At 38.4% G+C, this 72089-nt stretch overlaps 3 protein-coding genes and 3 long non-coding RNA genes across 7 annotated transcripts; 4 read left to right on the top strand and 2 right to left on the bottom strand.

The window, feature by feature from the left end:
* Window positions 1-159: 159 nt before the first annotated feature.
* LOC126591112 (uncharacterized) lies at window positions 160-4176 on the bottom strand. The gene is made up of 3 exons (XM_050256678.1): window positions 3594-4176; window positions 3046-3252; window positions 160-590 (listed from the first exon to the last, which is right to left on the bottom strand). The coding sequence occupies exons 1-3, from the start codon at window positions 4149-4151 to the stop codon at window positions 447-449; spliced, it is 909 nt and encodes a 302-aa protein (XP_050112635.1). The 5' UTR covers window positions 4152-4176; the 3' UTR covers window positions 160-446.
* A 20361-nt stretch (window positions 4177-24537) lies between these two features.
* On the bottom strand, window positions 24538-26526 carry LOC126588531 (uncharacterized). Its single transcript, XR_007611507.1, has 3 exons — window positions 25972-26526; window positions 25031-25266; window positions 24538-24941 (listed from the first exon to the last, which is right to left on the bottom strand). It is a non-coding gene; the product is annotated as an uncharacterized LOC126588531 (long non-coding RNA).
* A 3128-nt stretch (window positions 26527-29654) lies between these two features.
* On the top strand, window positions 29655-31413 carry LOC126588525 (2-oxoglutarate-dependent dioxygenase 19-like). The gene is made up of 2 exons (XM_050253628.1): window positions 29655-30031; window positions 30302-31413. The coding sequence occupies exons 1-2, from the start codon at window positions 29783-29785 to the stop codon at window positions 31112-31114; spliced, it is 1062 nt and encodes a 353-aa protein (XP_050109585.1). The 5' UTR covers window positions 29655-29782; the 3' UTR covers window positions 31115-31413.
* A 5816-nt stretch (window positions 31414-37229) lies between these two features.
* Window positions 37230-43390, top strand: LOC126588533 (uncharacterized). Its single transcript, XR_007611509.1, has 2 exons — window positions 37230-37278; window positions 43300-43390. It is a non-coding gene; the product is annotated as an uncharacterized LOC126588533 (long non-coding RNA).
* Window positions 41254-42758, top strand: LOC126588529 (uncharacterized). Its single transcript, XR_007611505.1, has 2 exons — window positions 41254-41567; window positions 42398-42758. It is a non-coding gene; the product is annotated as an uncharacterized LOC126588529 (long non-coding RNA).
* A 4496-nt stretch (window positions 43391-47886) lies between the features above and the next one.
* On the top strand, window positions 47887-51530 carry LOC126588521 (uncharacterized). 2 transcript variants are annotated; one of them, XM_050253623.1, is made up of 3 exons: window positions 47887-48102; window positions 49089-50236; window positions 50388-51530. In XM_050253623.1, exons 2-3 carry the CDS (start codon window positions 49093-49095, stop codon window positions 51422-51424), a joined length of 2181 nt encoding a protein of 726 aa, XP_050109580.1. In that variant the 5' UTR covers window positions 47887-48102; window positions 49089-49092; the 3' UTR covers window positions 51425-51530. The 2 variants fall into 2 exon arrangements, with proteins under 2 accessions (XP_050109580.1, XP_050109579.1); XM_050253622.1 differs by lacking the exon at window positions 47887-48102 and adding an exon at window positions 48109-48807 and having other exon boundaries at window positions 48842-50236.
* The last annotated feature ends 20559 nt before the right edge of the window (window positions 51531-72089 follow it).

The following is a 72089-nucleotide window of genomic DNA, read 5'->3' as shown; positions in this document are numbered from 1 at the left end:
TCCAGGTGCATATTTCCAACATATTATGGAACAGAAAACTTGGGTGAAAATAAAGATCCAGCTAATAATCTTGAAATATGGATCACAAATCTCATGATTAATTTCAATTAAGAACAATCCATGATTCCCCAAAACTTCAATAGATGAGCTACAAACAAATTCTGTTGCAATATTTGGACCTAGGCCGCAGCTTTAGAAATCAAATCAAGAGTGAAAACACAACCTCGTTCTCATTAAAATTACAAGAAATTAAGCATGATAAGCCTTGAAATATGGTAATAGGCATACATAAAACAACGAACAACCAAATAAATCATCGGAAACTATATAAACCATTTGACACCAAATTTCTACAAATCAGTTGAGAGTCATCATATAGCAGTATGGATAAATTGTTGATGAGATTGTGTGAGAGACTGACTAATAACACGACGTTCCTGGTCCAATTAGGAGATGTTTGCGTTTTTCAGAGAAGTTGAGATTACCACACCTGCAGATGTCCGCATTACATGCTCCCCAAGTAAAGCAATACAAGAATTGTCGGTCTTCATATGAGGTTGCACCAATTCCCATATCTTTTTCTTCTGAAGCTGCAAAAAGTGATAAAACGAGAACCATAAATACAAATCAAAGTATATGATGGATGAAGAAAAACTTGACCCAACAAGTGCCTCTGGCCTGAAGCATGTATATTTTGTGGTCTGAGATTCCATTAAACAGACAGCAAGAGACAAACAACCACACAACACTAGAAAGAAACTAAGAACGCCCAATCCATAAACACATGGCCGTTGTCTCAGAAGGTAGCCCTAGTAAGCCAGGAAACAAGAGATAACGTGGGACGCTAAACCCAATTTTCTGTGCACATAGCCGTTGTCTCACATCTGGTTTTCAGACATACCACAAGGTAAAAGGAACTTAACTCTGTTCCTTGCAGGAAACTGTAAGCACATGCACATTCGTTTGAATAAAATTCTGAAATGCCAGAAATCCATCGTAGAAAAGTTCACTAATCCACCTTGTCACCAAAAGGTAACCAAAATCAACCTCCATAGTCTAAGGACAGAGTAATAAGAATGTTCGAAAGACTCTAGATACTCATTGCGGATAGGCCATCGAGTAGTCACAATTTTCTCCTGAAGATATTTTCTTGCACAAATGGAATTGGGGAAGGTTCTACATAGGAGTTGACAAACTTAAGGAAGGGTATGAACATTCCATATCAACCTTATGTCTAATTGATGTTAGGATCGCAGGGGGTATCTTATCTGTCCAGCCTGAGCTTAGACCTTGTGTTATCTTTCCATATACTCAGACTTTTCCCGAGATATATACTCCTGAATAGGGCTCGACACCCAGGTTCGAGTTCCCCAAATAATGAGATCTGCCACCGTTTGGACCAGGCATATTCAACACCCGAAGAACTTAGAATTTTCCGATTGCATGAAAAAAATTATCTTGAATTCTGTACTCCTTATCAAATTTAATCTGGTTCACAATAAAATTCAGCATCCTATAAATTTCTCCCGATTCAAGATATGATTTATCATGCGCTGTAAATTTGTGAAGGGTTCCAAATATCTCCAACAAAACTAAAACCAGGGGACTTCTTCACCCCTCTCCCCTCCATGGCTTCTCTCAGGCTTCTTGCATCATCCCAGCGTCTGGAAAATGCATAAACATTTGATAAACTAACATATCTACCATCATGATCTGGCTGTATCTCTATAAGCTTCTTTCCAACAATTTCTGCAAGATCTAATTCTCCATGGTTCATGCACCTGCTAAGTAAAGCACCTAACATTGAAGCTGTTGGCTCCTTGGGCATTTGACATATAAAGTGGTATGCCTCTTCTACCTGGCCTCCTCGTGCTAAAACATCCACCATGCAAGCATAGTGCTCACACTTGGGTTCCATACCATGTTTACCAAGACATTCAAAGATATGCCAATCTTCCTTCACTAATCCCCCATGAGCACAAAGTACATTATCTCATCTGGCACAATCCCAATTATTTGCAATTTGCTAAAAATTTCAAGTGCCTGAGGGACTAATCCATGCATTGCAAGTCCTCCAATCATTGCATTCCATATCAACACATCAGATTGATGCAGTGAACCCCCACGAAACACACCTAAAGCCTCCTCTATCGCCCCACATTTGGCATACATGTCCACTAGTGATGTTTGCAACACCAAATTCAACGGCATATACCGATGCATCACCTTCCCTTGCACAAGAGCACCAACGCACATGCACACAGAACACTCACCATGGTTACCTCATTTGCTTTAGGCCCCATAACACGCATTCTCTCAAATACTGCCAAAGCCTCACTAAACTCCCCGGCCTTAACATACCCATCAATCAAAGAACTCCAGGACACCACATTACACTCTGGCATTAACTTAAATACTTCCCGTGCTGAAATCACGTCCCCACACTTCGCATACCCATCTAACATCAAATTCCACGAAACCGAGTTTCTCACAGGGATTCCATCAAACACTTTACTTGCATAAACGATATCTTGACAAGTAGCATACATATGGATCAAGGAATTACTTATGAATCTATCAGGATGGAAACCATTTTTAGCAATATGAGCATGCACAGCCATACCTAGTTCTTGCTTAAATAAGCGAGCTGACGCCTTTAAAAGAAATGGATAGGTTAAATAATCCGGAGAGACCCCGTCATGAAACATTTGAACAAAGACTGATATGGACCAATTCGGGTTTTTGCTGTTGGAGTAGCCTCTAATAACTGTGTTTCAATGAAAAAAGTGTTGGGTGTGAGAGCTGTGAGAAAACTTGATAAGAGTATCGCATGTTACCCGAATTGGATAGCGCAGCAAAAGAAAGGACTTTGGAAGTAAATGAGTGGTGTTGGGAGAGGCCCAAAGTGAGGAGCAGAGCATATATTTGCTTGAGCTCAAACATCGATTTGCAATTTTCATGAAGGGTGACTAGCTTTTGAATTATACTAGCATGTATGCTTGGAAATGGCACATTCAACAGTTGAGGATTAGACGCAGAGAGTACCTGGTTAGGCGAGGCAGCAGGAGGCTGATTTAGGTGATCCTCTTCGGAGCCAAACCATACTCTTTCACCAGGGAGTGAACCCTCAGGTGGCACGAGAAGCTCAACATTCTCATGGGAAGCATCAGAAGCTGCCATAAGCATTCCATTAGACTTCACGCCGCGCATGTTTCTCGGCTTCAGATTAGCAAGCACAACTACATTTCTATCCTGCATCACACAAACACAAAATCCCATTGCATACAATTGTCAATCTGATCATTCTCACTTCTCTAACACAAAAATAAATGAACTTTTTCCACCATGGCCCACCACCAACATCACCGATGTATTAAGTATGAGATTTTACCACAAAAGTCCTCAGGTCATATTAGCAGTGAACCTCACATATATACTGTACACCTTTGATGCGATACTATGCTCCAACAAGAATCAAATATAGTACAATATACATACACATATACATGCTCCAAATTCACATTGTGTTTTGAATACAAATGGGATATATGCAAACTAAAGAATTCGTGAGTTGGAACAAAGAATTTGGGTACCTGAAGGTGATCAAGAGGAATATATCTGACAAGGCCACTGCAGATGATTCTGGGTTCGGGCTCACCAACGTCGACTTCCTCCACATAAAGAGAATCAGCCTCCTCATGCCTCCATGCCTTAAGGACTCGGCCAACCCTTATGTCGAGCAGGTCGGCTGCATCCTTTATCTTCTTCTGTTCATGAACAACCTCGCTCACGGGCACTGCCTCGTCGACCACAGCAGCATCGCTCACTACCTCAGAAGCAGAGGCAGAAGCAGCAGCAGAAGCGTCGGCGGCGGTGCAGAAGGGAGAAGAGGAGTTCCACAAGGTGGCGAGTCTTGGTGATGGTGATAATGTGAGTTTTCCGCGGCGAATGCGGATGTGGTGGTAATTGTGATTGACAGCGGAATTGATTTGGTTGAAATTGAGAGGGCGGTGCGGGTGGGCGAAGGGGAAGAGCTGACGGACGCTGATGCCGGCGCACTTTCCTTTCAAAAGGCTCGTTGCTGCCATTCTTTTCCCCCTCCTCCCTATCCTCAATAGCAACTCACTGGCTCTGGTTTTCCCTTGTTTCATTTAGTAATTTCAAAATGTATTGTAAATGATGGAGTATTTTCATGTTCGTATTATTTTTGTGATATACTTTTTTTTTTTTGTGACATACTCAATATATTAACGGTTATTATCGTGTCACACCTGTTAAATGAACGGATAATATGATCCGATTCGAACTCGACCCGTTAATATTACCTAAATATTAACGGGTAATATGATTCAATCCGTTACACGTATAGAAAATATATTTCACATCAATTATAAAAATATACAAAAACTCGTAATGACAAGCTCTATAACTTTGGTGAAGAGGTGAACTCCAGAATTCGCCACCATAATCCCACAAACCATAGATTTAAATTTAACCGTTGATTGTCGTTTATATTTACACTCCATTCTTCTCACTAAATTTCTTTCTTTTTTTTTTCAAATTTTCTTTTTTGAAAACAAGATCTTTTAGCGGATGCAGAAAGATGAACGGTTCAGATCATTGATATCACGTTTAGATTTTTACTGTTAATCAAAATATTGTTTTTAAAGTCTCTAGAAACTATATAACATCAACTCATATTTCAGTTAACCGTAAACATCGGAACATGATATCAACTATCCAAATCGTTCATTTTTCTGCATGCGCTAAAAGATCATGTTATAAAAAAAAGAAAATTCGAATAACGAAACCTAGTAAGAACAATAAAGCATAAACGGCAATCAATAGTTAAATATAAATCTAGAGTTTATGTATTATGGTGTCAAATCTCAGAGTTGACCCATTCACAAAAATTGTAAAGTTTGTTATTACGAGTGATTGTTTATTTTTTTTACATTTTTCACACTTATACATTAATTTTTATTAATTATGCACTCAACCAAAAAACACTATTCATGAGGATTTGGAGGGTATTGAAAATCTAAACAACAATATAACCATCGTCTAAGCGTAGAGGATGCAATCACAAACATTTATTTATTTATTTATTCATATTTTTTACTTGTACATTGATTTTTATGAATTTTGATTTAATTTGAACTCCCCATAAAAACACTATTCGCGAGGGTTTGTAGGATTTTAAAAATTCAAACGACGATGTACTCATCGTCAAAATGTAGAGGATGCGATCACAAGGGTTTGCATATATTTTCACATTTTCACACTGTTAAGTAATTTATTATGAATTTTTTAATGTGCTTTGAAATTCTTTTAATCTCACTTATGTGATTAAATGCTATGCCTACGGTAGTTAGATTTTTTTTTTGGAGTTTAAAATTATCAAACATTTTCTCATCGGTTTGAAACATGTTTTTTGCGGGTAAACTTGGGTTCTTAACGTGTCATCCAATGACAACTTGGTTAGTTAACGTGTTGACCCGAGACCTATTAATTGTATCCTCACAAAAGAATGTTGAAATGGAAGAAATTGCCTAATCATTCAAGTCTTTGCTTTGGAGTCTCTAAATTATATGCCATTTGGTTGAATCATAAGAACTTACCTCAAATTGTCATGTTGTTTGGATTGAGTTAACAAGTCATGTAAAAAATTGCCAAGTCTACTTGCTTGTAATGATAAAAGTACGAATTTTCCATTGTTTGAACATTTATGATTAAGTACCTAAACCCCTCCCCCTCCCCCAACCCAACCTTTTAGCATCATTCCAAATTGGTCTCAACCTTTTTAAACATTCCAGGCATGTACCCAACCTATTAAAAATGTCACATCTGTTAAGCCTTAGTAATTTTTGTTAAATTAACTAGGGTTTATTTTGTCTCCAAATCTAATAGAAGATCATGAAAGCATGGCCTCCACCAACTAACGATCACCACCACCACCTTTATCTGACAATCACCTCTTAACCCAACATACAACCACCAACTCCACCCTACAATTCAAGGCCTCTCTAAACACGAGCAAAACAAGTATGTTATAGCGGATGTGAATGGTCAAGAAAGGTATCCACTTCACGTCTTCATCCACATGGATCACATAAAACTTCAACATGATATCAAAGAGGTAAATCCGGTGGCAGATACACTTGCCGACTCAGGGCTTACAATAGGTTTCAAGTAATGAAAATATAACCATATTCAATCTTGTAGGTGGTGGCCACTATTCGATTGGCTCGTTCTTTCTTCTTTAGTATCAAAATTATGATGATGATACATCAATATTAGCCTTAGTTCTTTCTCCCATTCTTTGTGAGTCTTCCTCTTTTATCATCTTAACAAATTTAACTCACCTTAAGACTTAGTATTTTCTAACCACCAAGTAGAGTATAAAGGTTGGGATGAAGTTTCAGTGATCGTAGGTTGAGCTTGGATGAAGTTGTGGTGATCGTAGGTTGAGCTTGGAGGTGGCAGGGATTGATATTTCTCGGTTTTCATCTTCATGCCTTTTTGAAGTTATTTTTATTATTATTTGTGCCCAAATAAGCTAAAGTAGCCACATTGTTGCCACAGGTACATTTAACACAAAAATTAACTTGGATTTAATGGATGTGACATTTCTGGAATTGAATTACTAGGGTTGTGGACCCTACAATTGACCTTTGATCGACGGTTGACTTTTTAGTCAACGTGTCCCAAATTAGCCTAGGGTGTTGTTTATTTTTAGAATGTTGTTGAGGCTTGATGGAGCTTAGTTGGCTCATCATGATGACATGTCGTTCCCGGTTACCATTCGTCTCAATTTACGTACAAGTGGCACTATGCCTCGCTTTGCATGTCGATCTGACTAAGTTTTCTAAGTGGGGTATTGTGTATTGTATTAGGTTCCTTGGAGCAGTGCCGCTGAATCTAGAAGTGCGAATGACTCCAGGTATCAGAGCCAATCCCTAGTTGAAAGTGTGCCGATGAGGACGTCGGGCCCCTAAGGGGGTGGAATGTTAGATCCCACATCACCTAGGGGAGTGGATCCTCTATGCCTTATATGTACATGCCCACCTCCATTAGCACGAGATCTTTTGGGAGCTCACTAGCTTTGCGTTCCGTAGAAACTCCGAAGTTAAGCGAGAATGGGCCAGAGCATTGCTAGGATGGGTGACCTACTGGGAAGTTCTGCTCACGTGAGTTCCTAGAAACAAAACCGTGAGGGCGTGGTCGGGGTCCAAAGCAAACAATATCATGTTACGGCGGAGTCGAGCCCAGGATGTGGTGGAGCCCAAGTCGGGATGTGACACCAGGTGAGTGACTTTAATCTTATGTGAAAGGGTCATTACCCATGAGAACTTCCTTGTTATATACTATGTGGATATAATTTGAATTTTCAAATGATTTTATGGAAACGGGTGATGTTATGCTATATTTACTTAATGGTGGTCAAGGTCTTAAATATCGATATTATCGGCGATATTTTGCCGATAATATCGTTTTTTTGAGAGGCCGATATTTTCACACTTATCCACTTAATTATCGTCAATATATCGATATTTTTGTCGATATTATTGCAATAATATTGGAGACGATATTTTCAGCATTTTAATACATTATTTGGGCAATATATCACGATATTATCGATAATATCATGAGATGAAACCCAAAAATACTTGAAAAATGGACTTACCAAAGACCTTATCGCAAACAGCTTTGCAATCCTCAATCTCACCGTATTCCTTAAACACACCGGTTAGGGTTTCGGCGTTGGTGTCCTATCCAAGACCATGGACGAAGATCTTCCGGTGGATTGGGTCCTCATCCACAACCTTCCGGATCCGATCTGCCACGTCGTCGTGGTTATCGGCAGCTTCGAGGAGCAAGGAGATAAGTTGTTCCTTGGTGAATGGTTCTAGAAGATTCTGGATTGGCTCATCCTCATCGTCACCTGCACCGGCTTGATCCAAAGCGGCTGAGGCGGACATCGTGGTTATGTTACCGGTTTCCTTATACTCACCGCCCGGCCCCACTTCGTCCTCTTCCTCTTCCTCTTCCTCTTCGTCGGCTCCTTCATCTTCCTCCTCCTCCTCTTCTTCGACTTCTTCTTCTTCCTCTTCGACTACTTCCTCTGCTGGTTCGTTTTGGGGTTTGGGTTCCTCAACTACGACCTGTTGTTGCTTTTTGGTGGGTTTGGAGGGCTCGAAAGAGCTAATCTTTTGTTTTTTCGCCATTAAAGGAGGGGTACAAGCGTCGTGGATAGAGAGATTTGAGGGTTAGGGTTAGGGTTTCTTTGAAGAACTGCTGCCAGCACCCAAGTGAAAACGCAGGAACTGATTGGGAATCGAGAGAGATGCAGGGTAAAAGTATCCTTATCTGTTTAGGTTAGGGGTACTTTCGTATTTCAACCTAACATTTTACACTTACTCTACACCAAGGGGATTCGAACCCCTCCCATTTTACACTTACTCTACACATAGAGATGATGAAGATAGTGAAAATTTTGAACCTCATAGGAACTCTATGTGGTACTAAGTCACTCATGTATCTTACCATGCAATGTATAAAGTGTAAAATATTGTACTAATTCATCATATATAAATGATTATGGTGTGTTTAAACTTCTTTCATTTATTACTACATATTGTCTAAACTCACAATGTTTGCCAGCTCGCTATATAATCAATTTAAATCAGTTAAATCCATCATGCAATGCATTTCCTTCCAAATTTTTGTGATAAACTAATAGATAATTGACTAAATAAACATCCTGCAAAGTTTCAATAAAAATTTCCAAGTTTTTCTTACAATTTCCGTGGTTTTTATTCAATTTTTATCGATATCGATAATATCCCGATATTTTCATCGAAATTTCCGTGTTTTTGGACTACCGATATTTCCGATATCATCGATATTTTAGACCTTGACGGTGGTACAAAAAAAATAATAAATATATATATATATATGCTATATTCCAAATGAATGAGGCTTATGGTGGTTATTCTAAAATATGTGTCTATTGGATCCTTATGATCATTCGAAAAAAATGATGAAAGGCGAGTGGTGAGCCACAATCTAATGAGAATGATGGAATGATAATGACGGTGATCAGAATGACAGATGTGTACATAGCCACTGCTTTTAGATTTAATCATTTTATTTTGCTTATATTCACATATGTTGTATTATTGTCACTCACATGAGCTTCGCATCTTATCTAGGTTTTGCTTTGCCTGGTGTGTCATTCCCACGGCGTAGGGTTGTTTTGCAAAGTAACATGTAGTGGTTAGAGATGAGATTTCAATTGGTATAGTCGTGTGAACAGGATTTTTTTTTTTTTTTTTTCTATTGATATCTAAAGAAACTGTGAAAAGATTTTGGGGGATCTCTAGCATAAAAGTGAAATCATTTCGATAGATCTCTACCATATGCAGCTATTTTATTTGGTATCTACCGAAGTTTCTAAACAATAGTTTTATTAACTTGTTGAAACATTGTTTCTGTAGAACTGTGTTGAAAATTCTAAACAATTATGACAAAGCTATCCTAGAACTTTGCGTGCTTTCATTGAACTTACTGGCTGTTTAAAATACTAGGGAGTATGAGGTGCTAGGGTAATCTGAGTAAGTTAAGTGTGTCTATCAAGATAATTATTTGTCTCAAAAGTAGGTATGAGGTGTTTCCAGTAAGTGGAGTGTATTCAACAAATTGTAAACCACAAAAAAAATAAAATAATAAATAATAAAATAATAAAAATAATAAAAATAAAAAAGTAATATACAATCCATACATTCTATACTATATGACTTCGAATGATAGCTTTAGTGTTTTTAGCTCACCAAAAAGATTATTAATTCTAGAAATACTTTTATAAACGGTAAATAAAATACTTTCTGTTGTAAAGGAAAATAGTTTGATAGAAAATGATAGAATTTTATTGGAGAATTTCTTAGTGTTACAGTATGACGCATAGCCACCTTTATATTGTAGTGTGACTATCCTCTCAAATTACAAATATTCATATTGCAATGGGGAGAATCAATTGCCTAATCAATTGAGGAATGAATGACCTATTCATTTGAGGAATCAATGGCTCGATGGTTACACCAATTAGTGGATGAACATAAATATCCTGCAACACTCCCCCATGGACGTTCATGAATTGCTTAGCTAGGTAATCAGTGAAACTTGTAACACCCCAAAAATTTAATCGGAAGCTAAGCTCGGTGATAGGCCAAAAATAGGATCTTGGTTAATCACTACTATTAACCACAATTAATTTCTTGAAATTTGCCATTTACTCACAACATTTATTTCATTCCTTTTATGGCTGCATCTAACTCCTGTTAGACTGCCTACATATCCTCGAACGGGATCAAGCCTTCCATAGTTCATAATTCATTTTTAAACGGTTTTCTAAAATACTCAAGTGGCGGACAAATATGTAACTAGATCCACACGATTGAATCACATCAAATGATTATCACACATGGATTTAGAACAATGAAATTAACTTAAAAATGCGAAGTTGGCCCACTAGCTACGTGCCACTGCCGCCGGGTTTCCGATGAATGAAAACTCAATTTTCCAACTAACTCCAAAAATTACCAAACTTCATAGGATTGTAGAGCACATCAAGGGGAAGAACTTTCATACCTGGGCCAAAGTCCAATTCCGCCCAAAAATACCTAAAATTTCCCTCGATCCATCGGAAACCCTAAAAATGGGTGTTCCTAGTTCGACACCAAAACGAACTCTAACGCCTCAACCAACGCATGGGCTTTGTTCCTGAGGTTGAAGGGAAACTATTGATGGTGATAATCGATGGGAATAGTTGTAGGAATGGCGGATCTCCGCCGTGCACCCACGAAACCGTACAATTTCGTTCTTCGCGATTTAGGGATCAAACGAAGTGGGATTTAGGTGTAAATGGGAAAGGGAAGGTCGTGGAGTTATTTCCATATGGTGGCTTACCTTAATTCACTAGAGAAAAAATGAAAAGCAGTGGGATTTCATTGTTATCGTTCGGGTCGGGTCGTAGAAGGAAACCGGGTCAAAGGGGATCCACCCAGTTCCCTATTTCTCTCTTATCTCCTTTCCATCATTTCTCTCCTTCACCATTCGCCCGCTTACTCTCTCCTTTCTCTCCTTTCTCCTCTCCTTTGTTCATCACAGCCACACACGTGGCATCACAGATGGTTGCTCCGCAAAGATAGAGCCTTCCAGAGAAGTGGTCAAATGACCATTTTGCCCTTGCCTTTGTTCATTTATATCTCATTTGTTATAAATTCGTTTTGCAAATGGTTTTCGTCTACACGCTCGTAGGATCAACCTATATCCAAATATGTCAAGAAATACGACGAAGCATATAAGGATAAAATACATCCCCGAATAATCCAGTTTAACAACCTAGGGGCAATTTCATCTTTTCCACCTATTAAATAATTATATGACATAAATAATAATAAATTCTAAGAACAGAATTTCATTTTCTCCCATTCAAATTTCATAACCATAAATCGATTTATTTTCCGATTCCCTCCACATAATCATAAACATAAATAACTAATTCATATATTTAATTTTTTTTTCAGGGTATTATAAAACTCCATGCCAATACCTTGTCTTCGTATTTCTCAATAATGAAATATATGATCTTCATGGGGACAACCCAAAAACCGAAGTGGGAGAAAAACTAGTAGTATGCATTGTTGAAACTAAGTAACTGTAAGGATTTCTCCCCTTAAGAATGACAAAACTTCTTAGGAAAACTTATATGACTTCAAGCATGGCTCAAGTGACGGATGACCATTATTGTCCGGTTGAAATACCCAAATTAGTGCCTCATTAAAACTTTTCTAAGTAAAACTTGTAGGATAAAAACTTAGCAAATGAAAAAAGAGTATGCAGCCCAAAGTGTCTCGAGATGTCTCCCCCTAACTAGCACATGACTGGGTGTTTTCCTTGAATATAGATATCGATGAGACACTTTACGCTAACTCCAAAGCCTACGTAACCTAGTACCTTTAACGTGCTTTTAAACTGAGCTCTTAGGCAAGGATTTGGTAAATAGGTTAGCATGGTTATCCTGGGAACCCATATGACGGACCTTAATCTTATTCTCTTACAATGATTCATGTGAGAAAAAGAACTTAGGTATTATGTGTTTGGTGGCATCATCCTTGATAAAACCTAGCTTTAAATGGTTGGTACATGCAATGTTGTCATCATAGGTAATCGATATGTCATTGGTAGCAGAGGTTAACTTACATGTACTTTGAATATGCTCGACCATAACTCGTAGTTAGTGTAGCTTCATAAAAGGCTATGAGTACGGCATGATTAGTCAAGGTAGCAACTAAAGTTTGTTTTGTAGACGGTAAATACATAACCCATATGGGAACATACCTTGTGCAAGTCTAACAGTACTTAGCATCAACAAACATAGCAAATACTGCATCAAACGTCTTGGAAAGTAGGTATAGAATAAGGCTATATCCATTATACTATTAAGGAATCAAAATATGTCTTTGATGCCATTTAAGTGAGGGCATATTGGCACGAAATTGTATCTCACCAGGAGATTCACAGCAAATGAGATTTCTGGTATAATGCACTGGTTAAGTACAACAAAGCTCCAATCATACTGAGATAAGGGAATTATGGTCCCACAATCGATCTCTTTGGCATCTTTCTTAGGATTTAAATATCCAAATATCGAACAACTGTGGGAGTAATAGATGACTTGCTTCGAGGAAGTTAAATCGATGTAACACTTTGTGAGTGTAGTTCGATTGGTGGACTAAGATCTCGTTTTTATGGTTCTCTGTAGACCGATACAAAACATAGTCTTACCTAGATACTTCACCTCAAATTCCTTCTTCATGTGCATAGTAGACATTTGGATTTTTTCAAGAGTTCCAATAAGGTTCATGTCAATTATCGCAAAACCAAAGTTGGTGGTCTTAATGGACATGCACTAGCACAATTCTTCGTTCTCATATTCCATTCTCATATCAAGTACTCGGTTAAGCATTTGTACCACATCCATTCGGATTGTTTCAAACCGTATAACGAAAGCTTTAACCTAATTGAAAGTGTGTTTCGTGGTAGAGAACTCATTAATATGGGTATAATTGTATCTAGTTCCGCATAAAGATATGCAGTGACCAAGCTGTTAAGCTCATACTCAGTTTTTTTGGAAACTACTAAACTAATTAAGTAGCAGAATGTAATTACGTCCATTATGGGAAAGTACGTCTCCTTGTAATCAATACCAAGGCATTGTGACAAACCTTGCGCCACGAAGCAAGCCTTATACCATATGACCTCATTATTCTCGTTGTTCGATGTCGTTGCTCTTTACTATTTTAGCAACCACCATATAGGCAAACACATCATCGATAATGATCTCGTTTTGTTTCCACATGTCTTCTAGACAAGTATAGTTTATAGATGTCTCAAAGTTCTAAGGATCGAGATTCCTAGGTCTTGCGCCCAGGATATTGTGGAATGAGCAAGGTAGTGACATAAGGATCAAGACTCGGGATGACTAACCCTGTCTTTTCATGTGTCGCTGTTCTCCACCTTGGGGGAAGCTTGTCTTTCAAACCAGTAATTTACCTCACTTCAGGGAGGGATACTAGATTGGTTAGCCGCCAATATCATTCTTTGATCGTCAACAACTTGTTTTTTAGGAACACGACGTCTGATTGGGATGAATTTAGGAACATCAATTCTTGTAGGGACATTTGTAGCATGAAAGTCTAATCTTGTGGGTATCATTATATCAATAAAGGCATGTCATGGGTTCCAAATAATGGATAATGGAAAAGGACACGTAACTGAAATAAATCCATTTCCTTCGTTGAAGCCTCTTTGAAACGTTATGGGGGTGCAATGGACATATGTACAACACACACAAACATGTGCAAGTACGTGACATTTGGCTTCTATCCATTCGCCAAATGTTCTGCATAAAAGGGTTGGGTGGCAGTAGGCTTCATACTAACCAAATTATTTGCGTGTATTGTTGTATATAATCCCAAGTAGAAATCGGAAGCTTGGACCTCATCTAAATGATCAAGCAAGAAGTCTTACAAAAATTCAACATTTCTTGTGGACAATAGGGCGGTGTGGGACTATCAAGTCGATGCATCAACCAAAACCATAAACCAGTGGAAAGGTCTGCATAGTGGTTCGATCGATCCAAAAGTATCTCCTTGGATCCTTTCCAAAAAAATGAAGGGGCAAATATGTAATAAGTGAGGAGCCCTTATTCTATAAAATGACTCTTCACTCTCCTCATTAGGAGAGGTCAAGGTTTAGGCCATAGGAAGAGAGACAAACACAAAAAATAGGCTAGAGAGCATACTACCTCTAGCCTTCTTGTATATTCACCATTCAGAGTGAAACAATATCAACATCAGTGTGGACGTAGCCCAAACATTGGGGTGAACCACGATACATCTTGTGTTCTTTACTTTCTTGCAGATTCACGATCGGATTTATGTTGTTCTAAGACCCCTCCGATTTTGTGCATCAACATTTAACGCCGTCTGTGGGAATCGATACGAAAAGCTATGTCGGTTATCTTTCATTTTTTCATCTCACCACCGTGAAAACTTCACAACCTCCACCGTGAATCTGCACAAACACACACCCACACACTGATCTTCTATGGACGATCTCACGACGCCACCGAGAACCCCATCATCGTCTTCCTCCCAGCTCAATACGCCTCCAACACTGCTCCGCACTCCTCAGGCCCTCTAATCGCTAACCCCATCTCGACACATCGACTTCAACTACCACCAATCGTCGTCCAGGACCATCTACTCCGATAGGTTCATCCCTAGTAGATTCGGCTCCAACTTCCCCCTCTTCAGCATTTCCAATACTCCATCTGAGAGTCGTGATAACTCATCAAGCGCCTACGACATTCTCCTACGCGCTACCCTTTTTGGCCCTGACGCCGTTGATGTCATCCCTCCGGCGACGCCTGAGAAAATGAGCATAATTCAGATGAACCCCCTAGTCCCAACATCTTTCGGTTCAAGACTGAGACTTACCAGTCAATGCACTCGCTTTCCCTTTTCGGGTTCGACGATGTGGTCACCGGGGTTCATCATAGCCCAATCAAGGCTCTTCGGAAGGTTCCTTGGTCGCCTTACAAGGTTTTGGATGCACCTGCTTTGCAAGATGATTTCTATTTGAATCTTGTCAACAAGTCTTTGCACAATGTGCTTGCCGTTGGGTTGGGAAATTGTGTTTATTTATGGAATGCTTGTAGTAGCAAGGTAACTAAGTTATGTGACTTGGGGATTGATGATAGTGTTTGTTTCGTTGGCTGGGCTTAGCGTGGAACTCATCTTGCAGTTGGAACTAGCAATGGAAAAGTCCAATAGCAGGCGAAGAAGAACAGGAGAGGACCGAGGTCTCGGAACTCTCAGTATAGAAGGGTCACTTTCTACAGAACATGTAGGAAATGAAGTGGGAAACAAAAGCAAAAGCAAAGTAGAAAAACCGAGAAAAAGCAGAAAGCAAAAGCAAGGAATAAAGGGAGGTTTTCCTCTGCGAAAGCACATGGGGGACACTGCAAAAGCAAGGAATAAACATCCACATGCAAAAGCAAGGAATAAAGGGAGGCTTTCCTCTGCGAGAGCACACGGGGGACATCGCAAAAGCAAGGAATAAAGGGAGCAAACCATAATTTCGTCAAAAATAAAGAAAAGAACTTTATTATCAGGCAAAATGGCTTTTGTCGACCACCAAGGAAGATGCCCACTCCATTGTCTAAAACGATAAGTTTATATTGGGCCTCGTTACTTAGGCTTCCAGACATTGAGCCCATGATTTATGTAAAAGGGAATGAGCCCTTAATCTATAAAGGGCTTCATCACCCTCACATACAGAAGCCACAAGGCTCACAACCACAGTCCCTGCTCTCAAACTCTCTCTTTCTCTGGGAGACTCTTTATCTTATCTTGTAATCATAAATAAAGAAAGAATGAAGCATGCCAAAAAAAAAAAAAAAAAAAAAGGCAAGCCCAAAATAATGGGTTAGAATGTTATGTGGATGGTGAAGGCCCATATGCCCAAAAGAGTCAGGCTCTATGGCTTCAAACTCCAACCTTCATCCCTCCACTTAATGTTCACCCTCTATTATCACCGACCATGTGATCAAAAGTACATCTAGTACTTCAAAATTATTTAGCAGCCTACCGTTATTATCATCAACCAAGTGATCAAAAGTATAACCCGTCATCCAAAAAATCATACATGAGCAACACTCATGACAATCACCACCATACATGAGCATCACTCATGTCAATCATACATAAACATTCATGAGCATCACTCATGTCAACATTCATGAGCATCACTCATGTCAACAACCATGAGCATCACTCATGTCAATCAACATTAACATTCATGAGCATCACTCATGTCAATCAGCTTCAAAAGCTTCATTTATAAAGCTCCAGCTTCGAAAGCTTCATTTACATAGCTCTAGCTTCAAAAGCTTCATTTACAGAGCTCTAGCTTCGAAAAAGCTTCATTTACATAGCTCCAGCTTCAAAAACTTTATTTACAGAGCTCCAGCTTCGAAAGCTTCATTTACAAAAACTCCAGCTTTGAAAGCTTCATTTACAAAAGCTCCAGCTTCGAAAGCTTCATTTACAAAGCTCCGACTTCAAAGCTTCATTTACAAAAGCTCCATCTTCAAAGCTTCACTTTCAAAGCCTCACCTATAAAACTTCACTTTCAAAGCTTCACCTACAAAGCTTCAGTGCATGGTATACAAAGACTGCCTCCGAACAACCGCCACTTCGGCCTATACTAGAATTGAATTTGAAGTCTCCAGCCAACAGACTCTATTGACTGAAGACTTGGGGGACTACACTATGTACCATATATTTAGGGCCTCCGCAACTAGGCCTCATGAAAAATACTTGGGGGACTTAGCCCATTATTTATGTACTGAGGAGCGAACCCTTATTCTATAAAAGGGACTCCCTTACTTTCATTAGAGAGCGCCCATTATTCATGTATTGAGGAGCGAAACCTTATTCTATAAATTTGACTCCCTTACTTTCATTAGAGAGCAGCCATTATTTATGTATTGAGGAGCGAGCCCTTATTCTATAAAAGGGACTCCCTCACCATCATTAAAGAGCATTGCCGCCTGCTGAGCAACCGCCTCGCCGCGAGCATCACTCTAGCCCATCATTTATGTATTGAGAAGCGAGACCTTATTCTATAAAAGGGACTCCCTCACCTTCAACGCCACAAGCCGAGCCAACCAAGGTAACATAAGCCACAAGCCGAGCAGCCTCACAACATGTGCTATTTCTAGTTGAGCATCATTTCACATTGAGCACCGCCTCATATCGAGTATTCAGTTCTAGACGACATCTAGTTACTTCGGCCCACACATGGACTGAATTTCAAGTCTCCAGCCAAAAGACTCTCTTGACTGAAGACTTGGGGGACTACTGTTTGTACCATATTTAGGGCCTCAGTATTTATAGCTCTTACAAATACTTGGGGGACTCAAATGTAATTATGTGATAAATGAAGGAGCAAATATGTAATAAGTAAGGAGCCCTTATTCTATAAAAGGACTCCTCATTATCCTCATTAGGAGAGGTCAATGTTTAGGCCATGGGAAGAGAGACAAACACAGAAAATAGGCTAGAGAGCACATTGCCTCTAACCTTCTTGTATATTCACCATTCAGAGTGAAACAATATCAATATCAGTGTGGACGTAGCCCAAACATTGGGGTGAACCATGATACATCTTGTGTTCTTTACTTTCTTGCAGATTCACGGTCAGATTTATATTGTTCCAAGACCCCTCCGGTTTTGTGCATCAACATATTTCATCTTTCTCAATGGATGACCATGTGATGCACAAAGTATACGACACATCATATCCCTTCCTAGGTGTCCAAGACGGTGGTGCCAGAGTTAGAAAATGCTCGAGTTAATTTGCTTTAGCAAAATGACTAGGTTTTCCTCGATCTTTCAGATATTTGTCTTATAGAGACTCGACGAGAATGCTTTTAACTTCTCTAAGATGTGATTTCGGGTGTATGAAGTGAAAGTGATGCAAAGATATTCAACACCATTTTTTTTAAGGTTTGTCATGCCCCTCTATTGGTGGTGTCAAGCCACTGATTGTTGTCATCGAGGATTCAGTAGGCGCGAAGTTGAGGAAATAAACGCAGTTACGTAAAATAATGTGTGTGGTAGCATTGTCCTCTAGACAATCAACTTCCTATAACATACCAATGAAAATTAAGTCAAGTCTCACAAAAAGTTTTCAACTTTATTAACGTAAATTATTCGAGAACAAAAATTCCAAAAGAATTAAAACAATAACCATACGGGCTTAAGAAACCATTAGGTTCCCATAATGGCCTAATAATCTAAAAATAAAAGAAAAATCATCCAAATAACAAACGGAAAATTCCAAGTGGCGACATGCCAACATCCATTAGTAGTCATGTAGCTCAATGAAATGAAACAAATAAAGCCGTGTCATTCGGGATAGCTTAGGTTCCCATGTTATTATGCTCGACGAGGTTGCTTTCTCTCTGATGACAATTGTGATAACTATCAACAACATCAGAAGGTGCACGACAAGTTCAAATCTAGTGATTAGTTCCATTATAGCAGAAGGAAAATTAGGCTTATTCTTTGGTTAAGGGCTACTAATCTTATTGATGTTGTTACTAGACTTCTTGTGAAATCTAACCTCAAAACTTCAAAATTGACAGGATTCGACAGACTTTGGAGACATACTCGTCGACAGTTTTAAAGTCATGTGATAGGAGCATATTTATGCGACTTAGTTAGTTTGTTTTCTTGCATTTTCATAGTTTGTTTGTATTTATTATTGTGTTTTAAGCTATTTCGTGTGTTGTAGGTCAAAATGACAAAGTTGGCAAGAAAGTGCAATTTGGAGCATTTTGAAGCAGTTTTGGGCATCAATTGGATAACTTATGAGTGGAGCAAGATGGATGGACGAATTTGAAGTTCAAGAGGCTAGGAATGTGCTGAAAAGATGAAGAAAATAAATCCAAGACAAAGAAGATAAGAAATCAGCTCAAAAGAAGAAACATTATCCAAAACCTTATCCAACCTTATCTTATCTAAACTAACCTTATCTTATCTTATCCTATCCCAATCTTATCATGCCTTAAATCCAGCTGCAAGGGGGACTCCTTATCACATTAGAATGCCTAATATCTGATTCTAGAAGCCCTGAAATAATGCAAATAACCTGATCCTTCTTCTCCCTAGAAATCTGACGAATTTCCTACTCCTTTTCATCCTTGGAATCTGATGAGAATTGTCCTTGTTCTTTGCTGATTTGAAGTCCTAATTCAACCCTTTTTGGCTGTGCCTTTTCTCCCTATAAATACATATTTTCTGCCACAATTCAAACCACCACCCTCTACCATCCAATCACCACACCATCCACCAAAATTTCGTGCACCACACATACAAGAGCCAAAACATCAGAAAATACATACTTGTGCGCAGATTTGCAAGGAAGAAAGGAGAGGAGACAATTAGAGTCGTGCCCTGTCATTCAAGCTTGGATTGCTGGACATTCCTAGGTGTATTCTATCCTTAGTTTTAGTTCAATGTTTGTTTTAATTTGGTTTTATGTTTTCAAAGACATGAGGACATAATTTCTTTTTAGTTAGAGGTGAATTCGAAGCCATGATTATATGCTTTATATGAATTGATTACATCCAGTTATTGTTTCTTGAGTCTTGAATGTGATTTGCTTATCTAAGTTATTAAAACTTGTTTATGTATGTTAATTGAGGTTCGACACTTAATTTGCATGCATGAATTTGATGCTAGAGTATAAGGGAGTTTCACCTAATCGTTATGAACTTATATTCACAAGTAGTAGAGGTTGCTAGTCACAATGGTGTTAAGTAAATCCTTGGCAAGAGTATCATGCTTTTCATAGTTACGAATGCCTCGTCAATGCTTATGATTTTCAAAGAACTTAATGACCTTTGATATGTTTTCTATCATGCTTTTCATAGTTAGGGGACTTGAGAAGGATAATTTGGTTGTGATGCGTATCCCGTCCAATTCAATGAAATAAGGAAAATCTGATGGTTAATTTGTGTTGTCACGGTTAACTTGGGGTGTTGTCATTCATGGTTTAAAGGAACAATACTGGAAATTGGTTTATGTTTGCATATGTCATGTGTGGAGAAGGACCCTTTAACTAGCCTTTCACCCTTTTCAATTCACCAAATTCGTCCAGAGTATTTAGAGTCTTTAATTTTGTTTTGTTTTACTTTAAATTCGTCAAAAACCCAATCCCCTTTACTTTGTTAAGTCAAGTTAGTTAGAATCTGTCCAATTTGTGTTTTTAAGTGTTTTTAAGTATTTTGAGTCAAGTTAAAATCAATTTTCGTCTAATTCACCCTCTAGTGTCTAGTTTTAGTCTATTTGATTCTTTTGTGTTGTTTTGAGTCTTTTTAGTTTGTTTTGAGTTCTTTGAGTCTAGCTAAGTGTTTTTAAGTCTACTTTTGTGTTTTTGAGTCATATTTGTGTAGATTAGCAGCCCTAGTTAATCCCCAGCCTAGAACGATCCATACTTTCATATACTACAACTATCTTAATAGGGTTTAATTTGTGTGTTAGAATATTTCACATCATCATGGAAGAAGAGATTGTGCCAATCATTTCTTGCTTGAGGAAAGAATATTAACTTCTGATGATTAAAGCGGTCCACTTAGGCTTCCCATAAGGACTTCAGGTCATCCTTAGCCAGAAACCCGGTTTGCAGGGCTTCAGCCATTCGCTTCCGAATAAAAATGAGGGTCTTAGCTTTTTGGGACTCATTGGCAACATCATCTAGGACTGCGTCTAGCATTTTCCTTGCCTTGAGGTACATCTTGACATCTTGGGCCTACTTGAGATAGTTAGTGCCAAAGATATCAAGTGAACTCTAACTTGTCCAAGTTTGACATCTTTTATGCTGGAAAAGAGGTGGATTAATACTTCAGATTTAATCAAAATGGCTGTAAAATCTTTAAAGATTCGTTTTGCAAGAAAACTTCGAGGTTCTATTTGGTGAATAAGAGTTTAAGGGTGTGAGCTTGGACCAAAGATGTCGACTCATAGTGAGGCATGTGTTAGTCGATCTAATTAAGCTCATGTTTTGTTGTTTCTTGACTTAGAAAATTTCAAAAGTCAAGTGAGCTTGAAACTCAAAAACAAATTAATTCAATTAATGCTTCTTGAATGAATTACTTGGGCTCTTATTCGAATATTCTACTTGAATTTGGAATTGGGCTTCGACTGGAAGTGAATTGGGTTATCCACTGGAAAGCAAAAAATAGCGCAGTCGACTGGAATGCAGGTTTGTATCGATTGGAATACTAAATTTGTATTTGAACGAATATGAGTTGGGTTTTTGACTGAAAGACCAATATGGGCTTTCGCCTAGAATGCATGGGGACACACTTTTGGGAGTCTGGTTAGGTTTACTTCTAGAAGCCAACTAACAACAAAGTAAATAGGAATTTGTAGCAATGGAGATTGAGGCATCATAGGGCTTTGCAAAATTACAAAAGTAATAAGAAAATATGATAATGGGGTTCATGCTTCATGAGATGTTTAAACACATAATTATGAGTTTGGCATGAACTTGAAATCATGAAACAAAATATTTACTTCAACACAAAAATGATCCTACTTTAAAAATTCAGAAAAAAACTGAAAGTTTGTTGCCAAAAGTGAGAAAAACCAATCTGCATGTTTTTGCCACGCAAAATTGGTCGAGAATATCTTTAGTAGCGGCTGGACAAAAGTGCAATATCAAAGGGCTTTCGCGATGGTAGGGAAAAGACTGGAGCAACATGGATTTTGAGGTGGTTGGATTCTGCAAGGAAAGAGGCTTTTCACCATGAATTCATTTGCTGCAATAGGATCTTTGTGACAACCTTGAAGGTTTTCTGAATTTTTTCTTTTTGCTACTAGTATGGCTGCAAAAGAATGTCTAGTGTTTTGGGAGCATATTTTCTAGTGGTTTTTTATTCCGTCAAGTACAAAAGTTTTGAAACCTGTTTTAGTGGACTAACTAAGCGTGGTTTGGTATGGGATCCTAAACCAAAAATAGATCTCAAATCCCAAATCGAAAATTTTGTGGACGGGAATTTGAAGACCAATTCCGAACCGAAATTTTGGTATTCCTAAAATGTTTTTAGTGTTTCAGGATTGGATTTTGGGTTTTAGACTTTTGGGCTAAACTTTGAGATTTTTGAACTGATAGCTAAAATTTGGGCAATTGGCCTAAAATTGTGTTGCCCAATTTCAATTGTGATTTAGGCCTTTTACCTCATACCAATTTGAAATTTCATAATAATTGAAATACCAATTCATTCATATCAAGTCAAATTGATGTTCCAAAGTTTCAAACTACTTAATTTCATACTTCTATTTCTAATATAGTCTACTATCAAACTACTTAAATTCAACATTCAACATGCATGCAACCGAAATAAACATATACACATTTTGGTTTGGTTCAGGATTCCCTAACCATTAAATATGTAATCCCGATTCCCGTACCGAAAGTTTGGGATTGGTTCGGTTTGGAGTCCCGAAAATTTCGGTATTATCGGTTCGGGAATTTTTTGGTATGGGATCGGGACTTTTTGTTGTGGTTTGAGATTTTCGTGAAAAATTCCAGCCCTAGGTCTGACCATCTTAGCAAATTACACAAATATCCCTAATTTATTTGTAAGTGAGAGGTCTTAGATTCGATTCTCACCAAAGACGAATTTGACCACATTATTGCTAACCCCTTGTAAGGTTTAATTCACTCCCTACATCCCTTTAGTGTAAATAATAGCGTTTGTTCAAAAATAAAAATTAGGAGGACTAAATGGCTAATCAATTGAAGGATGGATATTTGAGTCATCATTCACTCAACGGTTACACTAACTAGTGACGGACATAAATATCCTGCAATACTTTCTAAATGTCATATATTTTTTAATTTTAGAAAGAATTTTTTTTTTAGTACAAATTTCTAGAGGATTATTTATTTATTTTTTAAACCAAGTAGCTGGATTCGATCAGGCGGGATGAATGTATAATATTAGAAAAAATCATATTCATATATTCCAATGTTGGTGGGCTGTTAAGTTTGACTCTACTTCCTTGCTTAATTCCCTTCCCTCGATCGTGTACCTGCAGGAATCCCACGGCAAAGAAATGATGAAACAGCGAAATTGTAGACTCACGCTTAGCTAGCTAGCTATTCTAGAAGTCCTCGCAAGTCGCAACCACGGTTCCACCCACATGTCAAAATTGTATTCATATATTCCAATGTTGGTGGGCTGTTAAGCACTCGCAATAAAGTTAAGAGAAATTTCAATGTAACATGCATCACCAAATTATATCACTTTTAAAAAAGAATAAAAAAAAATTACTATGAATACATTTGTATTCTTTAGTGTTAAAAAAATAGACAATTGACTAAAATGATGAAAAACTTAATCTAAATTGTCAGATTGATCGGATACTCTTATAGACTTGTCACTTCATTTTTATAGACCCATCATTTTAAAGTTGGTTAGTTCACCACTTAGATGTTATCATTAATCAGAACATATAATTTCCAAGAAAAAAAATTTACTACTTTCTTTTTGTATTAGCCCGGCCACCTAACATAAACCTTAACCTTAATTTAGCCTACATGATTGAGAAAAAAATCAATGTTTTATTCTCTTGATGGGGTATGAGTATTATTGGACACCCATCGACAAAATAAATAGTGATTTTTAAAGCTTACTTCCCACCCACTAGGAAAAAAAAAATCTGAATATGGAAGAATGAAACAAATTAGGGTTTCAGGGAAGCATTACCATAGTTGGCACTATCCTTTCCACACGTCCCATAACGCCATAAGTTCTGAATTAGTGAGAGGGAACTAGAACTAGCTAACCAACAAAGGAAGGCAGTTGTCCTCAAAGTCCATAAAAATTGCTTCAAAACTATCAAATTAAAGTGCACAGTGACTTTTTAAAGTTTCAATAGCAGAACTCTTAAAATATGTAATTTTTGCACTTTGTTTATACGTTGGAATCCATACATTTTCTGTTTCGGGTGAATGTCCATGATAAATTGCAATCTACCACGGACATTGTGCCCGTTAGTATTCTGGATGTGATAAAAAGTCTCAGTTTCTACCATAGGCTATGTCCATTGTCAAATGCAATATAACCACGGATTGTACCCGTGGTAGATTGAGATCTAACACCACATGCTATGACCGTTGTCGATTACTAATTGACCACATCTAATGTCCGTTATAAATTATTTTCCAAAATTAAAAAAAATATTTAACAAATATATATATATATATTGATTTATTTATTTATATATTTTAGTACAGAATAATCAACAAAATTGCATATTTACTACAATATAATAATTACATAAAAAAATACTTGATAATATTATAACATAATTTAAAAATACTTGAGTTTCCAAATGAATACATAAACAACAGAAGTCATAAAGTACTATTCAAGTAATGCCTAATGAATACATAAACAACGGAAGTCATAAAATACTATCCATGTAGTGCCAAAGTACCATTTTCTAGTCTAAGTACGAACTAAAATTACTCTCCAACTCAGACGTACTTTGATGGCCAGGCAATTGTACTAGATATAGCATCCTCCACGACACGAAATTCACTTGTAGGGCGGTACAAAGATATATTCTTCACTCTTACCCAAACTTTCCATCAATCAGGATCAAGCACCATGTGATGAACTTTCACCTCAGGATTTGTTGATTCTATTTCTCTAGTTGCAACAACTTGTCGATTTCCGAGCCAATATAGTAACTTGCATGAAGACCCTCGTAAAATACCAACAGGTTTAACTAGCATAAAGAAACCAAATAAGAACATCAATTTCAAATGATTAAGTTATCAAACTATTTAACAATTATTATCAAGCGTGTGTTACTACCTGAGAAGTGGCTTTAGACCTTTCTTTTCTCTTAATGCTGTCTCTTTCTATGTTTGGACTACTTCTCTGTGACAACCGAACATGGAAGACACAAAATTCAAACAACTTATATCAAAATATCATAAGTTTCATAAGCTAACTATTTAGTACTTGTTCTCGTATACTTGAGAACTAGCTTTGGAAGCTTGTCTAGAAGCATCGTCAGCTTCTCGTGCACTTCTTCTATCACATTGTATCTAATAACAAAACAAAAATAGTTGAATTATCAACATCTGCTATGTCTTAATATATTAATTTGTACACAGGAATGGCCTCACAAAACAAAAATAATTTAATTATCTAATAACAAAACAGAAATTTGCTCTGCCGCCGATGGAGCCACAAAGAAGGAAATTGGCCGAGCAAAAGAATACATATTGAAACAACTGGGATTAGAGAATGGTCAGTGGAGATGCGAACAATACATGCTGGGGACTTTATGGTGAAAAGTTTTTGTGAAAAAGGTAGAGAAATTCATACAAAAAGACACCTAGAAACCATCTTCTTAGCAATCAATATTATATAAAAAAAAAGTGAACAAGCATTTTCTTTACAATGTTTACACTAGTATAGTCGAATTTGCAGTTTCAATTGATCGAAGTATTACTACTGCATATCTTTTTTCCTTATATATAACTGGTTCGTGCTCTGTGTGTGTGTGTGTGTGTATATATATGCACGTGTATAAATAGAGTAAAGCAGAGCCTAAACTTCATGGGCAAGTCATCAAAATCTGAAAAAATAGTTTTCAATTCAACAACCACAAATTCAAAAAGCATTCCAGCCGATAGCTACATACCCCAATCGCAATCATGCATATACAAATCACAAATTCAAAACCCTAGCTCCCAAATTAACCAGCTCAAAATCTAAACGAAAATTGAATTAATTTAAATTAAAACCTGCTAAGAATAGGAGTGCCGGTCCTCGCAAGCAGGGCTCTCATCGAAGTTCTTAGAGGGGTGCTTGGCGGAGACCATGCCGACCTCGAACACCAAGTTGTCGCCGCTCGACCGGATTCCCGTGATCGACCACCATTGGAAGAAGGCCCGGAGGCTGATGCCGTTGATCTCGGCGATTTATGACGATTCGAAGATAAGGGGGAAGGGTGGATGGATGACGAGTCGATGAGGAGAGGAGATGAGGGTTTGGTGAGTTGGTGCAAAGGAGTGGAGGGATATGGGAAGGTGGGGGAGATAGAGGACGATAAAAAAGGATTGACGGTTTCTTTTTAGGGTTTTCGTCCAATTTCACGTGAGGGGAAAATAATTGGGATTTTAGATTTTAATATCTTTCAAAATATTAAAAAAAAAACAAAAAAACATCCACCACGGGTCAAGGGCGTGGTGAATTTTCAAAAGGTGGTGTGTGGTCGTTTGAAGTAACCACTACGAGCATATCGCGTGGTGGTTTTGATATTCCATTACGGGAATAAAAACTATTGTAGATTATTCACTTTTAACAACGGGTCAGAACCTGATCGTGGTGGATTAATGTTATCTACCACGAGCTACACTCGACCGTGGTAATTGAATAGTTTCTACCATGAGCTGTTGATGCTCGTGATGGAATTGATGTGGTAAATATGCTGTTATGCACTAGTGTAGTGAGAGGGAACTAGAACTAGCTAACCAACAAAGGAAGGCAGTTGTCCTTAAAGTCCATAAAAATTGCTTCAAAACTATCAAATTAAAGTGCACAGTGACTTTTTAAAGTTTCAATAGCAGAACTCTTAAAATATGTAATTTTTGCACTTTGTTTATACGTTGGAATCCATACATTTTCTGTTTCGGGTTAAGTTAGTCATGCAAAAGTTTTGTATGCTGGGCTGAAATTAAACAAAGGTAGCTCGAAGATAATTATAGATATTTTTTCTCAGTCCGTTGATTTTAATACGACGTATTATGACCACGTGAAACTTGATGAGATACGTCCGAGCTTCTCAATGTCTAGCTCTATAGAAAGGAACCATTTCTTCCATTTATCATCACAACCATACTCACTCAACAGTTTTTCTATTTCCTCTTCATCGATCGACTTACATATTATTCTTTTCACTTATCCTCTTCTGAGATCTTCACAATGTGGATTTTGAATAAAAATAAATAAATGAAAGAACATTAGGACGAAGTACATATGTCTAACCATCATAACCAACTTTAAAAAATAGTCATACCTTGCCTAAATATCAACAAAATATTCCTAATCTGTCTAAACATCATAATATCAACAAAAAGTTAGTCATTCTTATCCGTCATGTTGTCATCTAATCAGTCATTAGATTTATAATATGTTGAAACTAAATTCGTGCACCGCCGTGAGTGGTGAAGATGCATGAATCCGAGTAACCTGTAAAAGAGTAAACAACTGTGAGCAAGCCTCACACCGAGGGAAGGGGGATGGGGTGTGGCGGCGGCGGGGTGTGTGTGTGTAGGCCAAAAGCTCTCTGACGGTGAAGTTAGTAAGCAATTATAAGACTCAATCAGTGGGCAAGAGAATTAGAGTATAGAGATTGCGTTACCAAGACGAGCCTAGATATGTGTATTTATACCAACTGGGAAATAAACCTTTTTAGGATAGAATCTTTACTCTAAGTCAAAAAACATCCAAGCAAATATTTAGAAGTAGATACCTCATCCTCCATTTTGAGCTCTTATATATATATATATATATAGAAACATCCAAGCAAATATTTAGAAGTAGATACCTCATCCTCCATTTTGAGCTCTTATATATATATATATATATATATATATATAGAGGAGAGTTTGGTACTTGTTTGAAGGAAGAGAGAGTTGACCATTCTTCCACAATTCAAAAGTTGTAAAATAGTATTAAACTTTTCATTGTAATTTGATATCGAATTTTCCAAAAGATCTCACATTAAAGTTATGAGAAATTTCAATGTCATGGGCATCACCTAATTATGTTGCTTTTAAAAAACAATACAAAAAATTACTAAGAATGCCTTTGAATTCTTGAGTATTAAAAAATGACAATCGACTAAAATGATGAAAAATTTAATCTTTATCACCAAATTGATCGAATACTCTTATAGACTCGTCATTTTCATTTTTATAGACCCATCATTTTAAAATTGGTTAGTTCAGCACTTAGATATTAAAATCATCAGTTAGAACAGATCATTTCCAAAAGAATATTGCTACTTAATTCCTTTTGTATTAGCCCAGCCACCTAACATAAACCTTAGTCTATATAATTGAGAAAAAAATTCTGTTTTGTTATATTTATGTCAAAGTTAGAGAGATAACCTTTTAGTAAATGGAGCGAGGCAGGTTAAAATGTCATACTGAAATGATAGCACAAAAGGATAACAAATAAAAGATGGAGGAAGAGATGATATTATTGATCTTCCTTTTCTTCTGCATATTCTCTCTATATCTTTTGAAAGCATACAGAGTGCTTTATTTATAGAGCAACTCCGAACTAATGCATTAACTGCACTTTGAAATTTACATCACCCATTTTGACAATACCATCTCTTGCATCTCCAAATTTCATTTCACTTTGCATAGACATTGAAAACTTTTACCAAAGTACTGTGGGCATTCACTACCCACCAGCATTTTCAACACTCCCCCTTGGATGCCCACATATCAACATCAGTTGCCTTGTTAAAACCTTGCTTGGAAAAACCCAGTGGGAAAAAACCATAGCGAAGGAAAAAAAAGTACAACTTTACCTGGATTTTTGATATAGTGTTAAATATGCTTATGTTGCCTCATTAAAACCTTGATAGGAAAAACCTAGTGGAAAAAATCCTAATCGAAGAAAAAAGAGTACAACATGCATGTATTTTGGATTCTCCCCCTGATATGTATCTCCTCTGATTTCGCATTCTCCAAATTGGAGAAAGAGGTGATATTATTGATCTTTCTTTTCTTCTGTATATTCTCTCTATATCTTTTGAAAGCATACGCAGTGGAAGGGATACTGCCAAGTATTGTAATGCTTCCCTGAAACCCTAATTTGTATCATTCTTCCCTATTTCTGATTTTCTTTTCTTTTTTCTTGGTGGGTGAGAAGTAAGCTTTAAAATCACTATTTATTTTGGCGATGGGTGGCCAATAATGTCATACCCGTTAAGAGAATGAAACATGTTGAAAATGCTGGTGGGTAGTGAATGCACACAGTACTTTGGCAGAAGTTTTCAATTGTTTATACGTTGGAATGTAGACATGTTCTGTTTGGGGTTGATTTAGTCATGCAAAAGTTTTGTATGGTGGGCTGGAGATTAAACAAAGGTAGCTCGAAGGTATTTTTGGGTACAAGTATATATTTTACACTAAGGGAATGAGAAAGTTCGTTAAGCCACACAATGAATAACTTAATTTGGGATCGAATTTGTCATCTATGAGATTCGAACCTAACCTCTTACTTACAAGTGAAGAAAAATATCATCAGACCGTAATATTGAGTGGCAGTTCGCAGGTATTTAATTATATATATTTTTCTTACGCCATCCATATGTCGGTTGATTTTAATACGATGTATTATGACCATGTGAAAATTGATGAGATGTCCTAGCTTCTCAGTGTCGAGCTCTATAAAAAGGAACCATTTCTTCCATTTATCATCACAACCATACTCACTCCACAGTCTTCCTATTTCCTCTCCATCGATCGACTTACATATTATTCTTTTCACTTATCCAGTTCTGATATATATAATACTCTCTGTCCTTAAAAAGCTATGGCTCAAGTTGCAGCTCAAACCATGGATGTAACAAGCATCAAATCGCTTGCTGAATCACCTGCTCTCAGCTCTGTTCCTTCTGCTTATGCCTTCAACATGAACCGAAATGATGAAGCAGATCCAAACGATCCTGAATTCGCAATCCCCATAGTTGATATGTCTCTTCTCACCTCCGAATCTCCTGATCAACGGTCCAAAATCATCCAAGACCTCGTCAAAATTTGCCAAGAATGGGGTTTCTTCATTGTATGTACTTTAACTCAATAATGATTAATTTACTTGATGTTAAATGATGTTTTAGAGTTCCCTCAAGTAACTAGATGGTATTTATTATATGCAAAACACATAGTAGACCACTTTTCAAATTTAAGTGAGTTGCACATAAATAAATGGGGTCCATTTCTATTAGAAAGGCGGTCAACAAGAGAATCCGTAGATTCAGTGAAAATAATGTTATTCTAATAACATACAAAAACATAGATCAGATTAATCATGATCATGATGAATTCAATGCAGGCGATTAACCACGGAGTCCCAGAGAGCCTAATGAAGGCGATGATTGATGCGTGCCATGGATTTTTCAGCCTCCCAGACGAAGAGAAGGAGGAGTTCAAATCCGGAAACGATGTGCTGGAGATGTTCAAGTACGGAACCAGCTACAATCTTGCATTGGACAAGGTTCTTCTCTGGAGGGACTTCTTCAAGGTGAGAGTACATCCTGAGTTCTACTCCCTCTACAAACCGGCTTGCTTCAGTGAGGTCTCAATGGAGTTTAGCAAGAGAACAAGAGAAGTAGCATTGGAGATAATACGCGCAATCTCAGAAAGCTTGGGATTGGAGCCCAACTACATACACGACGCGATGAACATGGATCGCGGCATACAAATGCTCGCCGCCAACTACTATCCGCCTTGCCCTCAGCCAGAACATGCAATTGGTATACCACATCACACTGATCATGGCCTTGTCACTCTGCTCATCCAGAATGAGATGAATGGCCTCCAGGTTGAACACAACGGCAAATGGCTCACCGTCAATGGCCCTGCTAACGGTTTCTTTGTCAACCTAGCCGACCAAATGCAAATTCTTACTAATGGCAAATACAAGAGTGTGATGCATCGGGCCACGGTGAACAACAAAGCTACAAGGATATCTATTGCCGTACCACATGGACCATCTGTTGATACAATTATCGCACCGGCGCCGGAGTTGCTGGAAAAAGAATGCCAAGCTCCGAAATACATTGGAATGAACTATAAGGAGTATATACAGCTTCAGCAAAGCAGCAAGAACTACATGAAATCCACCTTTGATCATATCCTAGCCTAACTAATTAAGCTTTATACAGAGTCCCATGGCTTTGTCGCACGACAAAGGATCTCAACCACATTGAAAGAGCTGCAGCTTCCTTTTGGTTTCTTTTTCTTCGAACTGTTTTTTATCAAAATTTCTCTTCTTTTTTCTGAATGATCATGTCATATTCGGTGTCTGATACGTTATTAGCGCCAAACTGCTTTGTGGTTCAATAATATTTGGTAGGATAACATGTTTGCAGACGTGAAGCACATAGCTCATCCCTTGTGAATAACGTATTTTTATTGTATAATTTTATAATTGGAATTGTTCGATTTCTTTATATTTATTTGAGACTATTCCTACAAAAAAAATCATTAAATCAGAGACCGTTTGATTACCCAAATGTATCAAATAAAAAGGCAATTCATCATGCATACGTTACTTGATAGTCACATTGTTGAAATACATGTTGTGTGCCTCTTTTAAGAAGCAATTCAAGTGTTTTTTCAGGAAACACTTGCATTTGGTTGAAAAGTTTCAATGTGCTTTTAATAAAAACGTTTTAAATGAAAGTATTTCTGAGTAATTAAAATAATTTTTTGCAAAAAGAAGTTTTAAAGAAGCCATATTTTTTTTTCCACTTGTGAGTTTGAACTGAATTATCTTTATTTTGCATGTTATTTGAATTGGACATCCGTCAGGCACCTTCTAGATGTATTATACGTTATCTACCCCCATTATAAATTATAATCAAATACATCCTGTGACTTCATTTCGATCTAAATGAGTCAATGAAGAAAACGAGCATGTTTCTCTTTTCTTGTTTTCAGTTTTCCATTAGAAATGAAGAAAACGTCTAACTATTTTTTAACTATTGCAGTTTTGCGTTAGCACAATATATTTTTCTTTTTCATTATCAAACTTATGTTTGCATTGGTTTTTTTCAAGGGATGCTAATGGGATGTATATCGTCTAACCCGATTTAGCCTACAATGTCTCGAGTGGGTGTATACTAGTATGTCGTGGCTTATGGACCTTATCCATGCTAAGTCTGTAGTGGAGGTCTAAGTTTAATGTGCATGTGAGGTCTCTTTTCCTTCGTCGAGCTTTTTCCTATTCGATTTTGTTTGTCAAGTTTTTTCAGAAGCCATCCATTTGTTTTTCATATGCTTGTCTTTGTATGACTTGGTTACCATGAATAGAATTCTCTTTTACCCTCACAAAAATAAAATTAAATAAATAAATAAAAAACTGAACTCAACAAACACATTTTTCACCATTTATTATTTTGGAAGTAAAAAAAATGGATTACGACCTAAACCTTTCATACAGCTCACCAACAATTGAATTCGGAAAGAAATTTAGAAAAAAATCCGGCGAGCTTTAATTATATTGGGTTTCGTGGAATGACTTCCCCGGGAATTACTTACCGAGAACTTCGAATCGAAGTATAAAAAGTTGAGTTAAAAGAAAAGGTTATATATATGCAATAAAAAGTTACCATGTACTTGCCCTATTTGAGTTATTTTCTATGTCATTGTCTCTGTTGGTGGGCTGTCTGTTTGACTATACTTTTTAACTAGCTATTGTGGAAGTCCTTGCAAGCCATTGATTGCAGCACCCAACATTTCAAAATATATGTGGAAACATAAAAACCGACCAAATAATTTTATGTTACGGAGACGGCTTTCAACCAAACCCTAGCCGTCAACATTTCAAAAACAAACAAGTGTACGAAAAAGGGTTGGAGGCTCTCGTCTCTCCCAAAAAGCTCTCCCTCTTTCAACTAAACCCTAGCTGTCAACCCCTTCGCCGCCGGCCCCTGACTATGGCTGGAGCCGGTGGCAGCCTCTCCCCTCCCTTTCCTAGCTCTTCCTCCCTTCCTCTTCCCCCATTTTCCCCATCTCAACCATCCTCCACCCCTCGCCATTCTCGTTTCTTCCCACCTCCTCACGCCGACCGCTCATTCTCGACCTTTGCCTTCCTCCTCTCCTCTCCCTTGCTTCTTTCCCACCATTTTGGGTGCAGATATCCATGGATCTATGCCCTATACCCCGACCCGAGCCATACCCTTTCAAGATTTTCTTCGATATGGTGCTCGCTTTCCTGGTGTGGGGTTTAGATATGTGCTGCAGGTGGGTTGGATCCCCCCTCGTCAACTTGGTTCCATGGTGGTGTCACCTTCCTCGATGGCTTCGGTGCTCTCAGCTCTGGAGAATGGGCTTGGTCTGGGAGCTTTGCCTGTACATCTCGTTGTGGTTCGGCTCGGCTTGTGTGTGGATGTCGACGTCCCACTGTCCGGAAGTTGTAGGTGGCCTTGGCATGAGTGCCTCGTTCCCCCTATTATGAGTTGTACATCGAATCTCTTCCCAGTGTAGTGTAGTTCCTCTCGCCCTTGTGCACCGCAGTGGCACTGGTGTTTTGGCTAATTTGGTCTTTGCCTTTGTGCATTGTGTATTGTGAGTCTCGTCCACTAACGATGACTTTGATGTGATCTCGCACTTTCGCGATGACTTTTTGTGGCATCGCTATTCAGCGATGACCGTTGTGTCTGCCGGTATCTCTCTGTTGCGGCTATCGTTTATTGTGATAGATATGTACTGGTAGTTCTTGTGCGCATGGCGATTGTGTGGTTTGCTAAGGGTTTACTATTATTTGTCTGTTTTGTGCAAATTCATTCCAGATCAATTTATTGGTCACTGGAATTATGTACCCAATGACACTCTGTAATTGTTTGGTGTTGATTAATGAAAGACTATGCTATTGTTTCTTGTCAAAAAAAAAAAAAAAACAGCCATAGTTTTGTTGAAACTGCGTTAAATCATTTTAGTGTCAATTGACTATAATTGTAAATCAGTAGAGGAGCCAGCATGAAGTCATTGATTGTTCTTAATTTCAACAACTTCAAAACTCCATGTATATTTGTTTGTATATTGTATTTGACCATTATAAACAACTAAAGAAAACTAAATTACAACATTTTCCTCATGCTTCTATTTTCTTCTATCATATTTGTCTTTCTTTTCTTTCTTCTTGTGTGCGACTTTTATTGTGCGCGACTGTATTGTGCCACCATGTGCTCAATGAAATACCTTAGTTGAAAAGCCTTAGCAGTGTTCAACGTTACTCCACATAATCTTGCATCCACCCTCAACAAGCGTTTACAAATAATAGTGCTTGTTGACATATGTTGGCATAAACTTTGAGCATATGTTGGCATGAATTGATAGACGCTTACTAGATGCTCGATAAAATGGTTTAGTGAAGTTTTCTTTTGTTGATATTCTGACCCAATTACGTACAAATCCTGGTTAGGCCCACTGTTGTAAAGCATTTTTTTCTATATGTATATTAGTTATTTAGCATACAGGTCTAGGTCTAGGTATATATACGTACATACACAAATATGCATATATAGAGCAATAGTATCTTACCAGATGACATAATATATATGTTTGGTTATTAGATTCTACTGTTGTCGTTAATATTTATATAAATAGATCACCGAAAGAAGACATATCTGAAGGACTTAGCAGAGCAGCCAGGATAGTACCTCAAACTAGTTTGAGAATCATGCGATCTTCTTTAAACTCTCAAGCCTTGATACAACAACTCAATGGGGAGTGTAGAGTTCTGTCCGTAAAAGAAATGAAACTTTAACGAAAAACTTTCGGTACTGTTCATTTTAACGAAAAACTACATTTTAGCTCTAAAAAATCAATCATGGTACTATTCACTTGCAACACCTTTTTGTATTTTTCGTTAAAACTCAAAGTTTTCAAGTTCTTTTCATTAGTTTTCCTTAAAAGAAACCCCTAACCCTAAGGCCATCCTTATTCCCACAAGATAATAATCATATCCGTATAATATTAGGAATTCCTTTTAGCCTTCACTTACAAGTAACGACACCAATAAAGGCCATACTTAAGGTTGGATCATATTGAATAATTTCCAGCATCTACATCATAATGGAGCAAGATCAGGTAAATTCGAATGAAGACTAGCACGTTGTTTAACACATATTATATAATGGTATTTGTTTCTTTCCTGGAATGGAGACTTACCCATTGTTCAATCGTAACAGAAAATTGTACGTTTAAGAGCATCTTCAACACTGAGATGAAAACTTTAGTTGTAAAAACTATGTTTACGATCTATTTACATCTAATAGAGATATAATGTGAGAACTACTTGAACTAGTGAGACCCACCTTAAGATAAGTCCACCCATTTTTTCTTGGCAAAATGGGGGCCTGGGCAAATACCACAATGGATATAGCTACGGATAATTCTCGATGGTTAATTTATGATTATTGATATGATTAATTTTTGTTGTTATAAGAATAGATATGACACTTACATCCCTAAACCAAACTATTGTCATCCCTATTGACAATCTAGTTTTTAGGCAAACAAAGATATGAAAGAAAAAAATTTGTATGGAGTTTTGGTGTGGAGAATGAGGACGATGGTTAAGTATTTATAGGAAACAAAGTCATAATTTTATTTTTTTTAGGATTTAGAAGAAAAAAAATTCTGAAAGTTTATAATTTTTCAATGAATTCTTTTTTTTTTTAATTTTTAGTTATTGTTTTTAATTTTTAATAGGAAATAAATGGGATTGTTAGATTAGAGTATGAAAAGTGTACCAGATCAAGCCACATGTACCTTTGCTCCCACTCACATGGTGCATGTAAACACAAAAAAAAAAAAATTATATTCGCACACTTCAAATTACTTTTTTCACATCTTTTTAATTTTTTAATACTTTTTATCAAGTGTTAGTGGTGTGTATAAAATATTAAAAAACTAAAAAGATATATAAAGAATAATTTAAGATGTGTAAATATAATCTTTCAAAATATATATATAAATGGCTAATGTCAACGTGTTGTCATCTTGCCTTTTGGCAAACCCTTGGGCAGGAGTCTGCCTTTGCACGGCCGGACTCTTTTGACCAAGATTTTGAAGCAATAAACAAAGCTCGTGACAATTATTGTATTACCAACAGATCCTCTCTCCGGATCTTTGGGTAAGGATTCTGAGAATCTGTAAATTGTATATGTTGATTGTATATCGTGCGGTCGTTTTTTATCAAGTACTGTTTATGTTTATTTTTAAATAAAAATATTTAAAATAATCTCTGATCGCACAATGTGCGATGAACGGACACGATTTACAAATTTCTGAAATCCTCACAAAGAAAATTCGACGAAGATCCGGACTCATTGTCATATGCTTGAATGCATTAAGTGCTTGCACTAGATTCTTATTACCACCAATTCCTCCCTTTCTGGTCACAATGAATCACCAACATCATGTAATTGGGGGAATTATATCGGTTTTCCACAATTTCTTGTAGATGGTGATAAGGAAGTTAAGGTCGTGTTGCAAGGGAAATATCAAACTTGTGGCTACCGCATTCCATAAAGATCGTGTCAATATAGTCCCTTGAAATTGTTAAAGTTGTAACCGATGATATGAAAGAAAAAATGAATTTTATTTGAACTCATCTAACATCTTTCTACACTCAATTTATTTTTTATATTCATATTATTTTTAATTAAAGAACTAATATCTCTTTAAACCCAAATTTACTATCTAAACTACCCTAACAAACCCAATTTAAAATGTAAATTTATCTTTATACCATTTAGAAAATAAAATCCCAAATGAATAATTTGGTGAAGTTTGTACTTATTTATGAGAATAAAAGCTTTATGGAGTTCGAATTTTATGGACAAGTTGAATAATTTGGTGAAATTTCTACTTGTTTATGAATATTCCATATACATAACAGTTCGATATCTTGTTTTTTTGATATCCATGTCCCCATAGTTTTAGTTGCATAAACATAAAGTCCCATGCTTACATATGCTTGCTTTCATATTTTATATGGGTCTTGCAACATTCCTACTTGTAACTGATAGAATGCAAAAGCCATATCTGCAGTTCAGTCCAAATACATGGGGTCTCATCACCGGCATAAGAGGATACTTGACATCTGCTTTCTTTACCACGGGATTCAAGGTCATGGCTCTTCTGTTTGCTGTGTATGTAACTTGGCCAATATTTGGCTTTCTGCCCTTAGTTTCTGTCATTCCCTTTCTAGTTGGCTGTGTTGCTCAACTTCCATTTGAGACGGGACTTGAAAAGCATCAGTCATCTTGCTGGCCTCTAGTTCCCATTATTTTTTAGGTAGTGTTTGGACCCAAATTTACACCATCGGCCCATGTAATCAAGGCCGTTGAGTAAGTGTAGTTCTCAACCGTCGGATGGAAAAGTGGAGGTAATTTTTTATTGTTAAAGGATAATATTATGGTTTTTATCATAATATTTATCGTTTAAAAAAAAATGCCTTATTAGTTTCTTATACGGGATAAGAAGATGCAAATTATATTTCTAAAGCAAGTAATGCAGTTCAATTTGATTTGGGACTCTGAGAGTTTGGACGCGTGGTGGATTAGAGCATCAAAGCATTTTATCAAGAGTCTTAATATATTGTGGCATTGGTTGGCAAACGGATATTGATTGGCAGAGAAGATTAACACATGCATTTAAATAGGATGCCAAGATGCGTAATCAACAGAGTCAACTCCACGTGTGCTTGGAGTTGGTTAGCCGTGCATGCAGGATGTGGCATATTTCAAATTAAAGATGCTTATCAGCATAAAGATATATGCTAATAATTGGTACATGCTATTAATTAGCACGTGGTGGTGTCGTGCTAGTAAGTGATAAGGCATAGCAATCTTTTGTTTTGCATGAAATTGTTATGCAGGAGGAAACATTGGTATTGACAGCAGTTTTACAACACGACGGCCATCGAGATGATAGTCCTATAAATACGAGACGCGTAGAAAACAGAAGGCCCTGCAAATCAATATAAAATTGCCCTGCGCAAACTCTCACAACTTGTGATTTTTCTTTTTCCTTTTTCGCTGACACATCTTCCGTTGGCATCAACAGCACTGTGGAAGCAACCGGTGATATCTTAAGTCGGCATAGATAGCTCTGTCACCGTAGAATCAGTCGGTCTCGCAGTATCTTCCGTTGGCATCAACAGTACTGCGGCGAGAACGATTGATTACCTATCCAAGTCTCGGTCGAGAAGGGTTTTTAAATCCTTATTGGTCGAGGTCATCTCATCAGCCTTCTCGGCGAAGTGAGGTGTTACAGTTATTACATTCGGCACATTGAAAGCCGAATTTGATATTGAACTTCGTAAGAATAGTAACCTTGTCTTCAGGTTCGAGAGCCCAAGAGGCCGAGACGTGTTCCTTTCTCGGCCGCAATCGCAAGACGCAGAAGTCAGTAGCGCGACCCAACGCAACATCAACAAATTTACTCCTCGGCCGAGTTCGGCCGACGAGTTGGCACGCCCCGCATTCACCGAAGGACGTAGTTAGCTCATTAATTACTCGGCCTGCGCGCCACGTAGGCTTTGTAGTTTTTAGGGTCAACATTTTGGCACGCCCAGTGGGACCCAGTGCTAATACTACGAAGTTCATATGATATATCAAGATTCCAATCTGGCTCAACGTAGCCGATTGTACGAGCTCCTGGAGGAATTGAAAAAACATAATGAGGAATGTAAAAAATCTTTGGAAGCAGAAAAAGTTCTTCGTGGCCATAGAGAAATGCAAAAGTCATTCGCTTGCATGTTGAAAATAAAAGCTCCTGTTATCCTACAAGAGCAATGGGTAAATGAAGACAGGGCTCGATTTAATGCCTGGCTAGATGAAGAAAATTTTCCTTACGTTTCTGATTACAGATCAATTCCATTTGAAAAATGGTTAGGCCCAAAGGCCGGGGGGCAATTTTTCGCTCCGGCCGTAATCATACATCAGCCTAAGAAAATTGTTAATTTGGCCGAAGAACAAAGGCCACCTATTTTTTTGGTCGAGACTGAAAGTGTGGTAGGCCTAGAAGAAAAAGTTAAAGTTTCTGAGCCACAAATCAACTCAGAAAATGATTCGCCAGAAAAGTGCTCCAGTGACGAACGAGGCCGAGATATTGGCCTAGCCCGAGAAACTATGCCAATTGATATGATTATTGGCAATAAAGCCGATATGGAGAAATTCTGTTCGGTTAAGTATTTGAATTAAAAGCCGAAATTATGCCTGGGGGGCATAATAATTGTTCAACACATTCGGCGGCCGAAAATGAAAATATTTCACCAAGTCAAAAATATTTGGGCAAATTTTTTTCGGCGTTGGCAAATCTCAAAGTGAAATTTTTGATGTAAAAATATCTCGGTTTGGAATAAAACATCGCTGGCCCCCTCCACTTTATAGCTCGGCCACTTTTGTTTTCTTTTGTTAAATAAATAACTTATTTTCTTAACCATTCGGCTGCTCGAGCCGATGCTTAAGAAAATAAAGGGGGCCGAGGAACATTTTGGCATGCAGCATTTACGAATGCACTTGTTTGGCCAAATATATAAAAAAAGAAAAAAAAAAGAAAGGGAGTTACAAAGGTGCGGCAATTCAAATATATATATATATATATATATATATATATTTGATGGCCGAGGAGTCCCAAATATATATATAGTAGTCGGCCTCGGCATATATAAGTCTCGGCCTCGGCACCTCGGCATAAAGGTTATCGACCAAGACCAAAACTATATATATATATATATATATATATATATATATATATATATATATATATATATATATCTATCTATTGTTTGCTGTGGTGTCTCAGCTCTCAATGCTTTAGTGGTAATTCGACATGCAAAGTAGAGACATTATTGACAGTTCTTCAACTGGTGCATTCAGCTGGTGTGCGTCTCGACCTCGACCCAATTTTTCTCGACCCTCCGAAAGGGATCCCGGCAGCTCTCTCTCATCATTATATAACCATACATGCCGAGCTCGGCGGGGTATATTGTTGCCGAGTATGGTCCTTTCTCTCGGCCTAGTTTTCTCGGTGGCCCAACCAAGTCATCCATCAATTATGGGGTGGTCGAGGTGGTCTATTAAGGTGCTTAAAGTCGGCGACTCCAAGGCGCAAATCAGTTTCCTTAACCATTCGGCTTACGAGCCGAAGCTCAAGGAAACTGGGGGGCAATGTTTGGACCCAAATTTACACCATCGGCCCATGTAATCAAGGCCGTTGAGTAAGTGTAGTTCTCAACCGTCGGATGGAAAAGTGGAGGTAATTTTTTATTGTTAAAGGATAATATTATGGTTTTTATCATAATATTTATCGTTTAAAAAAAATGCCTTATTAGTTTCTTATACGGGATAAGAAGATGCAAATTATATTTCTAAAGCAAGTAATGCAGTTCAATTTGATTTGGGACTCTGAGAGTTTGGACGCGTGGTGGATTAGAGCATCAAAGCATTTTATCAAGAGTCTTAATATATTGTGGCATTGGTTGGCAAACGGATATTGATTGGCAGAGAAGATTAACACATGCATTTAAATAGGATGCCAAGATGCGTAATCAACAGAGTCAACTCCACGTGTGCTTGGAGTTGGTTAGCCGTGCATGCAGGATGTGGCATATTTCAAATTAAAGATGCTTATCAGCATAAAGATATATGCTAATAATTGGTACATGCTATTAATTAGCACGTGGTGGTGTCGTGCTAGTAAGTGATAAGGCATAGCAATCTTTTGTTTTGCATGAAATTGTTATGCAGGAGGAAACATTGGTATTGACAGCAGTTTTACAACACGACGGCCATCAAGATGATAGTCCTATAAATACGAGACACGTAGAAAACAGAAGGCCCTGCAAATCAATACAAAATTGCCCTGCGCAAACTCTCACAACTTGTGATTTTTCTTTTTCCTTTTTCGCTGACACATCTTCCGTTGGCATCAACAACACTGTGGAAGCAACCGGTGATATCTTAAGTAGGGGTGGGTTCAAATAACCGAAAACCGAAAAAAATCGAAAACCAAACCGAACCGAGGCCGAAAAAAACCGAACCGAAACTGCCAAACCGAACCGAACCGAATCTGGTTGGTTCGGTTTCGGTTTTTTAGGTCCAGAAACTGAACCGGACCGAACCGAACCGAAAAAAAAAAATATATATATATATAAATACAAAAAAATATGTTAGCATCAAGGTTCGAACCCCTGACTGTAGGTTGGGTTTAGATGCTGTCAGCCAACTTGACTGTAGACTTTCTATTGTTATAGTTGTACCAGTATATTATTTATAGGTTTCTTATATTGAATGCTTTATAAAAAACTTAAAACCCTAGCCGTCTCTGTCCCATTCCCATTTCATTTTCAGATCTCAAAGTCTCTTTCTCCCCGCCGCGACTTCCTTTCTGCTTCCTCAGTCTCTCTCTCTCTCCCTCTCCTTCCTCTCTTCCTCCAAATCACTCTCTCTAGTCTTCTCTTGTCTTCCTCGTGGTTTTTTTTTCTCCAAACAATGATTTTCCCTCGCCCCTTTCGAGACCCGACGAAAAGAGGAATTGTAAGAGCTTGCGACGATCACTGCGATATCGCTGCAGCAAAGGTTGTGGGTTTTATCTATTTTTCAGTTTATGGGTTTTTAATTTTATGGTTACCCATTTGAAATTTATGTAATTTAAGGTGGAAAAGTTTGTATTTTTCTCTGAATATGTTTTGGAATTTCTAGATCTATTGTGGACTTGACTATGAATTTGAATATGGGCACTGGGCATGTGATATTGGAGTCCGATTATGGCATTTAGACGAACCCATTTGCTTTTTTTTTTTGATCTGCATCAGTTAATTTGTTGAATTATTTCATGATTTTTCGGTTTTTTTTTGTTTTCGGTTTCGGTTTTGGATTTGTGTATTTGGATATTTGTTTCGATTGTTATTTGGATTACTGATGGATTCGAATACTGATGGATAGTTACACCCACTGTACTCTCCCTCCCTCTCTCTCTCTCTCTCTCTCTCTCTCTAACCCCCAACAAAGAAAAAAAGAAATCCAAATACTGATGGATTTGTGCATTTGGTTTTTGGATTCGATCTCTGCATGCCTGTTTAGATCTGATGGATTTCGTTATTAGGTTATTCATATTTCCATTTTTATTATAGTTTTTTCAGTTTGGTGCCTAAGAAAATTGACGAGAACTAGATTTTCAGTTGTTGTGCTTTTACGCCAATGGAATTGAGCGGTTCTAGTAGTTTTAGGTCTAAATGTTAATCAATTTTCCTTGTTTGTTCTTCAGTTTTTTATTTTGTTTAGAAATGATATTGCTATGTGAATTATGCAAGTAATTCATAAATCAATGACGAAAAAGGTTATTTTTCTCTTTGAATTGTGATTGTTAATTCATCAGCTGAAGGAAAATTATGTTTGTTTGTGCTCAGGGGTTGTTAAAAGCAGGAAATCATGATTGGATATCGCGATTCATGGTCTTCACCTCTGGTGTTTGTTGGATTGCTGGTACATGGTCGCCGGAGCTTGCTTCGACGGCGGCAAGGGAACTTAGCAGCTAGGGTTTTCCGTTTTTTTCTTTCTTTTTCGGGCTCAACCCTTGGGTTGGGTTGTTGTTCTGGCCCATTTTTTTGTTTGTGTTTAGTTGTGGGCTTTTATATGTATGTAAGTTTAATGAAAGTTTACATTTTATTAAAAAAAAAAAACCGAACCGGACTGAAACCGAACCGAAAAAAACCGAACCGAAAAAAAACCGAACCGAAAAAAACCGAAAAAAAATTGAACCGAACCGAACCGAAATTTCGGTTCGGTTTCGATTTTGGCAAAAAACCGAACCGTTTCAAACCGAATCCAGCCCTAATCTTAAGTCGGCATAGATAGCTCTGTCACCGTAGAATCAGTCGGTCTCGCAGTATCTTCCGTTGGCATCAACAACACTGCGGCGAGAACGATTGATTACCTATCCAAGTCTCGGTCGAGAAGGGTTTTTAAATCCTTATTGGTCGAGGTCATCTCATCAGCCTTCTCGGCGAAGTGAGGTGTTACAGTTATTACATTCGGCACATTGAAAGCCGAATTTGATATTGAACTTCGTAAGAATAGTAACCTTGTCTTCAGGTTCGAGAGCCCAAGAGGCCGAGACGTGTTCCTTTCTCGGCCGCAATCGCAAGACGCAGAAGTCAGTAGCGCGACCCAACGCAACATCAACAAATTTACTCCTCGGCCGAGTTCGGCCGACGAGTTGGCACGCCCCGCATTCACCGAAGGACGTAGTTAGCTCATTAATTACTCGGCCTGCGCGCCACGTAGGCTTTGTAGTTTTTAGGGTCAACAGGTAGTTATAGTGTTTTTAGATTCATCAATGTTCTTTGTTTTGAAGTTGGATCCAAGGCTTTTGGCATCTATTGGAATTCTTCTTTTGTCAAGCTTGAAATTGAACTTTACATCCTCGAAATCAACCACCAAAATTCAAGGAAGATTAATGATTTGCACAAGCTTATCAAGATAGGACCAAAGAATCTCTAATGCCTAAAACAAGTAAAGATGTAATTCAAAGGAACATTCATAGGGCACATAAATATAAGAAACTCTACTATCACCGAATTTTTGTTCCTAAACTTAAAAAAAATAAATGAAATCAAGCGAAAAATACTTGCATAAATCGATTCATACTTTAGTTTGAGGATTTAAAACTTCAAATTACCATCCCTTGATAAAAGAGCTTGTTTTTCTCTATGAGAGCTCTTAAAGTTTTAGCCATAATTAACGTAGGATAAAGATTGCGTGATGGTAGGATTTGATTATTGGGTGTGGGTTTATTGATAAATTTTAGTTTTATTGTTGTTTCATCTTGTACTAGATGGTAATTATACAATAGGGTAAAGGAGACAATTCACATTTAAATTTTAAGTTGAATGTAGAAAGAGGTTATATGGGTTCAATTAAAATTTCCCAAAGAAAAATTATTTTCTATATTGATGAAGAATCCTATGATATTTCAATAAAGGAGCTTATGGAGGTAGTGCTTCGTTATGTGGGCAAGGGGCAAGTAATTGAAAGGTTTTTAGGAGGGAACCAGATTCTTGCTGGATCCTTGTAAACTGAGCCCCTTGATTAAGGGATTCAGACAATTGAAATTTGATATAACCGCTACAATTATTATAACTTTTAGAGGGCCCCCCTATTTGTAGCCATTAGATCAAATTTTAACAATCCGGATCCCTTAGTCAGGAGGCTCAGTTTCAAAGGGACCGGAGGGGATCCGGTTCCTTTTAGGAGTTCAATATGTCAATTACACCACTTCCAAGTCATAAAAAAGTGTCATTGGTCAATTGTTTTCTACATCTAAATTGAGCATGTTTATGTTATGCGGGTAAGCTTATGATGGAGCAACTATTATGAAAGGTGGGTTCAATGGTCTTAAAAGTATCATTTGAGAGAACACTCATGTGCATTAATTTTATGTTTGTTGTTTTGTACATCAACTTCAACTATTACTTGTGGTTGTAGCAAACGAAATGGTAAGATAGTCGCTTTTTTTCACATAGTCTAATGGTTTGGTCAATGCTACTGGAGTACTGTGTAGGCATCTTGAAACACTTAGATATACGATATTTCAGATACTCTTGAGAATGATTGTCTTACAACGGTTCGAGGCTCATAAAAAAAACTTGTCTCAAGCGACCCAATGATACACGTTGGGGACCACATTATGGTACATTGATTAGTATCATTTCTATGTTCAAATCCGTTGCGAAGGTGCTAGAGTTGATTATCCAAGGTGATAATATCGATATGGGTGAAATGATTAGGACATTGGAACACATCCAAACTTTTGAGTTTGCCTTCCTCTTCTTTTTTATGAGATCTATATTAGGAGTCACAAATATTACAAGGAAAAGATCAAGACCTTGGAATTTATAATTTTTATTTTTATTTTTATATAGAATGACATATTTATGGTGAGGGCATGGGAGTAAATTGGTTTTGAGCTCGCCACTTACGAGATGCAAACTTATAACCTCTCACATACAACTTACAAGAAAAAGAATACGATTAATTTGAAGTGTACCTTGCTCAGGCTTGGGATGGTTTCTCTCATTTTCTCTTCTTTCCTCTTGACCCTTTCCCCATCCCCATCCTATAGCCACCTTCTCCCTATCCTGATTGGATATTTTTTCGTGATTTTTTTCATTTTTCTTTCTTTTTCTTCTCTCTTCTTCTCCCCCACTTTCTTGTTGGCTTCCACCACTCTCGGGGTTCCTTTTTGCTCTATGCTTGTGACCTGCCCTTTTGCTACCTCTGGTTGTTGGATTGTGAGGTCATGGCATCTTTTGCTGATTCAAAGCGTTTTCGTCGTTTTCCCGACATTTTTCGTCGTTTTCCCATTTCTCTCCCATCCAATTTTCTCTCCCATGCTTTCCTGCGTCTTACTTCTCACCCAACCATAAGGTTGTTCTTGAAATGCTTGACCTGATTGGTTCCCTGGATCTACATCCCATAACCCCTTGTCGTACCAGCATATGCCGAAAATTTTGGGCAAAGTGTGGAACGATTTATATCGTAATAAGGTATTTTACACACCCCTTTCGACCCTTCCATTTTATTTTTCTTTTTTCGTTTGGTCACTTGGTTCTCTTTGCAAATATTGATGTTAGCGTTTTAGATCTTAGGGGTTCAATTTAGTTCGGCATTTCAAGCTTAATCTTATGGTCTGGTGTGTGTGTGTGTGTTTGGATTTGGTGTAAGCATAAAGCTCAGAGCGGGTGCGGTAGGCTGCTTTCTGATGTTGGAGATTAGGGTTTTTTTTTTTTTTGCTTTTGCTGGCTTAAGTTTGTTCAGGCGTCCCTAGTTTTGGGTTGCATCTTAGCATTTGAGTTGGCCTTTTATTGTTGCATTTCCTTTCTTAACTTCTGTACTAGTTCCTCATTTTAATGAATTTCCTAGTTTGGACAAAAAAGAAAAAAGAAATATATATCTGTTTGGACCCGATTTTACATTACCGGCCCAAGTAATTGAGGTCGTTGGATGAGCGGATTCTAGACTATTGAATTTTAATATTTTTCTAGGTATTAATACTGAATTTGGGCGATCTCCAAGAAATCAAGAGTTTAAAACGGAAGAGTCCAGCTTGAGATTGAGATTGGTATCATGCATGTACGTGAAGGATTGGAAGACTATCTCTCATGCATTTATGCAAATATAATGGAGATAAAGATGGGATTAGATTATCATTAGCCAATAAAGGTGCTTGGATAAAGGTGCTGTTTATTTTGAACTCAGGCACGGGAAAATATGGGATAAAAGATGGCATATGCCATTTTATCCAATGTGATCTTACCTGATGACTCGGTAATTGTTGATTGGGATAAAGATGGCTGTGGCTTATCATCAGAGATGGTGGGATGTCCACGACTTTAATTCTCCAGCACGGCTAAGAGTTTTGATGCTATAAATACGAGAGCGCAAGCAACATCAAAAACCCCTGCAAATCAACACAAAATTGCCCTGCGCAAACTCTCACAACTTGAGATCTTTTTCTTTTCCTTTTTCGCTGACACATCTTCCGTTGGCATCAACAGCACTGTGGAAGCAACCGGTGATATCTTAAGTCGGCATAGATAGCTCTGTCACCGTAGAGTCGGTCGGTCTCGCAGTATCTTCCGTTGGCATCAACAGCACTGCGGCGAGAACGGTCGATTACCTATCCAAGTCTCGGTCGAGAAGGGTTTTCGAATCCTTGTTAGTCGAGGTCATCTCATTAGCCTTCTCGGCGAGGTGAGGTGTCACAGTTATTACATTCGGCACATTGCAAGCCGAATTCGGTTCGTGAACTTTGTAAGAAATAGCAGCCTTGTCTTCAGGCTCGAGAACCCAAGAGGCCGAGACGTGTTCCTTTCTCGGCCATAATCGCAAGACGCAGAAGTCAGTAGCGCAACCCAACGCAGCATCATCAAATTTACTCCTCGGCCGAGCCTCGGCCGACGAGTTGGCACGCCCCGCAATCACCGAAGGACGTAGTTAGCTTAGAATATACTCGGCCTGCGCGCCACGTAGGCTTTGTAATTTCTAGGGTCAACAATATCAAATGGGACAATACTTGGGTCCTGATCCATCAGGACCTTTTATACTGACAATCCTATGTGGAACAACCAAATAAAGACACGTGTCCTACTTGAACTTAATTAAAACTGGTTGCCAAACAATTAATATTCTAGCATCCATACAACCTTCTTTTCCATCACCAACCTTTGCTCTCCTTTGTGTTGTCGCAGGCCGATACCTCACCCCCATCACTCATCTCCTCCAGGGTCAGCCCAGGCCTAGTAGCAGGGCGATAATTTGGGGCCCCACCAAAAATATTAGGGGTACTTTTATATGAGTTAATATTACATTTGTGTAAATAGTAAACAATTTGATTAATTATCAAATTGTGAGATTGCGGGTTCGATTCCTAGTAATGTCTCTCCTTTCTTTCTTTTTTTTTTAAAATTATTTAACATACACATGAGCATTTTTTCCCCTTCAAGAAAATTAGTAAATAAACAATGCATTCTTTCTAGAAAAAAATGTGATGTTAACTTTCTTTCTCCATCTTATTAGTGATTCATCGGCAATTTTTTGTCTTGAAGCATCAAATTAACATCTAAACTCAAAACCTTATCATTTTGATTTTTGGACCCGTGCCGCTGCCAAAAGATGTAAGTGTTTTTTATTCGAATTAGGCTTTGATTTTATAAAGGGAACTGTTATTGGCTCTCCAAAAATTTCATTTGACACTCCATACTTTCTAAAATTAAAAAGAAAAATACATTTATGAGAAGTTTAGAATGAGATTTTTGAAGTGCTAATAACAGTTCCCTTAATAAATTGAAATTTGAAAATTGATGAAAATTTGAATTAGTTGATCAATGAAGATGAGATATTACTTTGCAAATAGTCTGATGAGTACCCAAGTATTTTCTTATCAAATTTATCAATATCAAACAAGTTTGTGTAAAAAGAAATAAATAAATTAATTGAAAAAAAAGGAAAAAAGAAAAGCCCACAGCCACCCCAACCACCCCACTCCGCTGAAAGCAACCACATCTCCTCCTGCCACTCGCTCTTCAGACTCACTAACGCGTCTTTGGCGAAGGTATCGTCCCCAATCTCTGTATCCATCTACCAATTTACTGGCTTATTTAATAAGCACATTCACTGTAAATATTTTAGGTTGTAATTTCGTCAGTATTATAAAGCTATTTTTTTTCTTTATTATTTTGAATCGAATTTGTGCTCAAATGTTTACTGTTATTTGTGTGATCAATCATTATGTTAAGGATGAATTGATTTAATCAATTTAGTGAATTTAGCTCACCTGATGCAAATGCTGGTCTGGTTACTGATTAATTTATCAATATCTCTGATTTCATGAGATGGGTTTTGTTTAGTTTGGGGTATCAGATTGGATTAGGTTTTAGTTCTTGAGCTTCACTGGGTTTGGGACCAATTAATGTTGACTCTTGCTTCGAGAATTTAAGAATTGTTCTGTTTCTTCTGCCAAATTTTGGGGTTTACCTGAATGTTCAGTATTCAGTACTCACTGATCAGACTATGTGGTTCTCAGTTTATGATATATCATTTTATTTAAGCTTCTAGGGTTTTCTCGGGATGCAGTTGTTTCATATAACCAGCATTCGCTTTCCCGCTCGTCTATTGGGTTTTTCTCAGGTTGGGAGCTTTTGATGGCTGTTGAGTTTCTTTTTCTGATTTTTTGTTTCAGTCTTTTCTAGTATGGGAATTGTTTTACACATCATGCTGCACTCCTCCCTTGATTATGTTTTTGGATATGAAAGAGTGCGTCATTGATTATGTTTTTGGAGTGCTACGAGAAGTTTGTAGCGTTCCCCTTAGGCAAAACTGGAACCCTGTACTCATCGTCTCCCGAAGGAAAATCTTATATTGCGGTTGTGCACTCATTACCTTTAATTATTGGAAAATTATTTAAATGATATTTCATAAACTGAGAACCACAAAATCTGATCAGTGAGTACTACTGAATACTTAACATTTATTGTAATTGTAATTCAGATGGTAGTTGCTGACCTTTTTACTGTTTGATTTGTTCTTTTTTACATTTAGACAGATGGAGAGTGCTAGAATAGCAAGGTGTAAATATCGTTCATTAACGGTTGTCATTGCGTTGTCTGAAAATAGTAAATATGTGGATATTTATAATGAGATATGTTTAAGGTTTAAGGAACTGAAAGTGGGAAGCTTTGAGCTGACGTATTCTCTTCCTGAGCACCCTAATTGTTTGCTGCAATCCGATATGGATGTGAATATGATGTTGCTATGTTTGAAAGTGTTGAAGAGTAATTTTATTGATATATTGGTGAAGGACCTTCTGAGTTCAAATAATGAGGATGATGATCAAAATCAAGAAGAGTCCCATCATGCAGCATCTAATCATACAATTTCTAACAATGAAGTGTCTAATCGTACAGCACCATTTTCGTGCACCTTAGAAAATCAAAGTGCCATTGATGAAAATGAACTTTTGAGAGTGGAAGGGGACAAAAGATTTTTGCCACAGGATTGGAAGGAATATATTAGTCATGTCGGTCAGAGGTTTGAGGGGGGTGTAACTGAATTTCGTAACAAGTTAATCAAGTATGCTGCTCAGATGAGATTTCGTCTTGTTTATGCAAAGAATGATAAAGAACGTATCACTGCTGAATGTTTTAAGAAGATTTCAGATGGATGTAAATGGCGTATACATGCTTCGCTATGTGGAGGGAATGGTTTTTTCTACATAAGGAGTTTGAATAATGTTCACACGTGCACTAGTGATTATGAAAAGCAGAAAACGAGAAGCATGGGTTCAAAGGTTATATCTTCTGTCCTGATGGATCAAATCCGTGAGAAACCAATGATTAAACCAACAGATATTGTGAAGGATTTTAAGCAAAAGTATGGTCTTGATATCTCTTACCATAGTGCACGGCGAGGGAAGGAATTGGCTAAGAGCGAGGTTCATGGTGATGAAACCTTATCTTACAATCAATTACTTTGGTACAAAGATACTTTAATGTCAACCAATCGGGGGTCACATTGTGTCTTGGAGTGTGATCTGCAGACTTCTCGCTTTCAGAGATTGTTTATTTGCTATGGTGCTTGCATTGAGGGATTTCAATGGTGCAGACCTTTATTGTTCATGGATGCAACTTCTTTTAAAAGTAAGTATAAGGGGCAGCTAATTGGTGCTACCGGGAAGGATGGAAATCAAGGTATGATTAGTTGTTTTTTGTGACTATGATGACTGATGTGTTGCTGTACTTCTATGTATTTCGTATATTGTGATTATTGGTAAGTTAAAATATATAGGTTGTTGAAATACCATATACTCATCCATTGTCTTTATATATTATTGGTTTTTAGGATTTTTCCCATTTGCTTTTGCTATCGTGGCCTCAGAAAGCGAGGAAAACTGGAGCTGGTTCTTTGAAAATTTAGCCAAAGTTTTGACACCACAAGGTAGGACAATTACATTTGTATCTAATCATGACAGAGGTGTGGCCGGAAATGTTTCAAGCATATTTCCAACATCCCATCATGCATTTTGTTTGAATGATATGAAACAGAACCTCACATCTTGGTATCCAGCTACCTATAGTAAATTTTTTCAAGACCGAATTGTTGATCTTTTTATGGAATGCGTTTCTGCTCCAACGGAAGCTGCTTTTGAGATTAATATGAAAAATTTAAGAGATGAGGGTGGTGCTCCTGTGAAGACCTTTCTGGAAAATTTTCCAAAGGAGAATTGGTCATGTGCCTACTTTAAGGGTAATCGATACAGTGAAATGTACAGCACTGTTTCTGAATTATTTCAATCTTGGACATTGGAGCTATCTGTCTTGCCTATATGTCAAATGGTTGACAGAATCAGGATTAAACTCATGGGAATGATGTCTGAAAGGAGTTGTGAAGCGGAGCAATGTAGCTCTATTCTCTGTCCTGAGATGGAGAAAACCTTGAACGAAATGTTGATAGTTGGCCGCCATTGGAATGCCATCCGTTCTTGTGGTTCTGTTTTCGAGGTTCTCGCTGAAGGTTCTTTTACGGTTGATTTGGATAATCGTTTTTGCTCCTGTCATGAGTGGCAAATGAAGGGCTTTCCCTGTGCTCATGCACTTGTTGCCGTTCGAAAAAATTCTGGTTACGTGTACAACTACATTGATGATTACTTCAAGGTGAGCCACTACAGAAGTTCGTACGCGAGTCATATTTCACCGCTGCCGGACATTAAGGACGCGGTTCACGAGGGATCGGAAGATATGGTCGTCCTACCTCCGCTAACTCGGCAGCCAAAGAAGAATAAAAGAAAATCTGTTGAAAAAGTTACGAGGCCAATTAAATGTGGTCGATGTGGTGCAGTTGGAGGGCATAATAAGAAGACATGTACTGCAATTATTTGATTTTTGCTTTCGCGGTTTTTTTTAAAATTATTATTTTTAATTGTAGGACAACAATTAGATGTTGTGGTTTTTTCTGAGAAGAAAATTTACAAACTGTTTTTTCTAAGTCAGAACCATTCAACTGCTAGATCAAACGGTTAGCATATTTACATTTCTGATCCATGAATACGATTAATTTAATCTCATGCGTTAGAAATTAATAGGTGCTAATACAATAAAGTTAAACCGTTTTACTCTTTTTTAATAGAGCGATAGCGTTAGTAGATCAAATTGTTAATGTTAGGGGCAAGTGGAATTCGTGAAGATCAAACCTTCACCAAAGTGCCCATGTTGATTCAAACATGCTTTCCAATAAATATGGTGAAAGTAATACTGTGAGAATTACAAACCAACTTACACCAATGTGCCATCGAGTAGTTTTTTTTTTAACAAACGATATTATTTACACCAAGGGGATGAAAGAATTGAACTTAAGACATCTCATTTACAAATGAAGAAGAATACTACTAGACTATAGTACTAAGTGACGATAATACTTAAGTACGGTTCTGAGGGGGTAAGGGCCGAGCAATTTACATGGAATGGTTCACCGTCATGTGAGTCATTCTCAAATAAGAAAAGAGAGAAATAGAGGAGGAGGAGGAGGAGCTTCGAGCTCGGGTAAGAAGGGCCAAAAGAACTTGATTTTTACTATGACACTAGCCTGAGAAGGACAAAAGCTAGAGACTTGAGGCTTTATTTGGCCTCTCAAAATGCCGTTATTCATAAAATCTAGTCCTGTCAAAATTTTATTATTGTAATAGTGCGATGTGAGAGGCTAGGTTTTAGAAAGTATTAGGTGTCTCATTTTTATTGGCTGTTGTAATTGCCTCAAATGCCCTCTTAAGGAGTCATGGGTATGATCTGGGGCTGATTTGGGCTCAGAAAGAGCTTGGGCTCCAACTAGCCTTTGCTGATTGGGTGCTTTAGAAAGCGTTTCTTTGCAGCTTGGGACTAAATCTTCTTCTAATATGGGTTAAAAGACTTGAAATTTATATATTTTTGGTTAGGGGTGGGCATGTGGAACCGAAAACTCAAACCAAAACACGGACCAAACCAGATTACACTGAACGCTTTGGGTTTTTTTTTTCAGTTTGAAATCAAACCACAAACTGAAAAAAAAAACAGTTTGTTTCGGTTCTTAATATCTGAAATTGAACTGAACCCGAATCGCACTAAATAATATAAAAAATATATAATTTAAGACCCAATTAGGTGTTGGGGTCTAATTGGTTATTGAATCGGATAAGTAAAAATCATTCCAAGTAAAAGAACTTTCTTGTTTTCTTTTTTCAATGTGTTTGGTTACTTTTGTAGGCTTTTTAAAATTTATAACAATTAATATAATTTATATTGTGTATTTGTAGAGTTAGCCAATTCGAATTCAAGCATAGCCTCTCTTATACTTAATCCACAACCACAACTCCAAGGTAATCTCAAGCTTCTAGTTAACAAGGTTTAATGGCTTCTCATCTATCAATGGGAAATTTTATTCATACCCATTTATCCTCTTTCTACACCCAACTTATAGTTTTTAATCTTGAAATTCCGAATCTGCCCAACAATTTTCTTTCTACACCTATAATGAAAAAGAAGACATACCTTTGCTGATCTCAGCCATCAAAGATTTTCTTCCTATCAGTAAAGAATGAACCTGTAAAACACCCCGAAGCACTGAAGTGTTAAGCCTTCTGCATTTCGCTTGAAAAACAAATAAATAAAATTGATACCCGTTGATGCACAAAATCAGTGAGGACTTTGGTACAACAGAAAATGTTAAGTTTGTAACATTCGCTAGATTGCTCCGGTCACTAGTGTGAATAAGTATGTAAATGGATAGGGACAGGGAAGCAAACACAAGATGTACGTGGTTCACCCAGATTGGCTACGTCCACGTAGTAGAGGAGTTCTCATTAATTGTGAAGGGTTTACACAAGTACATAGGTTCAAGCTCTCCTTTAGTGAGTACTAGTGAATGATTTAGTACAAATGACATTAGGAAATATTGTGAGAGAATGATCTCTATTTATAGAAGAGAGTTTCTAGTTTCATTCTAACATTGACACGTGTCGTGTTGTGATTGGCTTCTGATGTTGACACGTGTTGCACTATGATTGGCTTTTGATGTCGACACGTGTCGCGCTGTAATTGGCCTCTTGGTTGGAGGGAAACTCTTCTGAGTCCTTGACGGTATAACGTTGACCGGTGCTCAATAGTTTCGGGATTGGTCAAGTATGGTACAAACAGTGTTCCCCTAAGTTCTCAAATGAGGGAAGCTCCTCGGTTGGGGACTTGCAAGATCCAAGCCATTAAGTAATCACGAAACTTCTAAGTACCGAAGTGTGGTATCATTTTCACTTGCCTTATTTGTCTCATACGTAGCTGTGGCATCTTCTCTGGAAGTATTTTTTTCTCCATCCAGGGGTGGTATCCTTAACCGATGAAGATGCACAAGGTAATGTATCAATTTCACTTGAAACTTACTTGTAATTTCGGGCTTGGTCAAGTACGATACAAAACCTATAGTAGGAGTCCCCCAAGTCACTGAGCTAGGAGATTTGCTGAAAGAGATAACAGACAAGGTAAGCAATCAGACTTCCAAGCAAGCAACCTGGATCGGAGGTTCGGCTTCGGCTTCCGGTTGATTGTTCTCCTTTTCCTTGTGTCGTAAACAGCAATAAGGATAATGAAAAGCAAATGAAGAAGAGATGATATGAGATACTTTTGCTTTTGAAGAAGTAACTTTCCACAGGCTTATTCTTGAACTGGGCTGGAGGGTTTTCTGGTTTCCTCCAGAGTATAAGGCCGACTTAAGAATTTGAGGGTCAAAACAAGTCCATCAAATCAAGAGTGCGTTCGACCTTGATGATATGGGATACTTTTGCTGTTGACGAAGTAATAGATGAATCGGCATGTGTTCTGTTGTGCTTGTCTCCACATGCTTCCTTGTATCCTTCTCACTTGCCCTATCTGTTCCTCAGGCAGATGTGGTATCTTTTCTGGAAGCATAAGATGTTGAAGACGAGTACTCCAGAGCAATGCCAGTTAAGTAATCAAGTAAGGGGTTCTAGGCAGTCAGTTCCTGACTGGAAGCTTGATTCCAAGTGCTGACTGATTGCTGCGGTGGTGGCCACGAACCTTCTCACTCCCAAAGATAACAGACTACTTTCCAAACGGTCTGATGAGTTGGCTGTTAAGGATTCTTGGCTCTCAGTGTTCAGTGTGTAGGTTCTGTGTCTAATATGGCCCAACGCCTATTTGCTCGAACCCGCCAAGTTGAATCATTGGCGGCTGAAGTGATAAGTCTCAAACAGGAGATCAAAGGGCTCAAGCATGAGAATAAACAGTTGCACAGGCTCGCACATGACTATGCTACAAACATGAAGAGGAAGCTCGACCAGCTGCAGGAATCTGATGGTCAGATTTTACTTGATCATCAGAGGTTTGTGGGTTTGTTCCAAAGGCATTTATTGCCTTCGTCTTATGGGGCTGTACCGCATAATGAAGCTCCAAATGATCAACCTTCGGTGCCTCCTCTTTCTAGGGTTCTGCCTAGTACTGAGGCTCTGAATAATCACCCTATGGTGCCTCCTTTTTCTGGGGCTTTGCCGACTGCTGAGACTTCTCCTGAGCAACCTTTGTGAAGGCTCCCTCTTGTTTGTTTATTTTGATTCATGTATATGTACATATTTTTAACTTATCGGAGATATCAATAACAAGCTTTGCTTCATTTCAACGTATTGTGTTAAATACACCAATGCCTTCTTCACTAAGTTCTTTAAAATTTTCCTTTTGTTGAAGCTTGTATGTTGAAGCTTTGTGAGTGAAGCATGTAGGTTGAGGTAGTGCTCCCTTAATTTCCCGAGTGAGGAAAACTTCTCGTTTGGAGACTTGAAAAATCCAAGTCACTGAGTGGTCGTGAGACTTCCGAGTATCAAGGTGCAGTAGCATATGGTAGGAGTCCCCCAAGTCTCCGGTCGAGGGAGTTGACGAATGAGGCATTTCCTTTCTAAGTGGTAACCCAAAACTCCTTCTTCATATATATTTGTTATGAAAGTTGTTAGGCCCAAAGAAGAGGAGGCCTAGGCAATTTTTTTTTTGCAATTTTTTTTTCGAATTTTCGAATTTCCGAAAAAAATAATTAAATATATATATATATATATATATATATATATATATATATATATATTAAAGCTTTGTAGGTGAAGTTTTGGTGTTGAAGCTTTGTAGGTGAAGCTTTGAGGTTGAAGCTTTGTTGGGCACCATGAATTGATTTTGCTTCACACTATCTTGATCAAGATAGTGTGAAGCTTTTATAGGTGAAGCTTTTGTGTTGAAGTTTTGTAGGTGAAACTTTTGTGGGTGAAGCTTTTGTGGGTCAAGCTTTTGCAGGTTAAGCTTTTGTAGGTGAAGCTTTTGTGGGTCAAGCTTTTATGGGTCAAGCTTTTGTGGTGAAGCTTTTATGGGTCAAGCTTTGTTGGGCACCATGAATTGATTTTGCTTCACACTATCTTGATCAAGATAGTGTGAAGCTTTTGTAGGTGAAGCTTTTGTGTTGAAGTTTTGTAAGTGAAGCTTTTGTGGGTGAAGTTTTGTGGGTTAAGCTTTTGTAGGTGAAGCTTTTGTGGGTTAAGCTTTTGTAGGTGAAGCTTTTGTGGGTCAAGCTTTTGTAGGTGAAGCTTTTGTGGGTCAAGCTTTTGTGGGTGAAGCTTTTGTAGGTGAAGCTTTTGTGGGTCAAGCTTTTGTGGGTCAAGCTTTTGTGGGTCAAGCTTTTGTGGGTCAAGCTTTTGTAGGTGAAGCTTTTATGTTGAAGCTTTGTAGGTGAAGCTTTGGAGTTGAAGCTTTTTTTTGGGTACCATGAATTGATTTTACTTCACACTATCTTGATCAAGATAGTGTGATCTTTTGAGAATTTGTAGTTGTCCTCCATTGATGAAGCTTTTGTTAGTGAAGCTTTTGTGTTGAAGCTTTGTAGGTGAAGCTTTTTTTAGGTACCATGAATTGATTTTGCTTCACACTATCTTGATCAAGATAGTGTGAAGCTTTTGAGAATTTGTAGTTGTCCTCCATTGATGAAGCTTTGTTAAATTTCCCTTTTTTTTTGTTTTTGGGAAACTAGAAATTCGAAAATGTGGGAGAGACAACATATACAAATTTTGCTTCCACACTGTTGAGCAAGAGATTGTGATGCAAGCCACACCTTGCAGTAGTCGAAGTTTTGGATGAACCATATAAATTGAATTTGCTTCGAATGTTTGAGAATTGTAGTTGCCTTCCATTGATACAGCTTTTGTTGACACCATAAATTGGTTTCGCTTCACACTATCTTGATCAAGAGTGTGAAGCTTTTGAGAATTGTGGTTGAACTTATTTGATGAAGGTCTTGTTGGCACCATAAATTGGTTTTGCTTCACACTGTCTTGATCAAGAGTGTGTGAAGCTTTTGAGAATTGTGGTTGCCTTCCATTGATGAAGCTTTTATTGTTGGCACCATAAATTGGTTTTGCTTCACACTGTCTTGATCAAGAGTGTGTGAAGCTTTTGAGAATTGTGGTTGCCCTCTATTGATGAAGGTCTTGTTGGCACCATAAATTGGTTTTGCTTCACACTGTCTTGATCAAGAGTGTGTGAAGCTTTTGAGAATTGTGGTTGCCCTCCATTGATGAAGCTTTTGTTGGCACCATAAATTGATTTTGCTTCACACTGTCTTGATCAAGAGTGTGTGAAGCTTTTGAGAATTGTGGTTGCCCTCCATTGATAAAGCTTTTGTTGGCACCATAAATTGATTTTGCTTTACACTGTCTTGATCAAAAGTGTGTGAAGCTTTTGAGAATTGTAGTGTTTGCATTGTTACAATGGGGAAATGTTTGAAGCATATGCAAGAGGGCTGAATAGCTTGATCTTCGTATGCCATGCACTGAAGTTGTTGTTGGCTTGCAATAAGGCTTTATTGGTGACTATAACTCTTGTTGGGCATAAGTTCTCCCCTAGATGAGTTGTCAAGCTTGAGGGTTTTTGATTATTTGTGAATGCTAGGAGTTCACATGTACAAGTTGTACCACTCGTCTTCTGGTAGGTGGAATGAATGGTGAGTTGCTTTCATCACTTGGTTGGTGGTACGAAGGTGAGTTCTTTCTTCCCCTGGTTGGTGGTATGAATGACAAGTTGCCAAATGATATTAGAGTACGGGTTGTACATTTCATTACCTGGTTGGTGGCATGACGGAGAGTACAGGTTGTACATTTCATCACCTGGTTGGTGGCATGAAGATGAATTCCTTCTTCACCTGGTTGGTAGCACGAGTGGCAAGTTGCCAAATGATATTAGAGTACGGGTTGTACATTTCATCACCTGGTTGGTGGCATGAAGGAGAGTACGGGTTGTACATTTCATCACTTGGTTGGTGGCATGAGTGGCAAGTTGCCAAATGATATTAGAGTACGGGTTGTACATGTCATCACTTGGTTGATGGCATGAAGGAGAGTACAATTTGTACATTTCATCACCTGGTTGGTGGCATGAAGATGAGTTCATTCTTCACATGTCATCACCTGGTTGGTGAGAATAAGGGCAAGGTGTCTAGGCACATTGTAGCAAGTGTTGAATGACACAAAATATGTTGAACCCTTTCAAAGCATAGTTGGCTTATGTATGAATGTGTTGGAATGTATGATTGAACGAATACACTGTGAAGTTGTTCGTTTATTTGTATAGTCTTGTTGACATATACTTAGACTTTGTTTCATGTTGGAAGCATTTATGTTGAAGCTTTAAACCCGAGTGTTTCATTGCTAGGAATGTAAGAGGATTAGGATCGAGTCGTCTAAATTACCTCTGTATTGAATTCATGTCAAATAGTCTTCGTTACATAGGATGCCGAACAACTGAAGCTTAACACTTGTACAATATGAGTTTACTTGTAATAGTACTTCAAGTGATCAGCATTCCATGGATGGCCAAGGGTTTTTCCATCGAATCTTCTAAGCTTGTAGGAGCTAGGGCGACTGATGCCAACAACTTCAAACGGTCCATTCCAGTTTGGACTAAGTGTTCCTTCACTCGGGACTTTGTCGTAGAGTAATATTTTCTTCAATACCCAGTCCCCCACTTTGAAAGAATGAGTTTTGACCCTTGAGTCATAGTAGTTGGAGATGCGCTGCTTGTAGGCGACATTCCTCAAGTGAGCCTGGTTTCTGTGTTCCTCGACTAGATCTAAGTTGAGGGTAAATTGTTTGTCATTTTCGCTTTGCACGTAATTCTGGACTCGAAACGTTGCTTGCTCAAGCTCGACTGGGACAACTGCCTCTGTACCAAAGGCAAGTGAGAATGGGGTTTCTCTTGTTGATGTTCGATACGAAGTGCGGTATAACCAAAGAACTTGGGGTACAAATTCTGGCCAACAACCTTTAGCCTTGTCTAAGCTGGTTTTCAAAGTTCGCTTGATTATTTTGTTGATGGCTTCAACTTGTCCATTAGACTGGGGATGAGCTGGGGAGGTAAAACATAAGTTATTGTTGAACTTAGAGCAGAACATCCTGAACTTATGGTTGTCGAACTGTTGCCCGTTGTCAGTGACTATCGCATTGGGAATGCCGAATCTGTAAAGGATGTTATTCCATACGAAGTCTTCTATTTTTGCTTCAGTAATGGTTGCCAAGGGTTCTACTTCGGCCCACTTTGTGAAGTAGTCAACTGCAACGATTGCATAGCTAACCTTGCCCTTCCTTGCAGCCATTGGGCCGATCAAATCAAGTCCCCATTGGGCGAAGGGCCAAGGGCTGATCATAGGAGTGAGCCGCTCGGGAGGGGAGTGAGGAATAGTTACGTAGCGTTGACACTTATCACATGAACGGGATATTCTGATGGCATCTTGGTGGAGTGTTGGCTAGTAATATCCTTGGCGAAAAGCCTTGTGTGCTAGGGATCGAGATCCAACATGATCTCCGCAAACTCCTTCATGTATTTCCCGAAGGACAGTTTCCGCCTCTGCAGGTGTAAGGCATCTTAGGTATGGTAGGTTAAAACCCCGCTTGTAGAGTTGGTCATTAATGATCAAGTAACGGGTAACCTTGTATCGAATCTGCTTAGCTTGGACTTTGTCATTTGGAAGGGTGCCATGAGCAAGGAATCTATAAATCGGGGTAATCCAACTATCTCCTTGTTGTAAGTTGCACACTTCTGCAGCCATAGTGCTTGGTGCTGCCAACTATTCGACCTGAATTTTTCTCCCAATCTTGTCTTCCACGGCTAAGGCGAGGCGAGCCAAAGCATCTGCATGACTGATTACCGCTTGAGGAATTTGGGTGATCTGGTAGTGGAAGTGCTTGAGCAACAATTGTGTTTGTGCCAGATATGCTGCCATGAAGCTATCCTTAGCGTCAAAGTTGTTGGTGACCTGGTTAACCAGCAATTGGGAGTCACTGAAGATATCAATTCGTTTAACCCCAAGGTGTTTGGCTAAACGTAAACCTGCTAGGAGGGCTTCATATTCGGCCTCATTGTTCGATGCCTTGAATTTAAAACGAAGAGCATACTCCATCGCCACTTTGTCAGAGGTCGTAAGGACTAGTCCTGCTCCACAACCCTGTTGGTTGGACGAGCCATCAACATATAGACTCCATGCTGAGGCTGTTGGTTCTATTTTCTGAGTTTTCGAGGGTAATGAAACCACTTCTTTAGGCGTAAAAACAATGTCAACAAGATATGTGAAGTCGGCGATGAAGTCTGCCACTGCTTGGCCCTTCTCAGCTGGCTTTGGTTGGTAGGAGATGTCAAACTCACCCAATGCTATCGCCCATTTGATCATTCGCCCTGAAGTGTCAGGATTTTGGAGTATTTGTCAAAGATGATGATTGGTAAACACGATGATGGAGTGTGCTTGGAAGTAAGGGCGAAGTTTTCGAGCAGACATGACCAATGCTAAAGCCAATTTCTCAATGTTGGAGTATCGTGTCTCCGCATCTTGTAAGGCCTTGATAGCATAGTAGACAGGTCGTTCAACATTACCATCATTTCAAATGAGAACGGAACTTACTGCTGAAGCCGATACCGACAGATAGATAATGAGAGTGTCACCAACCTTAGGTTTGGAGAGCAAATGGGCTTTATTCATGCAGTCTTTGAGGTTCTTGAATGCTTCAGCACATTCATCAGTCCATGTATTGTACTTCTTACTTCCCTTAAATGCTTTGAAGAAAGGAACACATCTGTCTGTGGCCTCAGAGATGAACTTAGTTAAGGCTGCCATCTTGCCAGTAAGGCTCTGGATGTCTTTTGAATTTACCTGTTCCTTCATGTCGAGGATTGCTTTGATCTTCTCGAAATTAACCTCAATGCCTCGTTGGCTTATCATGAAGCCTAAGAATTTGCCAGAGCCTATACCGAAGGCACATTTGTTGGGGTTCAACCTTATTCGATACCTTTTCAGAATGGTGAAAGTTTCAAATAGGTTGGTGATGTGCTGGTCAACATGTTTGCTCTTGACTAGCATATCATCAACGTAAACTTCCATGCTCTTCCTAATCTGTTCGGCGAACATTGAGTTGACCATTCTCTGATAAGTCGCTCCTGCATTCTTTAGGCCGAAGGGCATGACTTTATAGCAATATAGTCCCCTGTTAGTAGTGAAGGCTGTGTGTTCTTGGTCCGGAGGGTTCATGAGGATTTGGTTGTATCTTGAGTAAGCATCCATGAAGCTCAGGAGTTCACACCCTACCGTAGAGTCTATAAGTCTGTCTATGAGATGAAGAGGAAAGCTATCATTCGGGCATCTTTTGTTTAGGTCGGTGTAATCGACACACATTCTCCACAAGACCTTTTGGAGCAGGAGACTTTCCTTAGTCGGATTCTTCTTAACAAGGACAACATTTGCTACCCACGTTGGATAATTGACTTCACGGACGAAGCCTATGCCTTTGAGTTTTTCAACTTCTGCCTTCATTACCTCGTACCATTCAGCGTCATAAGATCTTCGCTTCTATCTCACTGGCTTGGTCTTGGGGTCAATACTTAAGCGATGACAGATTATATCGGGAGAAATGCCTGGCATGTCCTCGTATGACCAAGTGAAGACCTCAGTGTTCTCTTGCAAAAAAGAGATCAATGCCAACCGAATGAGTCGTGACAAGGTGGTACCAATCTTCACCATGTGATCCGGACAATCTTTTGAGATAGAGACCTTATCCAACTCTTCAACGGGTTATGCTTGCTAGGTGAAAGAGTCATCTCGAGGATCGTCGAGTTGACTGTTGCCACCGTGAAGATCCAAGTTGGCTTCGTCTAGGCTGGTCTTTATGACTTGGTCATGTATAGAAAGGGTTTCCTTGAGCACATGTAGGTGTTGTTGCTTGACCGAAGTGTTGTAACATGATCATGCCACCAGGAAGTTAGTGGTAATGGTAGCTGTGTAAGGGCATATACCAATGGTGAAAGGTAAGTGTATGCTCCTTAAAGGTTGCACGATATCACTGGAGAAGCTTATCAAAGGGGAAATTGAGCGGTCAAGCAAGTGTTCAGCTCCATTAAGTGCCCTGAAAGCTTCAGCAAACATGATATTGACCGAAGCCTCCGTGTCTACTAGGATTCGTCGTACTTCAAAGTTGGCTATGTGAGCTTCCACGATCAGTGGGTCGTTGTGAGGGTAGATGATACCTCTTTCTTCCTCAGGGTAAAAACATATTGGATCCCAGTTAGGCTTTTGATCCTTACCTCCCCTGATGTCTTCCACATGAAACACATGGTGGCCAGACCTGAAAGCTCGTTCACTATTTTTCATTGCCCTATTGGAAGATTTAGATATGGGTGTGCCACCACTTATGGAATATATCACATTTACCTGGCGTTGGTTATGGTTACCCCTTGGACGGTGAAGGAGGAATTGATCAATTTTTCCTTCACATGCCAAAGCTTCAATATGATCACGAAGGGTGATACACTTCTCGTTGTCATGGCCATTATGCTCGTGGTAGCAGCAAAACGTGCTCGTGTTCTTCGTGGGCTTGTAATCTGGGTGCCTCGGCTTTGGCTTCGGTATCAAGTGTGCTATGCTGGGGTAAATGGCCACGCATGTGGCGTTCAAAGGTGTGTATGCCTCATACCTCGGGGTAGGGGTTGTCCTAACACGTGCTTGACCCACTGTGTTGACTGCTTGGGGTCGGGGATTATCATGGTGATACCCTTGGTTATCGCGGTAGTGTCATTTACTCCTTTTACTAAAATGAGACTGGTGAGGATTGAAATCTTTCCTTTTGCCCTGAGATTGATATGTCTGTTGACTTGGCAAAGTATGAAGTAAGGCAGAGGGAGGCACTGCTGCCGTTTGGAAGGTCGAGGTCTTCTCATTTGGTTGGATCTGGCTTCCACTCCCTACTTGCTGATAAGGGGTGGTTGTGGGGGGTTTCCCTTAATATGTCCTTGCCTCGACGGAGGCATGGTTGTAAGCCTGTGCCATCACCTCAGAGTAAGTTTTCTAAGTGTTGGCATTGATCATGTACTTGAAGAAACAATCATGTAGGCCTGCCGTGAAGGCCTTGAGGGTGGCTTTGTCATCTGCCTCAGCGCAGCGAGAATACTCATGGCTGAAGCGACCGGCATACTCTCGTAGTGACTCGTCTGACTTCTGGCGAATAGTGTACAAGTCATCTGCAGAATGCAAGCGATCGGTCTGGAAGATGTGTTGAGAGACAGACAATTTCCTCAGTTCCTCAAATGAGTCTACTGTCTCAGGTGGAAGACGGCAATACTAGTTTAGAGATCTGCCAGAGAGGGTGGAGGGGAAGAGAAGACATCGTTCTTCGTCGGTGTGCATTCAATATGCCATGGTGGACTCAAAGAGGTTAAAATGTTCAATTAGGTCTTCCCTTCCAGTATAGAGTTGTAAACCAAGCTTTTGTTTTGTCTTTGCTTGAAGAGGGGTGTCGAGGATCCTCCTTGTGAGAAGGCCAGGCCTGGGTTGGTTCCAGTCAGGTATCTCGACCTAACGTTCGGCCTTTAACTTGTTTACTTCCTCAAGGAGCTGTAGGACAAATGGGTCCTGAGTGGAGTCATGTACCACTGGGATTTTCTTTCGTAAGTCTTCATCGCCTCTTGGAAGTAGGAAAGTTTGAGCAAAGACATGTGATTTTTCCTTGGACTCGCTGTACTGACTTCTAAGGCGAGTCTGTCAGAATACCTCAGAGTCCCCTGTACCTTCATGTCCTTCTGGGACCTGTCGTTCCTTCCCTAGATTGGTAGATGGCCTAGGTCATGGGAGGGGACCGAGTCTTTCAGAAACCCTTGGGTCATTGATCTTCGAGTATATGTGGAAAGGATTCTCTCGACGTTGCTTTAGGAAGTCTCGGCAGTCACGATAAACGGCTTTCGATCCTTCCAACCCTTCTGCAAGGAGGTGTCTTCCTCCACTTCTCCTGCTTCGGGTCGAAGCAGTTGGGTTGAGAGATGTCTCATGTTGATCAATGTTTTGATGAGTAGCTCGCTCTTCATCAGGGATACCCATGTCGAAGGAAGGTAACCCTCCGTGTTGGAGGGCACCCAGATGATGGTTGATATCCACAGGGGCAATAAGCTCGCGTGTTTGAGTATGCCTAGTTTCGTGGAGCGTCTCAAATAGCTTCTCATACTGCTCCTGGTGGACCTCATTCTTCATTGCTATCTTGTTGTTCTGAGCTTCTAGCTCATCGACTTTAGCTTGAAGAGCAACCCTCTTTCCTTACTTCTTTCGTTACTTCACACTAGATGCAAGAGGGGTGTCATTCTGTGTGATGCGGCTTCCTTCGCTCCCCATGTTGGAAAGGGATGCCTGGTCAAAAGAGAGTGTACGAATGGTGGAAACCAGCTTGACAAAGCTAAAGAGAGTGGGAATAAGTGTCGTTCCCATAGACGACGCCAAATGTTGATGCACAAAATCGGTGAGGACTTTGGTACAACAGAAAGTGTTAAGTTTGTAACCTTCGCTAGATTGCTCTGGTCACTAGTGTGGATAAGTAAATGGATAGGGACAGGGAAGCAAACACAAGATGTACGTGATTCATCCAGATTGGCTACGTCCACGGAGTAGAGGAGTTCTCATTAATTGTGAAGGGTTACACAAGTACATAGGTTCAAGCTCTCCTTTAGTGAGTACTAGTAAATGATTTAGTACAAATGACATTAGGAAATATTGTGAGAGAATAATCTCTATTTATAGAAGAGAGTTTCTAGTTTTATTCTAACATTGACACGTGTCGTGTTGTGATTGGCTTCTGATGTTGACACGTGTCGCGCTACGATTGGCTTCTGATGTCGACACGTGTCGCGCTGTAATTGGCCTCTTGGTTGGAGGGAAACTCTTCTGGGTCCTTGACGGTATAACGTTGACCGGTGCTCAGTAGTTTCGGGATTGGTCAAGTATGGTACAAACAATACCAATTACTACAGTCGCAACCCCTAGTAGTAATACATGTTCAAGCTTGAATCACAAAAGATTAAACTGATTGATATTGCTGTTCAAAGCTTGAATCCCCCCACTGCCATCTTTTTATCACCCACAATGAAACCCCAAAGATCTCAGCCATCAATGTCCATTTCCCGACCTTTCACCGGCCACACAATAGATCTCTCTTCCATGCAGTCCTTCTAACATGTCCGAATTATGCCGAAATTGTTGACGTGTCGAATCTAATTGTGTTGGACCATATGTTAATAATACCATTAATTTTTCCAATATATATATATTTACATGTTTCTTTTGGGTTTTTAATTGTGGGTTGTTGGGAATAATGTTCTAATTTCCAAATTGTTGTGGGTGGTAAGGGAGGTGGCAGTGGGGAGATGAGGAGGTTAGAAACTGGGTGGTTGAGGTTTGAAGAGATAGGATGACTGGAGTTGCTTATTGCTAATTTTTATTTATTTATTTATATTTTTTTTTGTGTTTGTTGGGTGTGGAAAGAGAATTATTGAGCAAATTTGGAATTTCAAAATAAAAAATAATAAATTGGGTGTAGAAAGAGGATAAATGGGTCTAAATAAAATTTCCCTCTATCAATTTCACATTCACAAGGTGAATTTTAATATGGTGATCATCATGAATTTTTTTTTTTTTTCAATTGAGTTTTTTCAATGACATAAAACATTGAATTTGCAAATTACTAGGTTTTGAACTTTTGAATTTGAATGTTGAATACTTATATTAATACCAATTTATTAATGGGCCTACAAGTAGGGCAAAAACCGAAACTAAAACTGTTTGAAATCAAACTGGATCAAAACCAAATCATTCTTACCCCCAAAATCGCATCGAATTGAAATAAATTTTAGTTTCAATTTCAGCTTTACCCTAAAATGCCGAAAGAAACCGTGCCCTACCCCTATAAGTTTGGTAGAGACAACTAGAAAGTTTAATTGTATACTAGCCTCTTGCCACACGCATATATTAGACCATGTTTTGTTTTTAATTTTTAATTTATTTAAATAGCTAATTTATATTTTTATTAAAAATTATTAAAAAAAATGAAGCAAAACATGAAACCTAACCACCTACTAACGTGGGAGATTTTTTTCTTTTCTAAAGTTTTAAATTTATATTCATTGAAAATTAAAAAGTGGTGAATCAATTAATTTTTTTTTTGTTTAATTGTAATTTTTGAAATTCTGAAAGAGCAATCTATGATATTTTGAATTTTTCATTATAAGGTGCTCACTTTATATATATATATATATATATATATATATATATAGGAATTGCTTAAGGGGAGGGATCCCCATTTTTTCAAAAAAATGGGGATACACTCCCCACCGTTGGATTTGACTTTAATGAAATCCTGTGGTTGAGATTCTGTGGCCTGTGTTTTAATCTCAACCACACAATTTCATTAAAGTCAATCTAACGGTGGGGAGCGTGTCCCCATTTTTTTTGAAAAAATGGGGATCCCTCCCCTTAAGCTCTCTGTGTATATATATATATATATATATATATATATATATATATATATATATATAAAAGAAAAGATTTGAAAACTGAAAAATAAACCTTCAGAAACGCAAGGAACTGCCGTCCAGAGGAATTGCTGCCGAAGTAAAACTGCTGCCGAAGCCCAAAAACATTCGGAAACTAGAGAGCCAGTGAGTTGCTCCCATTTCGCAGCCTTCCTCTAGTTTGATTTCGAGTTCCTCTTCTTTCTCTCTCTCTTTCTCTCTTTCTCTCTCTCTCTCTCTCTCTCTCTCTCTCTCATGTACTCAATCAAAGAAAACTAATAATTTTCTGAAAATTCAGGGTTATTGCAGAGTTTTTAACGTAACAGATTTTATGATGCAAAAATGTTATTGGATATCCCATTGTCGTATATTTCTGGCCATCGGATTGAATAAATCAAATGGAAACAAGTGACAATGAAGCTTTTCCGGCTTTTCTAGATTATAATTATTTGTTTCTCTTTGTGATGAATGTCATAAATACAAAATTATGTTACTTGTTCTACTCTGTTATTCCTTTGTCTTATAAAAGATCAAAGCGAAACAAATATTGATCAAATGGAGAGAAAAAAATTACAATAGCGAACCCGCGCATTGAAGGTACAAGAAAAAGAAATTTGAAGCCCCCAACTCTACCTTGAGCTTATGCTACAATGTGCGTTCGATATAAAAACACAGGCTACCTCTATGATCTGTGGATTCTCAATACGAAAATGCTAGGATATGTCACATGTTTATCGTAATTTTGATGTTAGAATGGTAGCTCTTGATTCATTTTGTGTTTTATCGTGTCTTACATGTACAGATGGAGGGTGCTAGAATAGCAAGGTGTAGTTATCGTGCTGTAACTGTCTTGATTGTGTTGGCTGAACATACTAAATATGGGGATGTTTATAAAGATATATGTTCAAGGTTTAAGGACCTGAAGGCAGGGAGTTTTGAGCTGACATATTCTCTTCCCGAGCATCCTACTTGTTTGCTGCAATCAGATATGGATGTCACTTTGATGCTAATGTGTTTCTCGATGTTGAAGATTAGTTTTGTTGATTTACTGGTGAAGGATATTGTGATTTCGAATAATGAAGATCGTGATCATACGGCATCTAATCAAGCAGCGTCTAATCACGAAGCTTCTGATCGTGCAGCTACTAATCATGTAGCGTCTTCTTCATGCATGGTAGAAAATTGTGCTATTGACGAGAATGAACATTTGGATAACTCCGGGTTGTCTCAGGGTTGGAAAGAGTATATTAGTCATGAAGGCCAGAAGTTTATGGGTGGTGTAGACGAATTTCGTAGCAAGTTGCGTAAATATGCAGTTGGGATGGGATTTAGTTTTGTTTATCTAAGCAATAATAAGGCGCGTGTTATTGCTGAATGTTCTAAGAAGAGTTCAGATGGATGTAAGTGGCGTGTTTGTGCTTCAGTATGTCGAGCTAATGGTTTTTTCTACATAAAGACTTTAAATAATGTGCACTCGTGCGCGGGCGTTGTCCATGAGCAGAATAGTGCGATGATAACTTCAAAGATGATATCTTCTCTTTTTGTCGAACAAATCCGTGAGAAACCGTCAATTAAACCTATAGATATTGTCAAGGATGTTAAGCAGAACCATGGCCTTGATATTTCTTACTATAATGCATGGCAAGCGAAACAAATGGCTAAGAGTGGCAAGCGAAACAAATGGCTAAGAGTGAGGTTAATGGTGATGAATCATTGTCTTATAGTCAATTAGCTTGGTATCGTGATGCTTTAATATCAACCAATTCTGGGTCATACTGTGTTGTAGAGTGTGATCCAAACACTTTGCGCTTTCGGAGGCTTTTTGTTTGTTATGGTGCCTGCATTGAGGGCTTTCGGTGGTGCAGGCCTTTGTTGTTCATAGATGAAACTAATCTGAAAGGCAAGTACAAAGGGCAGCTAATTGGTGCGACGGGAAAGAATGGAAACCAAGGTATAATTTTGTATGTAATATGTATTATGACTGTCGATGAGTTACACGTGTTTATGTATATACATGTAAGCATATGTCTATGTGTAGACATCCTTATCTTTGAAATACCAATTACTCATCTGTTGTCTTTTTTTATGTAGGATCTTTCCCCTTTGCTTTTGCTATCGTGGACAAAGAGAACGAGGAAAACTGGAGATGGTTCTATGAAAATTTAGCTAAAGTTTTGACTCCGCAAGGTAGGACCATTACATTTGTAATTGATCATAACAATGTAATTGATCTCAACAAAGATGTGATTGAAGCTATTTCAAACAGATTCCCAACATTCCATCTTACATTTTGTTTGAAGAATTTGAAAGAGAACCTTGTATCTAAATATCACTCTGGCTATGGTAAATTTTTCCGGGATGGAATATGTGATCTTTTTATGAAATGCGCTTATGCTCCGACCGAAGCTGCTTTTGAGCTAAGCATGAGAAATTTAAAGGACGAAGGTGGTGCTCCGGCTAAGACTTTTTTAGAAACTTTTCCTGAAGAAAATTGGTCATATGCTTATTTTAAAGGCAATCGATATGGCGAAATGCATAAGAATGTTTATGAATCATTTCGTTCTTGGATTTCGGAGCTTTATATGATGCCCATCTGTCAAAAGCTTGAGGGAATCAGGATTAAACACATGGTAATGATATCTGAAAGGAGTCATGAAGCAGAACAATGGCGCTCTATTCTCTGTCCTGAAATGGAGAAAACCTTGAAAGACATGTCGATGGTTGGTCGGCATTGGAATGTTAGCAGTTCTAGTGATTCTGTTTTTGAGGTTCATGCTGATGTTTCTGTTGTGGTTGATTTGGATAATCATTTTTGCTCCTGTCATGAGTGGCAACTAAAAGGCTTTCCGTGTGCTCACTCACTTGTTGCTGTTCATCAAAGTTCTGGTTGCGTGTATGACTACATTGATGATTACTTCAAGGTGAGCCACTATAGAAGTTCATATGCAAGTCCTATCTGTCCCGTAACTGACATAAAGGATGGAGTGTATGAGGGTTCCGAAGATGTTGTTATCCTACCTCCGGGTAATGGGAAGGGTAGACCGAGGACTAAAAAGATCAAAACTTCTGGTGAAGGTCCAAGGGCCATTACATGTGGTCAGTTTGGAGTGGTTGGACGGCATAATAAGACGTGTCCAGAAAATAGTTGATTTTTTTACTGCATTTTGTTGCAGTGTACAAAAGAATTTATACTGGGTTTTTGTACTCTTTCTTTTCCAATTTTGCGTGGTTCGGATTGAAACTGCCATACGATTACTGAAGCAAAAGGTACACACAAAGCTAACATTAAAATTATCAATTGCACTTTCTCACTTACAACCTGGCTTTTTGTTTTACAAACCGGGAAACATGGGCACGACCTGTTTGGTTGCTGTATGAAGAACACGGGATGCCCCTGACAATACCTTGTGTTCCTGATATATTTAGGTTTGATTCTGCATGTTTACTTCTTTGCTTAAGTTCTTAGCGTTGAATTTGTAGGTGTCGTTGTTGTTTAATGCATATGTTACTCGATTCCTTTGTAGTTAGTTTTGATACAAGTGTAAGATTGCTTCCTCTGTGATTAGATGATCTCGTAAATTTTCTGTTATTCGAAATCAGATTTAAAGCAGACTTGTCTGAGCATGCATGTGGCTGTTGCAAATGTCATGAAGTTCGGATCTTTTGCTAATTGTCTTTTCCACTTACGTAGTTGTTTCGACCAGTTTCATTCGATTCAGGATTCATTTGCTTTGTATCTTCATTGCTGTATGTTTTCTAGATTGTGCCTCCTGGATGTTCACTATGGTTTCAGCTGGATGAAGGTCGAAACTGGAAAAGGGTGAAAGGTGTGCAATGATTTGCCTCGCCCAAAAAGGAGAGGGTGCCGACAGTTATATTCAGCGTTTTATGCCCTTCTGGTTTATAGATTTTTATGCAAATCCGTGTAAGCTCGTAATGTATATAGATCAGTTTCAAGTAGGGATCAGCATTGGGCGTACCCAATGCCCATCCCTGTTTGCAGAATATCATCTCTACAAAACATGAGGACGGAAAGCATGCCAAAGACGATGAAATTTCTGTACCTTAAAGAACAAGAAATTAGGATGTTGGAGTAAGAAATAAATGTTTGCTTGAATTAGATATTTAGTTATAAGGTGTTCATACCTACAATTTTTGCAGGACTAGAAAGGACAAATTTCCTTTGTGATTAACTCGTCAACCTCAACTTACATAAAAATTGGAAGTCGGTCTTAATTTTTTTTTCAACGTACATTGAAACTCACCAAACCCAGTAATAGGCACCCTAAGTTTTAGTTATGAACTTGTTTTGACTTTTTAACCGATGAGAGGGAGGATTTGAACTCGAAACTTCTTCCAATATAAAAAAAAGAGGTATTAGTAGACTAATAGCTAGTTGGCAAACTCATAAGACTATTAATTCTATAAACAACGAAATTTCGGAAAATAAATCTTCACCAACGCATTAAAGTTTTGACGTGTCACGGCATACATGAGATGCGCCACATGTCACACAATTGTACACATGGCATGTGACTCAATAAATTGGAAGAAATACCCTTGGAGGATTAAACAAGTTTTTCTTCTCATTTTTGGGCAATGACAAGGCAAGCACACTTCAATCCATTATCGATGAAAACAAGTTTTTCTTCTCATTTTGGGCAATGACAAGGTAAGCACATTTCAATCCATTACGGATCAAAACAAGTTTTTCTCATTTGGGCAATGACAAAACAAGCACACTTCAAGTTTAAATTGTATCAAGTGGGAAAATTAGGCCATAAGTTAGACCACTTCAAGTTTAAAATGGTATTAAGTGAGAAATTAGGCCATATGTTAGACCACTTCAATTTCAATATTGCATTAAGTGGGAAAATTAGGTAATGGTGCTTAAGTGAGAAAATTAGGTAATGGTGCTTAAGTGGGAAAATTTTGTGGTGGTAATTCATTCTCAAAGCCTATAAATAGGCTTATCCATCAAGGTATCAATCATCCTAAAATTCACAAATACATTTCTCTACTCCCAAATTAGAAGAGAATTCCCCAAAACCTTGAAGCTTTGAAACTCTAAAGCTCTCAAGCAAATCTCGAAGGATCAAGAAAGCCTTCTTCGTTCTTCGTCAAATCCTCCTTCAAGATCAAGCCCTAACGGCCATTGAAGAACTTCCACCAATTCAAGATCAAGCCTTGATTGACCTTGAAGAAAGTGTTCATCGTTCATCATCCATTCATCCTAAGATCAAGCCCCAACGACCCTTTGGATCAACCTCACATCCACAAATCAACATCTTACGGAGATCGAATTAGAGGATCAAGTTATAAAGAGATTGTAACCCAAAATCTTTCTTTGTACACGTTGTTCTTGTTTTAGGAATTTTCGTGTTCACAAATTTGGCATGCCCGGTGGGATTTGAACCCACAATCCTGAAACAAGAACAACGTGTACAAAGAAAGATTTTGGTGTTAATGATTTTGGGTTACAATCTCTTTATAACTTGATCATCTGATTCGATTTCCGTAAGGTGTTGATTTGTGGATGTGAGGTTGATCTAAGGGATGTCGAGGCTTCATCTTGGATGAACGGTTGTAAGTTTATTCAAGAGCTTTTGGGTTTGATCTTGAAGAACGGTTTTCTTTAAAGGCTTTTGGGCTTGATCTTGAAGAATGATTGTGCGGA

This window comes from Malus sylvestris, chromosome 11, assembly GCF_916048215.2.
Source record: "Malus sylvestris chromosome 11, drMalSylv7.2, whole genome shotgun sequence".
Taxonomy (NCBI): domain Eukaryota; kingdom Viridiplantae; phylum Streptophyta; class Magnoliopsida; order Rosales; family Rosaceae; genus Malus; species Malus sylvestris.
Note: the sequence above shows the minus strand (reverse complement) of the source record. Positions and strands in the feature narration are given on the sequence as shown.

What these genes read in the sequence shown, in the direction of transcription:
- LOC126591112 (XM_050256678.1), bottom strand. Translation starts at nt 4,151, where the DNA reads ATGAAACAAGGGAAAACCAGAGCCAGTGAGTTGCTATTGAGGATAGGG. An exon ending in TTCCTCTTGATCACCTTCAG is followed by an intron (nt 3,253 to 3,593) that starts GTACCCAAATTC and finishes TGTGTGATGCAG; the next exon opens with GATAGAAATGTAGTTGTGCT. An exon ending in CTGCTGCCTCGCCTAACCAG is followed by an intron (nt 591 to 3,045) that starts GTACTCTCTGCG and finishes CACTTTTTGCAG; the next exon opens with CTTCAGAAGAAAAAGATATG.
- LOC126588521 (XM_050253623.1), top strand. Translation starts at nt 49,093, where the DNA reads ATGGAGAGTGCTAGAATAGCAAGGTGTAAATATCGTTCATTAACGGTT. An exon ending in CGGGAAGGATGGAAATCAAG is followed by an intron (nt 50,237 to 50,387) that starts GTATGATTAGTT and finishes ATTGGTTTTTAG; the next exon opens with GATTTTTCCCATTTGCTTTT.
- LOC126588525 (XM_050253628.1), top strand. Translation starts at nt 29,783, where the DNA reads ATGGCTCAAGTTGCAGCTCAAACCATGGATGTAACAAGCATCAAATCG. An exon ending in AAGAATGGGGTTTCTTCATT is followed by an intron (nt 30,032 to 30,301) that starts GTATGTACTTTA and finishes AATTCAATGCAG; the next exon opens with GCGATTAACCACGGAGTCCC.